Source organism: Lactuca sativa, chromosome 4 (assembly GCF_002870075.4).
Source record: "Lactuca sativa cultivar Salinas chromosome 4, Lsat_Salinas_v11, whole genome shotgun sequence".
Taxonomy (NCBI): Eukaryota; Viridiplantae; Streptophyta; class Magnoliopsida; order Asterales; family Asteraceae; genus Lactuca; species Lactuca sativa.
In genome coordinates, this window is record NC_056626.2 from 249,654,553 (window position 1) to 249,726,641 (window position 72,089).

Here is a 72,089-nt window from a genome sequence, read left to right on the forward strand (position 1 = left end):
CTCGTCTGGCTCTACATCAGAATCCTCCCCCTCGTAATCCACCTCTTGGTGTTCTTCGGGACCCACTTCTAGGTTTTCCTCATGAACCTCTTCTGGCTCTTCCTCAATCCATACGTCGGTTACCATGGCAAGGTAGTGGGGGTCTTCGTGATGAAATTTAGCCATGTGGTCTAATCGAGAATAGAGGTATGAGAAACACGTAGAAGATTTAGGCGTGAGGGTTATATGGTATCCTAAAATACTCCTATAGTATTTTAAACGTTGTGCTTGGTTTTGGGTATCTTAGTGTTGGTAAGTGTAGACTCGTTGTTTACTACGACTATTTCCCAGCATATGCTAGTTACACCTCGGATTGATATAGTTGATCAGGTTTTATTTATTCAAGGTCTAATTACATATCCCGAGGCCTACCCGTAGTTTTCAACTCATCATACTACTTTTATTATGCCCTCGTTATGACACTGCCCTAACTTGTATGTACTTTTACTTAAAATATTATTATATTTTTAAAAGTATATTTGTAGCCAGAGTGTTTTAGCCCCAAGATATTTATAGTTGTATATCTTGTATGGTTTGATATACAAGTTCACTATAAACAATGCTCTGATACCAATCTGTTACACCCCCAGACCAGAACGGAGAAAACGTCTGAGGGTGGATGGAGTGACTTCATGTATTGTATCATAACAATTGAATACTAATGAACATAATAACACAAACATTCATACATTGAGAGTTCAAGTATTACATTGTTTACAAACCCTGTTTGTTCAAAAGTTGAATACAAATAGCTAAAAAGTAGAAAAAAAATATGAGACGACGACGCCGGTCCTCAAGAATAGTTGAATAACGGTGTACTGGTTTCCTGAGAATACAAGTGATTTTGAAAAGTGTCAACTCTAAAGTTGGTGAGTTCATAAGCATTTTGTATGAAAAGGGTTTGTAACCGTTTTGCGAAAAATGGTTTCATATACTTTCAGAAAAATCCGATATTTCCTTTAATATGACGTGTAATTGTTTGTAATTCCTTTGTATCTTTTCCTTGTAAATTTGTAACCAGAAAATCCAATATTTTCTTTCTATGAATCGCAGTCTTAAAACCCTATGACCAATATGTAAGTGAATGTTATACTGAAAATAGTATATATAGTTTTAAATTTTAATAAAACCAATGAAGTGTAAGCTTCCCGTAAACAAAAATAGTTTCACTAATCCCTATGTGAGTTCTTATAACCATGCTTGATATGACTGTTATGCCTGAACGACGTTCTTCAGGCATCGGAGTTGGTAGAATTTTGTCACCCTAGACTTGCCGGTCTAACTGTAGCGAACAGCTAAGGTGTCGGGTTGTCAATCCCGTATAGATCTATACATAACGGTCTCGCTCTCCCTCCAGACGACTCTAGTTATAATGCAGGACTTAAGGTGTATGCTAGGTAGGTACGGTGAAGGAAAGTCTCACAAGAGCATTAACAAATTTCTGTGAACTATGACTCCTTTTACTCGCAACATAAGATAATCATTCCTTTAAATAGTTATATGTGTCTTTGAAAGGTGTGGTTTGTGACTTCCAAACTATACCAATTATAGTTTATCTTGTTGGTTGAAACTATTTATATAATCTTTTATATAAATATAGATGTGTATTCTAGCATGAAAATATGAAATCAAAACATAATATCTTGGGGTTAAAAACCTACTAGTTTAATAAATGACTAAGATGTAACCATTTTTGTTAGTAAAACTATCTTTTAGTAAAATTTCCCATGTAGTTCTACAGATCATAACTTTTCTTATGATTTTAGACACCTAATCCAACAATAACAAGTACATTCATTCTAACAAGCTCTATTAAGTTCTATTTTACATTGTTAAGTAACCAAAACAAACTCTTAATTAAATCCTAACTTCTTACTAATTTAATTAAACAAGTTCTTAATCAAATAAGAAAAACAACATTATGATATGTGTAAAATTCACAACAATATTCAATACTTCTCACAAGCTCGGAAGCGTAAAAATATGAAATTTCAGTTTCTATCATAATTAAATTCCAACATGGAACCAGTATGATACTTGTTACTTATTATCAGTTGATTATAACAATTACGGTTTCCATTAACTGATTAAATAGACTGATTTAATCCTAAATTAGGTGACTAGGCTAAAAAAACTAAAATCAAACATTCATTAAGCACAAAATTGAAAACCTAGATAGAATCAAAAATAAAAAACTAGGTCTAATGATTGATTACATGAAAAGTATTAATCTATGGAGAACTGAGATCTAAGCTTTAGCTAGACATGGCTGAAATTTGATCAAAACTAATGAAAGTGACATTAAAAATACTAATTCTTACTAAACTGAATGATTGAGATGATCCACGACCTTCAGATCTTCAGAAAGTGATGAAAAAGTGCAAAGAATCGTCTTCAAAAGTCATTTTCGTCGTCTAGGAATGTCTACGGCTTAAACTGACCAGAGAGGGAGCCTTTATATATGAGACAACAACTTTCGGTGCAAGAAAGTAAAAAATGTGATTGTATATTTTTTTTTGGAAAATGCGATCACATTTTTGAAAGCATTTTTTAAAAAAATCCCAGAAACTCCGTTTAATGAACTACGTTGCTATTTTGAACAATTTTTAAGACATCAAAGAAAAATGTGATCGCATTTTGGGAATTCACGATCACATTTTTTTGGCTCAACTCTTTAGACTGATTTTTGATCCAAAAGAAAATCAAAGCACAAATACAATCACATTTCATGAAAAGCACGATCACATTTTCATAAAATGTGCGTTTCGAACGTGAAATATTTAGTTTTTAGCAAATCCAACCCAAGTTCTAGCTTCCTTAAGTGTTTTAGCTCCCTTAAGCTCAAAATATGCATCCAAAGTTGCTACCAAAGTACCGCTTCACTCGAAACATCTGAAAATTACATAAAAACATAAGTAGTGCGAGAATTATTACGATAAACATGTGTTGAACATTATTTAAACTAATGCATATGAAATAACATAGAATATTATGCAAAATTCTAATAAAAACTATCATAAAAGATGCATAAAATGTCATCTATCAGGGCCAAATCATGGTCGTTACATGTATAAGTGCCAGGGGCCAGATCCTGGTCTTTCATACCATTTCCAGGTGCCAAATTTTGGTCTTCCATGCAATTACCAAGGGTCAAACCCTGGTCTTTCATACAAATGCCAGGGGCAAACCTTAGTCTTCCATTCAAGAGTCATAAAGATAACTAACATCCTACATAGTATAGCGAGAAGACTCACCTCGTAAACACAGTCAATAGCTAGCACGCTCACATGGTCGAAATAGAGTGCTACACACCTCCTATGAATCATACAAGGTAAACTCTGAATCTACCATCTAACACTAGCCTTTTGACTAAAAGTCAAACCAGGTCAAAAATTCAATAGTCAAAGTCAACTCCAGTCGCCCACCACGCCATGGCCAACCAATGGCCATGTCGTGGCCATCCAACTTGATCTTAGTCAAAATCCACTACCATGTTGTGGTGGATATACCACCATGTTGTGGCAGAGTCTGACTAACACAGTCGTGAAATTATCTATTGCCACGTCGTGGCACCCATCTTGCCACGTCATGACTACCACACTGGGACAACTTAATAGATTAAGCTCTCAATTCGTTAAGCCTTCAGTTCTAACTTTCCAAAATGCTTCTTGGGACCTTAGCGGTTCATAAAAATGCAAACTTTATGGACATGCATGACCCATGCATGTCCTTTATCCCACAAGGCCAAAATGGAGATAAAATGACATAAAACTCATGCAAGATTCTCCAAAACTCAAATAGCTTCTAGATCCAGAAGATATGGTGACCAAGGGACCAAGGTGATCTATAAAGTTGTAAAATTTATCTCATCTAACTAACCTAAACCCAAAAATGAGCCAAACATGAAGCAAACCTAGATCTAAGAAGAAAGAGCCAAAATGGTGGAAACTTGAGGACTTATAATGAGTCTAGAAGATGCACACAAGGATTAAAGACAAGTTGCTTAAAGATATATGCAAATAAAAATAAAAATAAGTCAAAAATATTAGAAAACAAGATAATCATATAAATATGTCTTAATGTTTTTTTATTCTTAATATGTTATTTTTCTATATTTTTTTGGTTTTTATTATCATCAAATAGAAGAGTTTGTTAACCCCAACATTATTATTAAGACTTGATACTGACTAACATATAATAATCTGATCTTATATAATCTCCTAGTATATACATCTAAACTATATGTTTCAATAGCAAATTGTAAAGATATGCACATTCTGGTCAATAAATGATCTTGGTCAATGAATGATCTTGGGCGATATAATACATGTAAAAGATTATGAAACACATACCATTTTTTGTTCAAGTTTTGATTATATTATCCTTGACATTTTACTTGTTATGTTTCAAAATTTTACTTGAAAAGTTAAACAACATTTGTTACCAACTATGTGTTCAAGTTTGCAACATCTTGTAGCACCTGGTTCTTGGTATGTATTCTGTTATTAAATCTTCATTTTTTTTTTGAATTTTAGCCTTGGACTCGGCGAGTCGAAGGACTGACTCGCCGAGTAGAAGCAGGATGAGGCGCGGGGTTTGAGCTGCGGACTCGGCGAGTAGCCGCTATTTGGACAAAAACCTTAATCCAGGGGTTTGCACCCTATTTAAACGACCTTATGCAGCCTCCTTTCCACCTTTATGCTCCTAAACATTCCTCATAGCAAACCCTAGCCATTTTTTAGTAGATATAAGGCTTTTTGAGTGATTCTTGTGAGTTTTGATCTCAAGGAAGAAGGAAGAGCATAGAAGGATCAAGAGGGGACTGAAGGACTCGAGTTTGGTTCATCAATTGCAGTCTTTGGAAGGTATAAAGTCGGAACCTTGCTCATTCATTTGTTAGATACCTCTTTGAGGTGATTTAGGGCTTTTATAAGCCATTTTTGGTGGCCAACCATGTTTGCAAACATGGTTGGGGTTTGGGCTTCTGTATCATGTCATTTTATGAGCCACAAGTCAGATCTAGGTTGCTTTTTACACCAAGGAAGGCCCCATGCAACAAAAGAACCATTTTAGAGCCTTTTAAGCTCTTATGTCCCATGCATGCACGTAAAATTTGTAACTTTACGTGCTAGATCGAGTTTAGGGGCCTGGATCTATCATTTGGTTAAGTGTTGTACATCAAAAATCGAAGTTCTTAGTAAGGAATGTGTTAGACTCGGCGAGTCCATTCCTGGACTCGGCAAGTCCAGGGGTTTTGGTCCCATATCAGTGAGGGTCATAAGGACCAGTTGAGTGTGGAAGGGTTTTTAGGAGTCCCGGGGAGTGACCCAACGTTCTAGACTAAGCAAAGTGTTCTGGGAATTCATGGTACTCGGCGAGTGCATGAAGGGACTCGGTGAGTCCAAGACAATCTTCATGGTACTCGGCGAGTTGTTCATACAACTCGGCGAGTCAAGGACAGAACGTGTGCATAGGATGAAGAATAACACGACGAGTTGTTCATACAACTCGGCGAGTCAGGGCAGGACATGAGTATCGATTGATGACGAACTCGGCGAGTCGGATGTGGATTCAGTCGGTGTTCTTTTAGGAGGAAAACCCGTCGAGTCTTCGCCTAACTCGACGAGTAGACACGAGTATGAGGTCTGATGGAAGGATAGGGACTCGGCGAGTTGGCGAGCCAACTCGGCGAGTCAGGTCAACTGGAAGTTGACTTTGACTTTGACTTGGTCAAGGGGTAAAATGGTCATTTTACCCTAAGGGTAGGTGTCAGTTTCTGACTAAGTTTTTTATGGGAATTATAGCCGGAGGATTTCCAGAGTAGCAGCGACATCGGTTAGAGGATTCCCGCACACTTCGGCAGCTACTACGAGGTGAGTTACCTTCCCGTAGCGGTGGGTCTACGGCCACAATGCCGGCCCACCAGTAGGGTTCGTATGTTAGATGATTGTCTATGTGATATCATCTAGGTTTGCTACTACCTGATATGTTATATGCTAGCATGATATGTTGTATGTGATAGTAGTAGAGATCGGTTGTTAGGACCGAAGGGTAGTCAGACACCCCAGATACGTCTGAAGGTATGTGATGATATGTTTGCATGTTGGCTTGTATGTTATATGCGACAGAGGTAGTAGGAGGGGACCAGTCCCCAAGGTTCGGTTGTTAGGATCGATGGGTAGTCAGCACCCCAGAATGGCTCGACACAGGTAGGTCAGCGCCCAAGAATGGCTCGACTTGTGTAACATCCCAAAATTCAAGGCCAAAAATTTCGTTTTTAATTAGGTTATTACATAAACCAAAGTGTCAATAATCAAAGCATTTTATCATAAAACCACATCAGAGTGTAATTCCAAAGATCTCATGTGCGGAAAACATAGTGTGATGCGTTGCGATCGAGCCGGCTCCTTTCCTTTGAAAACAAAGCACCTGAAACCAAAACTGTAATCCGTAAGCACGAAGCTTAGTGAGTTCCCCCATAATACCACATACCACATAACACCATCGGTATCTCTCAACCGGTAACTGCCATTGGTATCTTTCAACCGGTAACCGGGGACTATTTCACCCCTACCACTATCACATAATAATATGTTATAAACATATTGATCACGTACTAACATCATAAACATGCTGATCACATACTAACATATCATAAACTTACAGATAAGCATTGCATGGGTTCTGTATACCCCTTCGGTATCTTTCAACCAGTAACTGCCATCGGTATCTTTCAACCGGTATCTGCCATCGGTATCTTTCAACCGGTATCCGCCTTCGGTATCTTTCAACCGGTAACCGGGGACTATTTCACCCCTACCACTATCAATCATACAATGACAGGATATAATCCTACTTAGCCATATCTGGGGTACTGATCTACCCTTCGATCCTAACAACCGAGTCAGGGAAAAACTATTCCTTGCTACTACCACTAACGCACATATCATATCACATAAGCATATCACATAAGCATATCTCATATCATATCACATAAGCATATCTCATGAGCATATCACATAAGCATATCTCATAAGCATATCACATAAGCATATCTCATGAGCATATCACATAAACATACCAAGATAATTATCACAAAGACAATTATCTACCAACTACCCCTGTTGGTGGGCCGGCATTGTGGCCTTAGACCCACCCCTACTGGAAGGTAACTCACCTCACACCGCTGAAGTCCCGCAGACTCAACCCCAACTGCTGGATGACAGGTTCCCGAACTGTCAATACCAAAATAACACCCAATTAATAATTGGGCCCCAACACATAACCATAATACATACTTGGATAATTACTACATTACCCCAAGCTTGGCTTATTCAAGCCCAAGGCCCAAACCATAGGCCCAAAGTCCAACTAGGAATCAAGGCCCAACATATGGCCCAATTTTCCAAATTGGGACCAAACCTTTACATGGTCTCATTCTAAGGCCCAACATCATATAATCATTAAGGCCCAAACTATGGCCCATCTATGGCCCAATTTTCCAAATTGGGCCCAAACCCCTTACATGGGCCTTACGCTAGGCCCATTAAATATTCTAGTCCATTTGTTTGACTTTAGATGGCCCGTTAATAACGCAATCATCAAGGCCCAATAGAAGGCCCAACAATACACCCATGTGAAATTAGGGTTTCACATAAAATGACGGTTAGGGTTAAGTGTTTCTCACTTAACCCATTAAGGACTTAATCCATTAAGTCCATCATTCTTCTAAATAAGCCATATGGTGTGATTGGGCTTAACACACAATTCCATCATAGTGGTCCAAATGTGGGTCCCGATAGGTCCAATCCCATTAATCCAATATTAGGGTTTTCTAAGGTCAATTAGGGTCCATTAGACCCATTAGACACGTGTTTGGGCTTTAATGTCAATTAGGGCTTCATTAGGCCCAATAGGGTTTTAGTCCCTTGTCCAAACATCCAAACCAAATCACAACATCAACGAGGCACACCGCCACCCGACACGGCGGCCGGTGGCAGCGGGAGGCGGCAGCCACCACCTCACAGTGGTGGTTAGAGATTCATTTCATTATTTCAATTTCCAGTTACATTTTACAATGCTAATCTCAACTAAACACACACAACCAATAAGACACACAATCACACATGGTGGTTCATGGCGGCAGCCACAACCTTATGGTGGTGGAGGTGGCAATTCTTGATTTCCGACTAGACCCACGCACATCTCACGCAGCTATACCCACTAACACATCATAACACGCACACAGCCACCCTTGTGGTGGCTGGTGGAGGCAGAAAAGGTGTGAACGGCGAAAACCACCATGGTTGGCTGCCATGGTGGTGCCCTTGCTTTCCGGCGGCACAAACACTCCATATACACACAAAAAACATAAACGGATAGGAATTCTGCCGAGTACATACATGTGTGAAACCCACATCCAAACTAAGGCTTCCACACGTAACCGGAACCCTAATGGCGGCTGAAAGATGGTCGGAACGACAGACTAATCGGAGTCCAGAGAAACAACATCGGTCACGACCGTATGGACCTTGGCGAATGTCGGCTAGATTGAAACGACACAGAAACGAAGGAGGGGGAGGAGTGGTCGCATCGATACGAGATTGTCATCTTCTCCAATGGACGACAATGACATCCCGGACTCTCGGATCTGGCCACCGTGTTGGCGTCAACAGCAATGCTCTCGCTGCTGTTGGCAGTCGCTCCGACGGCTAGCTTCGGTGGCTTTCGGGCTTCACAAGTGAGGATGCGGCGACATTGGCGAAGGGAGACATAAGGAGGGTGGAGGTTGCACAACGATTAGGGTTAGGGTTATGGTGAAGGTGACGGGCTTAATACCTGCTCATATGCACACCTTTGCTCATATTACACTTCCAACCCCTCAAAGACCATTCTTTTCAAATTTAATCCATAATTTACCCTTTAGCCCTTGATCCCATAATTTCCTTTCATAATAAGTCCCAAAATTACCAACCAGCCCCCTAAGCCCTCAAATCTTTTCAACTTAAGTCCATAAATTAGCAAACGCACCCTAACTTCTGAAATCCTTTTCAAATTAAATCCGAAACTTACACTTTTAACCCCCAACTTCTAAAATTATGACAATTAGCCCTTCGAGACCATCCTTTGATATATAATTAATTATTTTAGGGCTACTATTCATTCATTAATTTATTTATTTATCTTAGTAAATAAATGGGTGTTACAACTCTACCCCACTTAAATTAGATTTCGTCCTCGAAATCATTATTACCATTCCTTACTCGCCCAACCCCTCTAGTATCATGGTCACCATTTTGGGCACACCTTAGCCTTCCCGGGGTAGCTGTGACCAAATCTTCATAAAGCCCTAATATCCTCATATGAACGAATTCCTCGAAACAGGATCACATCTATTTCATCTGAATCTACTATCTCGAGGTGGTCTGATTCTCTAACAGACCACTCATACTGAATCATTATCGACGAGTCCAATCTGTTTATCCCTCAACTGTCTACTCAACTTCTGATAGTTCAAGGTTCCCACTATAAAATAGGTTCGCAGACCTTATTATCCCTGCAGATCACTTATTCTTGGTCAAAGCTCAGCTAATCCCGCTGGGAGTGACTTGTCACTTCCCAGTCAACCAGATATCCCGTCCATACTTGCAACCTGAAACATAAATGCTAAGACTGCCCAAACACTGAAACTATCTGAACACTGAATTGCCTAAAGCGGTATGTTGCCACATGGCTGCTTTCCAAAATTTAACGAGACCTACCTGGTCTCAATTGTTCACCAACCATCTGAAATATTAGGTTCTGACCCGGCTGAGGAGCCAAAGGACTTCCACTTAGTCGTCTCACACGACTTTCGAATGAAATCTTTCTCTGGAACTAGTTGCCACTAGTTATCATGCCGTTGAGGTTCTAACAACTTTCTGATCTAACCGATCAGTTCCATGCATCGAATCTTGATGTCACCAATCCCAAGGCTAAAAGTGATGGCTCCATGACCAACGGTAGCCTTATATCATACACGAGCCTAAGCAATACATTGCTTTCCTGATCTCATAACTGCAGTGGCGTTCCAACTGTCGTATCGTTGGCTCAACCAGATCTAATCCATTGGGTAATCCCAAAATCCAATCCATGGATTTCCATATCCTCACTGCTGCACCCGAACTGGTGGGTACTACTGTTCCTTTCGTGTCCTAACAACGCACTCATGCTATCTACCAACCAGTGAATGCTACGGCCACACCCACAGACTTACAACACTCTATCGCTATCTGACTGCTAGTGAATGCTACGGCTACCCCCGTAGTCTTACAACACTTTCCAAACTATCTGACTACTAGTGAATGCTACGGCTACTCCCGTAGTCTTACAACACTTTCCATACTATCTGACTACTAGTGAATGCTACGGCTACCCCCGTAGTCTTACAACACTTTCCAAACTATCTGACTACTAGTGAATGCTACGGCTACCCCCGTAGTCTTACAATACTCTCCATACTGGGTCGAACATGCACTCGACCTAACACACAACTGAACTTGAGTCCTAACCGGAATTCTAACCTGGTTCTTGAATCCTGCTATCACGTGACCCCATTGTATCAGTACCGTACCCACGCCCGTGATTAAAGCGTCACAGTAAACCACGAAATCATCAACACCCTCTAGCCGGGTGAGAATCGATGCCTCGCACAACCGCTGTCTGAGAGTCTCGAATGTTGCTTGCTGCTCAGGCCCCCAACGAAAGGTCATTGACTTTTTGGTCAGTTGAGTCAAAGGAACCTCAATCTCGAAGAAATCCTGTATAAATCTCCGGTAATATCCCGCTAGACCCGGGAAGCTTTGAATCTCAGTTGGAGATCTCGGAATCTCCCACTGCGTCGCGGCCTCTAACTTGGTCGAATCGACCAGAATACCCTTCTGGTTGACAAGGTGCCCAAGAGATTGCACCTTGCACAACCAGAACTAACAGTTGGAGAACTTTATAAAAAGTCTCTCCCCCACTTAGATTCGACTAAGTCTTCACAGTACATGAGAATTGAAGGATTCCCAATCCTTCTTGCTTTCTAATACCCCACCGATGACTACTTGTGCCCATCAATGCTAGAGTTTAATCACCGATTAAACCTTGAGATCTCCCATCCTTGGGAATCTCGATGAGTACTCTTGAAATCTGATCTAGTCTGACACCTCGATCCATCTAACATGCTGTCAATTGAAGACCTTAATCTTCACTCTAGCTGACGAATCCTCGTTCCCACTCCCATTTTTGCAGTACCACTGAACTCTGACCGAACACAACCCATGCGAAAACACAATCCTCTTGAACATCCAATGACCAACCACTTATGCATCTAACACCCGCGACTGACACTACCCTCTTCATGTCACCAATTCTGTCCTAGAAACGGTAGTGCCTTGAACTCTAAAGTTCATCCATAGACAACTACCGACCATACCTGAACAAATGATAGAATCCCTGAACGTTGACCTCACTGGAGAACTATCACTCCAACCCTGACCGAGTATCCTCTAAATAATACTCTTGCATAGATCCCGAAAAAGATCTGAAATGATAACGGGACGCGCGGAACCCACTCCGCAAGATGCATCCTTGTATGGGTTTATCAAGGACCTTTCGTCATGCAGGATGGCATATATGATCCTTGGTAACCCAAAAACTAGCAGAAAAACCAACCCGAGGTCTGACTTATCCACACTCACTCACAATTCCAAAGCAATATGTATCCCCAACGTCCATCTAGCAGCAGTAGAAGACGACATACCCGCTTCATCTGGAGGAATATTGATCACCTTCAACTATCATGATCAACCCTACCACACCTGTAGCAGCCTAAACCCTTGGAGTGACAACTCGCTCGTGCATTTTCTCGTACGCACTGCATTGACTCCGGCCCTGCTGGCCCTTCCCCCGATGATCAGAAGTCATGGGTCTCTTCCCGGGACCCCTTTACTATACGCACCTGACGCGAACCCCTCTTTCCAGGGTGCTTCAAATCGATCCCGCATCTGCAACTTCTGGAAATCATATCCCCCAGGGTCTGACACCCTGTCACGCTCACTAACTCGCTTGCCATTGGCTAAGCTGCAACACTGGAACATCCTCTGTCCCTAACCGGGTCACAAACTTCTCCCCAAAGCTTCTCAGATTCTCCAAGACTCTCACCGATTCGAGTACGGATCCCGTGCTTTCAGTAGTATGGGCCCAATACTACCTTCCACACCTATCCATACTTTCCTCAACAATCCTCCTGGATCCTCCAAGTCACTTCCTCAACTGGTTCACCCAAGTCTCACTGAGCCTCCCTACTAACCCACTGAAACATATCCTAGGCTTACCTAGGTTCTTGATCTCGTCCTGCCATCAGCTGCTGAAGAACTCTCCACGATGCCAGTCATCTACCTCCTGGATGTCGTCACATCCACTTAGTAGCTGACTCCCATCACTTAAGAGTTCCAAAAAGCACAAAGCAAGCAGCATTCGGACAATGGAAAAATCCAACCAACATATTCCAATCAAATCAATCTATCCTCCTGCCAGGGATCTATACTAGCATGCAATTCTAAGGCTCACACAATCAGGCATAACCTAAACAGGCTTTCCTATCACTAACTGATCAGTACTATCATGCAGCTCAACAAGCACATACAGCAGGAATGTAAGGCATCCTCCCTAGATCCTTAGCCCTAATCTAGCATGCAGTTCTCATAATCATATCAAATCATAACATCACATGTACGGGTATCTTAGGGAAAACTTACTTGAGCTCGGCTGATTGCACGCATCACACACTTTGTTCTTCTCAAAGTTCTTTTCTCTTTTCAGATTCTTTTCAAACTCCTTTTTATAAAATGGTTTTACATTTGAAAATTTTCATACCAACCCTTAGTTTGAGTTTAGACACACCCGAGAGTATGCCCGAATCCCTCAAACCAAGGCTCTGATACCAACTTGTAACATCCCAAAATTCAAGGCCAAAAATTTCATTTTTAATTAGGTTATTACATAAAACCAAAGTGTCAATAATCAAAGCATTTTATCATAAAACCACATCAGAGTGTAATTCCAAAGATCTCATGTGCGGAAAACATAGTGTGATGCGTTGCGATCGAGCCGGCTCCTTTCCTTTGAAAACAAAGCACCTGAAACCAAAACTGTAAACCGTAAGCACAAAGCTTAGTGAGTTCCCCCATCATACCACATACCACATAACACCATCGGTATCTCTCAACCGGTAACTACCATTGGTATCTTTCAACCGGTAATCGGGGACTATTTCACCCCTACCACTATCACATAATAATATGTTATAAACATACTGATCACGTACTAAGATCATAAACATGTTGATCACATACTAACATCATAAACATGCTGATCACATACTAACATATCATAAACTTACAGATAAGCATTGCATGGGTTCTGTATACCCCTTCGGTATCTTTCAACCAGTAACTGCCATCGGTATCTTTCAACCGGTATCTGCCATCGGTATCTTTCAACCGGTATCCGCCTTCGTTATCTTTCAACCAGTAACCGGGGACTATTTCACCCCTACCACTATCAATCATACAATGACAGGATATAATCCTACTTAGCCATATCTGGGGTACTGACCTACCCTTCGGTCCTAACAACCGAGTCAGAGAAAAACTATTCCCTGCTACTACCACTAACGCACATATCATATCACATAAGCATATCACTTAAGCATATCTCATATCATATCACATAAGAATATCTCATGAGCATATCACATAAGCATATCTCATAAGCATATCACATAAGCATATCTCATGAGCATATCACATAAACATACCAAGATAATTATCACAAAGACAATTATCTACCAACTACCCCTGTTGGTGGGTCGGTATTGTGGCCTTAGACCCACCCCTACTGGAAGGTAACTCACCTCACACCGCTGAAGTCCCGCAGACTCAACCCCAGCTGCTGGATGACAGGTTCCCGAACTGTCAATACCAAAATAACACCCAATTAATAATTGGGCCCCAACACATAACCATAATACATACTTGGATAATTACCACATTACCCCAAGCTTGGCTTATTCAAGCCCAAGGCCCAAAACCATAGGCCCAAATTCCAACTAGGAATCAAGGCCCAACATATGGCCCAATTTTCCAAATTGGGACCAAACCTTTACATGGTCTCATTCTAAGGCCCAACATCATATAATCATTAAGGCCCAAACTATGGCCCATCTATGGCCCAATTTTCCAAATTGGGCCCAAACCCCTTACATGGGCCTTACGCTAGGCCCATTAAATATTCTAGTCCATTTGTTTGACTTTGGATGGCCCGTTAATAAAGCAATCATCAAGGCCCAATAGAAGGCCCAACAATACACCCATGTGAAATTAGGGTTTCACATAAAATGACAATTAGGGTTAAGTGTTTCTCACTTAACCCATTAAGGACTTAATCCATTAAGTCCATCATTCTTCTAAATTAGTCATATGCTGTGATTGGGCTTAACACACAATTCCATTCTAGTGGCCCAAATGTAGGTCCCGATAGGTCCAATCCCATAAATCCAATATTAGGGTTTTCTAAGGTCAATTAGGGTCCATTAGACCCATTAGACACGTGTTTGGGCTTTAATGTCAATTAGGGCTTCATTAGGCCAAATAGGGTTTGAGTCTCTTGTCCAAACATTCAAACCAAATCACAACATCAACGAGGCACACCGCTACCCGACACGGCGGCCGGTGGCAGCGGGAGGCGGCAGCCACCACCTCACAGTGGTGGTTAGAGATTTATTTCATTATTTCGATTTCCATTTATATTTTACAATGCTAATCTCAACTAAACTAACACAACCAATAAGACACACAATCACACACGATGGTTCATGGCGGCAGCCACCACCTATGGTGGTGGAGGTGGCAATTCTTGATTTCAGGCTAGACCCACGCACATCTCACGCAACTATACCCACTAACACATCATAACATGCACACAACCACCCTTGTGGTGGCTGGTGGCGGCAGAAAAGGTGTGAACGGCGAAAACCACCATGGTTGGCTGCCATGGTGGTGCCCTTGCTTTCCGGCGGCACAAACACTCCATATACACACAAAAAACATAAACGGATAGGAATTCTGCCGAGTACATACATGTGTGAAACCCACATCCAAACTAAGGCTTCCACACGTAACCGGAGCCCTAACGGCGGCTGAAAGATGGTCGGAACGGCAGACTAATCGGAGTCCATAGAAACAACGTCGGTCACGACCGTATGGACCTTGGCGAACGTCGGATAGATTGAAACGACACAGAAAAGAAGGAGGGGGAGGAGTGGTCGCATCGATACGAGATTGACATCTTCTCCAATGGACGACAGTGACATCCCGGACTCTCAGATCTGGCCACCGTGTTGGCATCAACAGCAATGCTCTCGCTGCTGTTGGCAGTCGCTCCGGCGGCTGGCTTCGGTGGCTTTCCGGCTTCACAAGTGAGGATGCGGCGGCATAGGCGAAGGGAGACATACGGAGGGTGGCGGCTGCACAACGATTAGGGTAAGGGTTATGGTGAAGGTGACGGGCTTAATACCCGCTCATATGCACACCTTTGCTCATATTACACTTCCAACCCCTCAAAGACCATTCTTTTCAAATTTAATCCATAATTTACCCTTTAGCCCTTGATCCCATAATTTCCTTTCATAATAAGTCCCAAAATTACCAACCAGCCCCCTAAGCCCTCAAATATTTTCAACTTAAGTCCATAAATTACCAAACGCACCCTAACTTCTGAAATCCTTTTCAAATTAAATCCGGAACTTACACTTTTATCCCCCAACTTCTAAAATTATGACAATTAGTCCTTCGAGACCATCCTTTGATATATAATTACTTATTTTAGGGCTACTATTCATTGATTAATTAATTTATTTATCTTAATAAATAAACGGGTGTTACAACATGGGAAGCACGGCACCCCAGAATGGTTGCATGGGTAGTTCGGCACCCCAGAATGGCCGTACGGGTAGGTCGGCACCCCAGAATGGTCGTACCGGGTAGGTCGGGCAGCCCAGAAATGCCTGGCAGTATGTATGTGATATGATTGTATGGTATGTGGTACGATGGGGGAACTCACTAAGCTTCGTGCTTACAGTTTTCAATTGTTGTTTCAGGTACCTCTTCAGCAAAGGGGAAGGAGCCGGCGCGGTAGCTGTTGGAATAGTGTCTAAGGCTGCAACTATATTAGGCAAGTATTTGATCCGATTGTGCATGGTCCTTTTGGGTTGCCTTCACCATAGCAACTTGATAGGACGATTTATTATGAGAGAATAAATATTATTAATATATTATGAGAATAATATAAGGAATAATAATATTGTTATTTGATTAATATAAGTCATAAATTAATTAGTATTAATTTGGTGACTTAAAGAGATTAATTAAATAAGAGGGTATAAACTGTCAATTGTTTGATAGTTACACTTTAGACTGTAAATCCTTAAGGGATAAGGGATGGACGGATTCTAGGGCTTAGGATAGCTCAAATTCATCCAAGGCTTATCTAAGGTAAGGATTTGGATTGCTTTAAGGAAAGATTATCCAACTAGGGTTTAAAGGTGAAACCCTAAGGAGTCTACAAGTATAAATAGATCCCTTGAGCAAGGGAAATCGGCATCACTTCAAAAGAAGAGAACCCCTGGCTGATTTCTTCCTAACCTCTCTCTTAAATCATCCTCCTTGCTAGTTGGTGTTTGTAAGCCATTAGAGGAGTGACAATTGTGACTCTAGAGCTCCAAGACAACAAGATCAAACAAGAGATTCAAAGGTAAACTTCTAGATCTGATTTTGTATTGTTATTACACCTAATTAGTTATTAGAAGTCTTGGATTCAAAGCATATTTAATTAGAAATTCTAGATCAGAGCATTAGGGTTTTGTATGCGCACATAGGAAAGTTCTTATGGCTAAAACCCATCAGTGGTATCAGAGCCTAGATTGGTTTCTATTAAGTTGTTGCTTGTTTGTTTGAATCTTGTTTGTAATATTCGAATTTTGTGTCTCTGTGTCATGAACTCGACGAGTCCCATGGTGGACTCGACAAGTTGGCCTGACTCGACGAGTCCAGTTGGGAACTCGACGAGTTCGAGCGTCAGGAAGGGCCAGATTCGGGATTTTTTCATATTTATCTTATGGAAACTTGCCTTTATCATATTAGATCAACCTTAATCCGATTTTCTGATATATATGACTATAATCTTGATCTAATTAAAGATATTTATAAACTACTAAAATATTTAATTTCCTTATATGATAATTAATTAATTATTTTGATTAAATTGGTAATTATCTTGCAAGAAATCTTTAAATAAATCAAATATGGATAATTATGGAATTAATTGTTAATAAAGATTATTTGTTATTTGATCCTCCATAATTTAAATGTTTAAAACTTGTCCTCAAGTTTTGAAATTTATGTTTTGTGATTAAAAGTTATAATTTAGACAATTTAAATTTCAAACCCTAGATTTTTAAAAGTTTAAAATACAACCCTATACTAATATAATGATACAAGATTAATATATATATATATATATATATATATATATATATATATATATATATATATATATATAACTAAAATGCTAGTCTTACCGTTAGTAGGCCTCATTCACGAAGCCGGTCTATAAGGTGGGTATAAGGTTGCAGCCTATAAAATGACGCTTAATGGGTATACACTCACATCCACCGCTTGCTTGATCGGTGGAGGGTCGTTAGCCGAACGGGTAGGATAGGGCAACCTCATCCTCTCATTAAAAGTATAATATGAAATACAAAGTAACTACACATTTTTTAAAATTTCCCAATCTTAGTTACTTTAGGAAAAGTGAACTGGTGCAATCCCATGAAATTACACATTGCACCCTTGCTAAGAAGTTAGTGGAGTGTGTGTGGTTTACCGACACACTAATTGGTTCTAAGTAAAGGTGGCAAAGGGTGATTCATTGTTTATCATAGTTCGATGGAGCGTGTGTGGTTTACCGGCACATCGAATAGGTGATCGTTACAATGAAGGCATCATGTGAATTTGCATGGTAATTCACACCCGCTTTGTGATCCACGGTATCCCAGTCACAAACTAGAGGGGCATATCGAGATTTAAACATGCCATTGAATAGTTTCAATGAATCTCATCCGAACCTAGGAATTCTCAATACATTTAGGACTTAAATTTAGGTTTTTATTGTGGAGAATTAGTGAATTGTCATTCACTTACCTTCATATTATTTGCATGTTAGATTACGGCATCCCTTTTCTAATATGTAAATATTGTTGTTGGATCCTAGCCCTAATTTTTCTTATTGGGTGATAATTAGGGATTCATATTCTAATCTATCTTTGTCCTTTCTATTTGTAGATGTCGAACGCAAACAACGTTGCTGCTAGTTCTTTCACATTGATGAGCCTTTGTCAAAAGGTCACTTTCGATGGGACGAACTTTAGCGAATGGATAAGATACATTCGCACCATTGCTCGCTATGAGGATAAGGAGTATGTCCTCGATGAGAAGCTCGAGAAAATCAACCTTGAAATCGCTACTCCGACTGAAATGACCGCTTTTGAAACTCATGAGCGCAATGCAACGAAGGTACATTGCATCATGATAGCCACCATGAACTCCGAATTCCAAAAGTCCTATGAGGACATGTACCCGTACGAGATGCATCAAGACTTATTGGAGAGATATCACCAAAACGCAAGACAAGAGTGTTATGAGATTTTCACTAACATGATTTCCGCTAAGATGGTTCATGGAGAGTCTCTTACCGTGCACCTGCAAAAGATGCAAAGGTATGTCGACTGTCTTCGCAAGTTGAATGTTGACTTTGGGGAAGACTTGGCGATCGACATGGTTCTTCACTCTTTGACTCCAAGCTATAATCAATTTAGGATGACCTACCACATGAACAAAGAAGAGGTCACCCTGAGCAAACTCCAAGGTCTCTTGAGGGTCGCTGAGAGCAACTTCAAGGACAAGTCTGTTGCACCAACTCCCAATCCGCCCGCTGCTCTTGTCTTGGCTATTGGACAAGGAAAGGGAAAGAAGAGGAAGGCTTCGTCTAAGAACTATCGTAAGGTTAAAGCCCGAGATGGTGCCTCTTCTAGTGGGACCAAAGTTGATCCTGCTAAACCCTGCCCTTACCCGAAGGAGGCAGAGTGCCACCACTGCCACAAGATAGGACATTGGAAGAGAAGGTGCCCAAAGTACCTGCAAGCCATCAAGGAAGGAAAGATTAAGCCGTCTTTCGCAGGTATATACACAATCAAATCTAACGATTCATCTCATGCTATTTCTTGGGTTCTTGATACCGGTTGTGGTTACCACATTTGTTCTAATGTGCAGGGACTAAGAAGAAATAGGGATGTGGAGGCTGGAAGAATAAATCTAATCATGGGGAACAGAAGATCGTCGCCTGTGACCAAGATTGGAGTGTATTCTTTAGTGCTTAGGAATGGTTTAAGTTTAGATTTGAACAATTGTTGCTATTCGCCAGAAATGGCTAGAAACATCATTTCATTTCATGGTTTGTTTAGACAAGGTTTTAGATTTTCTTTTAATAACGAGAATGGTTCTATTTTAGCTTATCTAAATGGTGTCTTTTATTTTGAAGCTATACCATGTAATGGAATATATGAAACTGTTATGATTGTTGATAACTTAGGAAATGATGTTTTGAACATAGATTCTTCCAATAGTATGGATAAAGCATCCTTGTGGCATTGTCGTCTTGGACATGTCAACAAGAAGAGCATAGCCCAACTCCAAAAGGATGGAGTGTTGGAGTCATTCGACCTTAGGGAAGATGACACATGCGAGTCTTGTTTACTTGGAAAGATGACTAAGTCACCCTTCACGAGTACGTGTGAAAGGGGTGGGGGTCTATTGGACCTAATACATACCGATGTATGTGGACCGTTTAGATCAACCACGAAGGATGGGAACCGCTTCTACGTAACTTTTACCGATGACTATAGTAGATATGGGTATATCTATTTGATCCAGCAAAAGTCAGAAACTTTTGAAAAGTTCAAAGAGTTCAAGAATGAAGTGGAGAATCAATTGGGCAGGAAAATCAAGATGCTTCGATCCGATCGAGGAGGAGAGTACCTAAGTCTTGAATTCCACGATTATCTCAAGGAGTGTGGAATAGTTTCACAATTGACGCCACCTAGGACACCACAATTGAATAGTGTGGCAGAAAGGCATAATCGAACCTTATTGGATATGGTTCGCTCTATGATGAGTCGTGCTTCACTACCTATCTCTTTTTGGGGGTATGCCTTAGAGACTTCCGCCCATATCCTTAACCGAGTCCCTACTAAGAAGGTTGCCAAAACACCTCACGAGATGTGGACAAGGAAAGCTCCCTCGTTGGCACATATCAAGGTTTGGGGTTGCGAGGCTTTCGTAAGACGAGATACTCATGACAAGCTCGAACCTCGTAGTGAGCGATGTATTTTCATCGGCTACCCGCAGAAATCCTTTGGATATCTCTTCTATAGACCGAAGGACAATGTTGTCTTTGTTGCAAGGAGAGGGGTTTTCCGAGAGCGAGAACTCATAGGCCAAGGAGACAGTGGGAGGCAAATCGAACTTGAAGAGATTCAAGAGTCGATAGATGAAGGAACCTCTACCACTGGCACTCAACCCGAGGAGGAAACTCCGGTTGAACCGATTGACGAGTCCTTACCTCTTAGACGTTCCGATAGAGTTAGAGTTCAACCCCAGTTTTATGGTTTTCATATTACTACCGAAGGGGACACATATATTAGTGATGGGACACTAATAAACCTTGATGAACCTAATAGCTATAAGGAAGCCATGGCAGGCTCGGAGTCTGCGAAATGGAAAGAGGCAATGGATAGCGAGATCCAATCCATGTATGATAACCAAGTTTGGAATTTGGTTGATTATGTGCCCAGACGTAAGACCGTTGGGTGCAAATGGATCTTCAAGAAGAAGACCGACGTGGATGGAAACATACACACATATAAAGCGCGATTGGTCGCGAAGGGCTTTACTCAAACTCCCGGAGTTGACTATGATGAGACCTTCTCACTAGTTGCGAAGATAAAATCTATTAGAGGTGATGCTAGCGATTGCCGCATTTCATGATTAACAGATTTGGCAAATGGATGTCAAGACCGCTTTCCTTAATGGGAAGTTGGCTGAGGATGTTTACATGGCTAAGCCAGAGGGGTTTGTGGATCCGAAGCATCTGAATAGAGTGTGTAAGCTTGAGAAGTCCATTTATGGACTTAAGCAAGCATCTCGCAGATGGAATCTTTGCTTCGATGAGAAAGTCAAAGATTTTGGATTTGTATGAAGCGAAGATGAATCATGTGTATATGTCAAAGCCAGTGGGAGTATAGTAAGTTTCCTCGTTCTATATGTCGATGACATATTACTCATAGGAAACGACATCCCGACTCTGCAGGAAGTTAAGTCCTGGCTCAGGAAGTGCTTTGCTATGAAGGACCTCGGAGAGGCTTCCTATATTTTGGGAATAAGGATAGTAAGGGAGAGAAGTAAGAGACTAATAGGACTTAGTTAGAACACTTACTTAGAGAAGGTACTAAAATGTTTTAGTATGGAAAACTCGAAGAAGGGAGAATTACCGATACAAAGTAATGCCAAGTTGAGTAAGACTCAAAGTCCGAGTACCGAAGTTGAAATAGCAGAAATGAGCCGAGTACCATACGCTTCCGCAGTTGGGTCAATCATGTACGCTATGACTTGTACTCACCCTGATGTAGCCTTTGCTTTGAGCATGGTTAGTAGATATCAAGGGAACCCTGGCAGAGCCCATTGGATTGCGGTGAAGAATATCCTTAAGTACCTTCGGAGGACGAAGGAATGGTTCTTAGTCCTCGGAGGGAGTGATGACTTGAAGGTGCGAGGGTATAGTGACGCCAGCTTTCAGACCGACAGGGACAACTACCGTTCACAGTCGGGCTGGGTCTTTACCCTGAATGGAGGAGCAGTGACTTGGAAAAGTTCCAAGCAAGAAACTGTAGCTGATTCAATGTGCGAATCAGAATACATTGCAGCGAGCAAAGCGTCGAAGGAGGAAATATGGCTGAAGAACTTCATCGGTGATCTTGGAGTTGTACCTGCCATAAAGGAGCTCATGGAGATTTTCTGTGATAATGAAGGAGCGGTTGCCTTGACCAAGGAACCGAGGGATCATGGTAGATCTAGACATATCGACAGAAAATATCACTTTATTAGACATCGTGTAGAAGAAGGACAACTCGTAGTGAAGAGGATATCATCAGAAGATAACCCAGCAGTAGGGTTAAGCACTTGCAGCATGCTAGGAGTATTGGGCTGAAGGATGATATTAGCATAGATTAGGTAGTATTAGAAACGTGTAATAGATAAATGTAATTAACATTTGATGATTAAATAAAGGAGTTTTATTTATGAGTAATGTTACTGTCTTATGTTAATTGTTTAACTACTGTTTCATTTTTTGCAAGTTTTGACTTCCAGAATAATTGAGTTTATTAAGAATAATCGAATTATTCAAATTTTCCACAATCGTTCATATGTTGGAAGTAGATATGAATGAAGATTGTCATGAATTGGTGCGTAGATTGTCTAAATGGTATTAGACATAGCAAAGGGTTGTTGCGACGTTCATGAGTGCTTATGAACTGGTTTTGAGCATTGGAACAAACCCCTGCTTGCTGGAATCACCTTATGGAATATGATATAAAAGGTGATCGCAAGACGATAATATCATATAGTCTTAAAACCTAGATATATGGTTTGTTATTTGTTAATTGATTGTACATTGATAATGCGAAAACGCATCAGTAACTCGGTGTTATAAAACGCATTGTTGTGTATAGTTGATTAATGAATAAGTAAATGCATATAAGTCAAAGTTTATCTGTAACTTATATCCTAAGTAGGTAAAAGCGATATCTCGGCCGCTCGATGATTTGATTTGACTTATGTGCCGGGCCCGGTCAGAACTGAATTGATGTGTTCGATTAAGTTCTATGTCAAATAAATCGGAGATCGAGAAACCTAAATGCTAGACTAATCATTCCATAGAATTGTCAGCATGATATCTAACAGAGGACTGTACAATCCCTTATCTAAAGGACAAGATTGATTAGATCAGAGTTTGACAGCGTCTTTGAGAGCTACGATTGCGAATCGGATTGTACTTGTGCATATAGCTACTAGACTTATCCAAGTGGGAGACTGTTGGAATAGTGTCTAAGTCTGCAACTATATTAGGCAAGTATTTGATACGATTGTGCATGGTCCTTTTGGGTTGCCTTCACCATAGCAACTTGATAGGACGATTTATTATGAGAGAATAAATATTATTAATATATTATGAGAATAATATAAGGAATAATAATATTGTTATTTGATTAATATAAGTCATAAATTAATTAGTATTAATTTGGTGACTTAAAGAGATTAATTAAATAAGAGGGTATAAACTGTCAATTGTTTGATAGTTACACTTTAGACTGTAAATCCTTAAGGGATAAGGGATGGACGGATTTTAGGGCTTAGGATAGCTCAAATTCATCCAAGGCTTATCTAAGGTAAGGATTTGGATTGCTTTAAAGAAAGATTATCCAACTAGGGTTTAAAGGTGAAACCCTAAGGAGTCTACAAGTATAAATAGATCCCTTGAGCAAGGGAAATCGGTATCACTTCAAAAGAAGAGAACCCCTGGCCGATTTCTTCCTAACCTCTCTCTCAAATCATCCTCCTTGCTAGTTGGTGTTTGTAAGCCATTAGAGGAGTGACAATTGTGACTCTAGAGCTCCAAGACAACAAGATCAAACAAGAGATTCAAAAGTAAACTTCTAGATCTGATTTTGTATTGTTATTACACCTAATTAGTTATTAGAAGTCTTGGATTCAAAGCATGTTTAATTAGAAAGCCTAGATCCAAGAATTAGGGTTTTGCATGCACACATAGGAAAGTTCTTATGGCTAAAACCCATCAGTAGCGGCACATCATACACACACACTTTGGTTTTCTGCATTATGAGATATTCTGGGATTGTACTCTGACATTATTATTATTTTCATGTATTGGGTATTTAGACACGAGATATGTTTATTGAAATGATATGATCGTATGACGTTTTACTACAAATGTTTTACAAACTACTTCATTTAAATGAAATTTTTGGACGTGAAATTTGGGTCGTTACAAGTTGGTATCAGAACACTGGTTTGAGGGATTCGGACACACCTTTGGGGGCGTTTGGACTCAAACCGAGGGATTAAAAGATTTTATAAGAAAATAGTTTTCTAAAGAATAAAATAGAAGAGATTTTGTTTCATAAAGAACAAGTGTGTGATGTGTGCAACCGGCCAAGCTCAAGTAAGTACTCCCCAAAGTACCCATACAAGTTTATGTTACGTTATCAGTAAATGCGGCAGGCCACATGAGGGGGCGTGTAGACTGGGATCGTCGGGCTGCTACAAGTGTGGCAAGACGGGGCATTTCAGCAGGGATTGTACTACCCCTGCATCGGTTATTCAGACGTCTGAGTTGCTGTGTTTCCACTGCAACCAGAGGGGCCACAAGAAGGCCAATTGCCCCCAGTTGACAACAGCATCAGCGCCGGTGAAGGCTCCAGCTCCAACGACCCTGCAGATTACTGATGGCCGGCAGGGCAAGGCAGAGGCTCCAGTGGTGAGGAGCCGGGCATTCCAGTTGACTACCGAGGAGGCACGCGCTGCACCCGATGTGGTGACGGGTATGACTTCTTATTTATGCTATTATGATATGCTGCTGTGATTTTGATATATATGTATGTGCTTTGTTTAGGATCATTCCATGTGAACGGTATTCCAGTTCAAGTATTGTTTGATTCGGGCGCTACCTGATCGTTTGTTTCTCTTGCGCTCAACAAGAGATTTTCCGAGTCTTCAGGCATGTTGGATTGCCCTCTAGACGTAGAGATTGCGGATGACCGTTCGGTGCAAGCATCGACGGTGTTCCGGGATTGTGTGTTGAGGTTATTTGAGGAGCGCTATCTAGTGGATCTGGTTCCCATACCTTTGAGGGGGAACAAGGTTATTATCGGTATGGATTGGTTGAGCCCCAATGGGGCAGTGATCGACTGCACGCAGCAGTTGGTGCGGATCAGGACCCCAAGTGGGGGAGAGCTGGTGGTTCAGGGCGAGAAGCCACAGCAAGGACCAGCCCTATGTTCAGCAGCGAGAGCAAGGCGTTACCTTCAGCAGGGTTGCGCAGTTTATGTCGCGTATGTTATGGATACCCGGGAGGCGGGTAGAGCGACGGTGGGCGAGGTGCCCGTAGTACGAGAGTTTGTAGACGTATTCCCCGAGGAGCTTCCTGGGATACCTCCGGAGCGCCAGGTGGAGTTCAGGATCGACCTAGTCCATGGTGCGGCTCCGATAGCCAAGGCACCCTATCGGTTGGCTCCTCCCGAGATGCAGGAGTTGTCTACGCAGCTGCAAAAGTTGCTAGATAAGGGATTTATCAGGCCAAGTAGTTCGCCTTGGGGAGCCTCGATTATGTTTGTGAAGAAGAAGGACGGGTCGCATCGTATGTGTATAGACTATAGGGAGTTGAATAAGGTAACAGTGAAGAACCGCTTCCCACTCCCGCGGATTGATGACCTCTTTGACCAGCTACAGGGAGCATCGTGGTTCTCCAAGATTGACCTGCGTTCAGGATATCATCAGATGAGGGTCGGGGAGGAGGATGTGCAAAAGACCGCGTTTCGGACACGCTATGGCCACTACGAGTTTGTGGTGATGCCCTTCGGGCTCACCAATGCTCCTGCCGCGTTCATGGACCTCATGAACCGCGTGTGTAGACCGATGTTAGACCGGTCAGTGATAGTGTTTATCGATGATATCTTGGTCTATTCCAAGACGCAGGAGGAGCACGAGGAGCACCTACGGGAGGTGCTGGAGACTTTGAGGATATGTGAGTTTTGGTTGCGCGAGGTGCAGTTTCTTGGGCACCTTGTCAACCAGAACGGGATTTCGGTAGACTCGGCCAAGGTGGAGGCCATGATGAGATGGGAGGTTCCGAAGTCTCCATCTGAGATTTGGAGTTTCCTGGGATTAGCGGGCTATTATCGAAGATTCATTCAGGATTTCTCCAAGATAGCCGTACCGTTGACCAGGCTAACGAGAAAGGCCATGGTTTTTCGTTGGGGGCCTGAGTAGCAGGTAGCGTTCGAGACACTGAGACAGAGATTGTGTGAGGCGCCAATCTTAGCCCTGCCAGAGGGCATGGAGGATTTTGTTGTGTACTGTGATGCGTCCATCTCAGGTTTGGGCGCGGTGTTGATACAGAGAGGGCATGTCATCGCCTACGCGTCGAGGCAGCTGAAGCCTCACGAGGCGAATTACCCGACGCATGACTTGGAGCTGGGGGCTGTTGTGTTCGCCCTCAAGATTTGGCGTCATTACCTCTATGGGGTTCGTTGTACCATTTACACGGATCATAAGAGTTTGAGGTACCTCATGGATCAACCGAATATAAACATGAGGCAGCGTCGGTGGATGGATGTGGTAAAGGATTACGATTGCGAGATCCTTTATCACCTAGGTAAGGCCAATGTGGTGGCCGATGCGCTTAGCCGCAAGGCGGCGCCGATCAGGGGTATCTGCATAAGGATGACAGTAGTGACTCCGCTGTTGGAGCGGATTCGGGAGGCTCAACAGGAGGCTATGAAGGAGGAACATCAGAAGAGTGAGCGGATTGTGGGGCAGGTTTCCTCCTTCGACTATGACAGCCGAGGGTTATTAAATCTTCACCGTAGGGTGTGGGTCCCTTATCATGGAGGTGTGCGCCAGATCCTGATGGAGGAGGCGCACAAATCCCGATTCTCCATTCATCCCGGGGCGACGAAGATGTATAGGGATCTTCGTCTGGACTATTGGTGGCCCTGCATGAAGCGGGATGTGGCATGGTATGTGGAGCGGTGCTTGACCTACAGGAAGGTCAAGTCCGAGCATCAGAGAGCACACGACAAGATGCAGCCGTTGGATATCCCACTGTAGAAATGGGAGGATATTACGATGAATTTTATCACGAAGCTTCCCAGGACCACGCGGGGGATGGATTCGATATGGGTCATCGTGGATCGATTGACCAAGAGCGCCCACTTTATTCCGATTCAGGAGAGCATCTCGGTCGAGAAATTGGCCGATATCTATATCAGGGAGGTGGTGGCGCGGCACGGAGTGCCAGTTTTGGTGATTTACGACAGAGACGTGCGGTTCACTTCCAGGTTTTGGAAGAGGTTTCATGACGAGCTGGGTACTCGTCTGCATTTTAGCACCGCTTTTCACCCACAGACGGATGACCAGAGCGAGCGGACCATCCAGACTCTGGAGGATATGCTGCGGGCATGCGTTTTAGATTTCGGAGGTAGTTGGGATACCTACCTCCCGTTGGCGGAGTTCTCGTATAATAACAGCTATCATACGAGTATCGACCGTCCTCCCTTCGAGATGTTGTATGGGAGGAGGTGCAGGACCCCGATATGCTGGGGCGAGGTTGGCCAAAGAGTCATGGGGAGCACCGAAGTAGTGCTCAGGACGACATAGAAGATTTAGCAGGTCCGGAGCAGGCTTCAGACCGCTCAGAGTCGGCAGAAAAGTTACACCGATAAGCATCGATCAGACCTGGAATTCCAGGTCGGGGATATGGTTCTCCTGAAGGTGTCGCCATGGAAGGGCGTCATCCGATTCAGGAAGCGGGGCAAGTTGGGCCCAAGGTATATCGGACCGTTCAGGGTTGTAGCCCGGGTGGGCAAGGTGGCGTATCGGCTGGATCTGCCAGCCGAACTCAGTCAGATCAACAACACTTTCCACGTCTCTCAGTTGCAGAAGTGCCTAGTGGACGATACGACGATGGTACCCTTGGAGGACATTCAGGTTGATGGCAGCCTAAATTACATCGAGCGGCCTGTAGCGATCCTTGACCGGAAGTCGAAGGATTTGAGGAACAAAAGTGTAGAACTCGTGAAGGTGCAATGGCAGCACCGGAATGGGTCGGAGTGGACTTAGGAGCCGGTGAGTGAGATGATGGAGCACTACCCCGAGCTGTTTCAGGATCGAGCGGCAGACTTTGAGGACGAAGTCTAAAATAAGTAGGGGAGATTTGTAGCACCTGGTTCTTGGTATGTATTCTGTTATTAAATCTTCATTTTTTTTGCATTTTAGCCTTGGACTCGGCGAGTCGAAGGACTAACTCGCTGTGTAGAAGCGGGATGAGGCGCGGGGTTTGAGCTGCGGACTCTGCGAGTAGCCGTTGTTGGGACAAAAACCCTAATCCAGGGGTTTGCACCCTATTTAAATGACCTTATGCAACCTCCTTTCCCCCTTTATGCTCCCAAACACTCCTCATAGCAAACCCTAGCCGTTTTTTAGTAGATCTAAGGCTTTTTGAGTGATTCTTGTGAGTTTTGATCTCAAGGAAGAAGGAAGAGCATAAAAGGATCAAGAGGGGACTGAAGGATTCGAGTTTGGTTCATCATTTGCAGTCTTTGGAAGGTATAAAGTCTGAACCTTGCTCATTCATTTGTTAGATCCCTCTTTGAGTTGATTTAGGGCTTTTATAAGCCATTTTTGGTGGCCAACCATGTTTGCAAACAAGGTTGGGGGTTTGGGCTTCTGTATCATGTCATTTTATGATCCACAAGTCAGATCTAGGTTGCTTTTTGCACCAAGGAAGGCCCCATGCAACAAAAGAACCATTTTAGAGCCTTTTAAGCTCTTATGTCCCATGCATGCACGTAAAGTTTGTAACTTTACGTGCTAGATCGAGTTTAGGGGCTTGGATCTATCATTTGGTTAAGTGTTGTACATCAAAAATCGAAGTTCTTAGTAAGGAATGTGTTAGACTCGGCGAGTCCATTCCTGGACTCGGTGAGTCCAGGGGTTTTGGTCCCATATCAGTGAGGGTCATAAGGACCAGTTGAGTGTGGAAAGGTTTTTAGGAGTCCCGGGGAGTGACCCAACATTCTGGACTAAGCAAAATGTTCTGGGAATTTATGGTACTCGGCGAGTGCATGAACGAACTCGACAAGTTAAAGACAGAACATGTTCATAGGATGAAGAATAACTCGACGAGTTGTTCATACAACTCGGCGAGTCAGGGCAGGACATGAGTATCGGTTGATGATGAACTCGATGAGTTGTTCATACAACTCGGCGAGTCAGATGTGAATTCAGTCGTTGTTCTTTTAGGAGGAAAACTCGTCGAGTCTTCGCCTAACTCGACGAGTAGAGACGGGTATGAGGTCTGATGGAAGGATAGGGACTCGGCGAGTTGGCGAGCCAACTCGGCGAGTCAGGTCAACTGGAAGTTGACTTTGACTTTGACTTGGTCAAGGGGTAAAATGGTCATTTTACCCTAAGGGTAGATGTCAGTTTCTGACTAAGTGTTTTGTGGGAATTATAGCCGGAGGATTTCCGGAGCAACAGCGGCATCAGTTAGAGGATTCCCGCACAGCTCGGCAGCTACTACGAGGTGAGTTACCTTCCAGTAGCGGTAGGTCTACGGCCACAATGCCGACCCACCAGTAGGGTTCGTATGTTAGATGATTATCTATGTGATATCATCTAGGTTTGCTACTACCTGATATGTTATATGCTAGCATGATATGTTGTATGTGATAGTAGTAGAGATCGGTTGTTAGGACCGAAGGGTAGTCAGACACCCCAGATACGTCTGACGGTATGTGATGATATGTTTGCATGCTGGCTTGTATGTTATATGCGATAGAGGTAGTAGGAGGGGACCAATCCCCGAGGTTCGGTTGTTAGGACCGATGGGTAGTCAGCACCCCAGAATGGCTCGACACGGGTAGGTCAGCGCCCCAGAATGGCTTGACACGGGAAGGACAGCACCCCAGAATGGCTGCATGGGTAGGTCGGCACCCCAGAATGGCCGTACCGGGTAGGTCGGGCACCCCAGAAATGCATGACAGTATGTATGTGATATGATTGTGTGGTATGTGGTACGATGGGGGAACTCACTAAGCTTCGTGCTTACAGTTTTCAGTTGTTGTTTCAGGTACCTCTTCAGCGAAGGGGAAGGAGCCGGCGCGGTAGCGGCACATCATACACACACACACTTTGGTTTTCCGCATTATGAGATATTTTGGGATTGTACTATGACATTATTACTATTTTCATGTATTGGGTATTTAGACACGAGATATGTTTATTGAAATGATATGATCGTAGGACGTTTTACTACAAATGTTTTACAAACTACTTAATTTAAATGAAATTTGGACGTGAAATTTGGGTCGTTACACATCTAGTTTGCAGCATCTGCTCTACATATATTTTCACCAAGGATGATGTGCTAAGGGATATACTTTCAATAAAATTTCATATAAAAAATCATTTCCTTATATGTGTGCATGTCGAACTGTATCCTATATATAACTCGACATCCTTAGACCAAGTAGACCTTCTTTAATATGTCGAATTAGTTCTTTAATTTGTCCAATAATGATTTTATCATATACACCTTTAGTGTATGCAAACGATTTCTAAGTATGGAAATCGGAATTTTAATGTAGATCGTAGACATGTTTAATTGTATGTTCATTAGTCATAATTCATATTAGGCATTACAATTTCTTTTGTTCATTCAAATAAATTATGGAAACATTTCTATACACTCTCGATTGTTAATTGTTTTACAATTTGAAGTTTTTCGATTGTATCTACATCCATCTACAGCAAATTCGATCTGATCTAGAACTAACATACATCTCTTGTGTACTATTTCATGTAGTCAATCTAGTAAGTGTGACTACAATCGATGAAAACAAGTTTTTTTTGTAAGAAAATGCATCGAACAAGGAGCGATGTGCATGTTTAGGTTATATCCGGTTATAGTGTAAGTGTACGTTATCGTTCAAAGAACGTAGCAACAAAATAGCTTGGTTGCCAGGAATGAGTTACGTACATATAAATACATAAAAAAATATCAAAAATTTAGCTGGTTTTAAAATAAAATAAATCGATAAATGACTTCAAAGAGCTATATTCAATACACCTACCTACTATTTAGTGTGATTCTTTTAGAGATTATACAATAAACGGAACAAATTATTCTTACAATCTCTCAAATTCAATATACACATAATTTTGTCTATTAGTATTAATTACAAATGCAATTAATACCAACTTTGACCCAAAAGATATATCCCTACTCTATTGGTAGTATACTAGTATAGAATGGGTTAAACATTTAAGTAATAATTAAATATCCATATCAATATTATCTGTCATTGTGCACTAGTAGGTTGAATTTTGAAAACCACAACAATTGTAATTTAATTCTTGATTAGGCCTAAAAGGGTTAGAAAGAGAAGAGGTTAGAAGGTGGAGGTGTGAAAAGGATTAGAAAGATAGAGGGCATGTGAAAGGGGTGAAAGAAGAAACAAGAAACAGAAGTGGTGGTCTCATCGGCGCGCATTGGAAGACGCAATTTAATTTTCTAGAGAGGGACAGACACAACACAACACAACGCAACACACCCCCATTTGTATTCGGTACACATACACACACCCTCTTCTCTTTTCTATTCTTTCTCTCTCTCTCTCTCTCTTTCTTTAGGAAACTACTATGAGCCTTGCGACTTTGTGTGTGTGTGTCTTTCTCTCTCTGGGTTATTTCGTAAATTAAAGATTACCCTATTTTTCACCCCACAAAAGCACACAATTTCGTGTTTGATTTTCTCTCAACGAAAGAAAGCCTCTCTTGTTCGCTGTTCTTTCTTTGAAAAGAGTCTTTGCTTAAAGAATCAGAAAGCTGATTGATTGGTTGATTCTTTGGTTGTTTGTTTGTTCGTATAGAAAGGAAACAAGAGATATGTTGATGAAGATGAAGTCGTTTTGATCATAATCATCATCATCTACTCTCTCAACCACCGTTTCAAGATCTTCTTATACTTAGCGTTAGATCCATCGCCTGTATTCTACCGTCTTTTTCAGGTATGTTGTTTTTCATCGATCATTCTTAACAATACCCAATTTCAGTTTTGTGTTTTTTCCAATTTCTCATCTGAAAATTTCACATATTTTGAAGGAAAATCAGTTTTTTGTTCTTTATTTCGGTGTTGATGCTGGGTTTTACCAGAAAGTCTTTATTTTCTTTTTCAAATTTGTCTTTTTGTAGATAACCGTATGCGTTTTTAGATTTATCTCTTCTTGTTTGAATCCTTTCTTCTTTTTATAATCACCTACACACCATTTTTCGCTTGTTTGACTGGTTTAATCGATTACACTTTACCCGATTCATATAAAACTGTTCTTGAAATAATGCTTGATGTATTCATTGTAGATTACCCATAGATCCATTCGTTTTGATGCATGCTCAATTTGACCCGATTCGATGGGTGGTGTTTGTTTGATTTTAAAGATTATGTTCTTTGTTTCTTTCACAGTTTGATTATTTTTATGGTGTACACCTATTCTTTTTTATTTTGCTTGAAGTTATGACATGTTTCCACCTAATTTAGGTCAGAAAGATTGACTTTGGTACGCCATTACACATGGTTTGGTGCTTTACTTCTTGAGCATTTAATAGACTCGTACATTTACAAGTGCAAATTGTGAATACCCATAAGTTGAACAGTTGTTTTCTCGATTATAATAATATAATAACTTGTAAACTACATAGTTTAAGTTCATGACTATATCTTCAAAATTGTTATTCTTCGATAATACATGGTTTTTGTTGTTGATAACATTAGATACTTATTTTTGTTACATTGGTTTTTCTTCTAGGATAAATTCATGAAATAGCAATGTACTTACAAATCTTGATTCTACTCAGGTTTTTCAAGAACTTGAAATAAAGAATTCTTGGCACCTGTCATCTGTATAAAAAATTATTAATCCCAATGCAAGGACAAAAGGGCACAATTGGTAATTTACCAGAAGGCTTAGCCATGGAACATGGCTCAAGTTCAAGTGATTCATGGAACATGCGAAACCCTCCAAATCAAGAAACACAAAACATAAGTATGTGGAGCATGGGCGAGTCGAGTTCAAACTCAGTCCTCAACTCAGTGAGTCAAGACCCGAAAACATCTGAACACAGTTGGCCTCCTGCAAATATAAACATAACCCATAATCATGTTCATGGTCCTTTATTTGTGCAAAACTCGCATCTTGAAACTATTCCTCATAATGTAACTCCATCAACTTTTATTCCCATTAAGCCCTCGAGTTTTCCAGGTAGTTCTTCCTCCAACCCTTTTGAAATCGAAGGACAAGGACAGGGGCTTTTACGTCATTTACCATGTAAAAGAAAAGCAACAGAGTTAAGTATTGGTCAGTCATCTTCTTCAAACATGTTTCAAAACCCTAATCCAGTTAATGATTTGCAAAACGATTCGATTATTCCAAGACTCGGATTGAATATTGGATCTGAGATCGAAAATACTCGAAGAAATGTTCGAATTCGAATCAATAATTCACGCCAACAAGAACAACCATCAAATCCTCCTTTGAGACTCAACTCTGTAGATTTAAGATCACCACCTGTTGTAGCAATAACACCCGAGAATTCAAATTCACATTCACATTCAAATTCTAATTCAAATTCAAATTCATTGAGTCAAGAAACTCAACCCATGTTGCGGGTCCCGGCATTGAGAAGAAACACACACGGATCCGGATCCGGATCCTCTCGGTGGAATCGAAATCGCTCTTCGGATAACTCAAGAACACTTCCGACAAATATCTCCGAGCATCCAATATTTGTGCCGCCACAAACCGCAATGAATTGGAATTTGAATTCCGGCGGAAACGGTGTTTCCAATTCCACCGCCGGAAATTCAAATCCGGTTCCTCCACCTTCGTCTATAATACCGAATTTGCCAATGAACCGCGGGTCTCCTCCGCATTACCCTTCGAGAAGACTTTCTGAGATTCTTCGCCGGTCGTTGTTGTCGTCGATGGATCCTGGTGGCGGTGGAGGGCTGAGCGGGAGCGGTAATCTTTTTTCTAGGATTCCGCCGGCCGTTGGAACATCGGAAACGGGAATTCCGGCGGTAGTTGGTGTTCCGGGGGGACATAATCATCGGCATCATGTATTACCTCATTCGAGATCGACAGATAGACTTGTGGATGGTTCTTTTGGATTTCCGTATTTAGCAAGAAACGTGGTTGGTGGAAGTGATGGAAGAGGCAGACTAGTGTCAGAGGTGCGTTCTTTAGGCCTTTATTTGTAAAGCAGGACATGACATAACATGACAGATGACACACTTTTGTAATTTTTGTCCTGTCCAATCCCATAATGTCAAGTCAAATCTCTCATATGCTCAAAAGACGTGAATACCCTTCTTACACTCATAATTACTATAATAGCCCTAAAAGCTTGTTTAGTCACATCAGTCCTGTCCTATCCTGTCTTGTCCAGTCATTGTAACAAATTACAAATGCATTATAATTTGCTCTTTTTAACTAAAAATTTAAAGTTAAATTTTGATTGTAATATTTTTTTTTGTGTCTTTGGTTTCAGATCCGCAATGTCTTGGATCTTATTCGTAGGGGAGAGGGCTTGCGATTTGAGGTTAGTTTTAAGCAAATATAATGCTTTCATATGATCATGTAACTTAATAAGAAGGAAATTGTGGTAAAAATAATATAAATTTTTTCTTGTTGTATTGCAGGATGTTATGATTTTAGATCAATCGGTTTTCTATGGGATGGCTGATATTCATGATAGGCATAGGGATATGCGGCTTGATATTGATAACATGTCCTATGAGGTAAATAGAAACATCAATTTTCAAACCATTTTAAATTAAAAAACTAAATTACATTATTTTGCCCTAGAGTGTAGCTAAATGTTTACTATTTTGGTCCTAAAAAGTTCTCTTCCAGTTTTATTTCTTATTTGAGGTCTTTGTAACATTTCAGAAAATTTTATCTAAACACACAACTAATTGAAAACATCTTTAACATTTAATCAATTAAGAAACTTCAATATGTTATAGAAACGTTGTTTCGAATCTAGAATTTTTTTTTTAAATAGTTATTTAAGCAAAAAAACTTATATGTAACATCTTATGATTATTCAGGAGCTATTGGCATTAGAAGAGCGTATTGGCAATGTGAACACTGGATTAACAGAAGAAAACATTTCTAGTTGTCTCAAGCATAAAACATATGCAACCGTATCAGATATTGATCCTTGCTGCATATGTCAGGTACAAATTGTTATTATCAGTAAATAATTAATTGTTGTTATGAGTAAACAAATCTGTATAATTGTTTTTATACTTTTTTTTTTAATAGGAGGAATATAAAAATGGAGATGATCTTGGGGGATTGGGATGTGGGCATGATTTTCATACAAATTGTATCAAACAATGGTTGCTTCAGAAGAACTTGTGTCCAGTTTGCAAGTCAGCGGCTTTTGCAAGTAGTAAATGAGGTTTTTGTTGAAGATGACAATTGCTTCAAAGAAGGGAAAAAAAGTGGTGGGTTGGGTAATGTCTTGAGAGTCTCATCAATGGAGTATTTTGTACTTGACCATTTTCAAGATTCTTTTTTCTTTGGTTTTGGTGGAGAGGATAATATTATCTAATGACATTTTCTATTCTATTTATGATTAAATTGTTATCAAGATTTTGTTTGCTTTCATCCCCAATTAAAGATAAGCGCGTTGGTTAATTATATACATATGATTAGATGATAAGGTTTGTATGCCATGTCTTAAGCCGAACAAAACTATAACAAGCCACACATAGGGGTGTAGTCGAGGTGAACAAAAAGCTCAAATATAGTTAGAGTTGAGCTCATGGAGTTCGGCTTGAAAATATAGCTAGAGTTGAGCCTAATTTGACTTTAATCGAGTTGAATTTGAATAACTTTCGAGTTGGTATTGAATTTGAATATCTTGGTATTGAGTACTTACAAGTTGCCTTGATTCGATTAAATCTCTAGCCAAACATATGTACATGCGGCACCCTCGTTTTTTTTTAAATTTTCTTGTAGTATAAAAAAGTTGGAGTTGGGTGTTTGAATTTACTTAATAACTTTTCAAAAAGCTAATTAAACAAAAATAGTGTTTAGCAATGACAAAAGTTATCTTAAAATAATTTTTTTGAAAAGTTAAAAGTAAAACCATACAAAATTCCAGAGCGAACTCAAGTAATGGGAGCGAACTAACGAACTTATTAAAAACGAACTGGTTTATTAGATCATTTTATTGACAATTACAAACTTTGGTGGCAATTACAAACTTTGGAACACTGATCAATTCAATTGAAACAAGTAGTACATGTTTGGAACAACAATCAATTCAATTGAAAATCATTCGTTTAATAAATTTTCATGTTTTTGCAAATATCGATTCAACTTAATTGACAAATATAGAGATTAGTGCGACAATTGATTCAACTGAAATTAACAATGTACGTAATTTGTTAGAAAATATTTGAAGAATTCTTTTTGAGATTGATTGTTTTTTCATGTTTTACGGAGAGAGAAGCAACTGATTGATTTTCATGTTTTACATAGAGAGGACCGATGCATCCTTGTTCGAATCTAATGCATTTACGGCTACAGATAATCAATTGGGATAGTTTCATTCAATTCTACTAAATTATGAATGCGTGCAATCAATTGAATTGCAATTACATTTCTTTGAACTTTAATGCAATTACATTTCTCTAATCCTTTCTAAGGTCTTAATGGATAAAATTTCCAACTTTATCCATTAGGCAAGTCCAAACAACCAAGATCTAGACTTTAAGTCTCAAAGGGATCCAAAATGCATCTTTATCAACTTAATCCATTAAGTACAAGTCTCCAACTTTCATATCTAAATCAACAAGATGTCTAGATGGATAAAGTTTCCAACTTTATCCATAATAAGCCACAATCTTTCAAGATCTAAACTTTAATACACCAAAATGGTCTAAAGGACCAAGATAACTTGCATAGCTAAAAAGCAAGGCAAAAGATGATAAGTTTCCTAGTCTATGGGGTCCAAGAAACATTCTAAATTGATCGAAAGATGTTAGGTCCACTCAACTCCAAGATCACTCATAAAATGGACTAAAGTGCCAAAAACCCAAATGACAAGATCTAATAAACTAGATACCAAGATTGGAACTATATACTCACAATGGTCCAAAAATATATAGTGCCTTTGATGCATACAAACTTAAAGCATCATTCCTTGCAACAAAAAGAACCTTATTGATCTTTAAGCTCCATCAAAATAACATAAAAATCATCCAAAAGAGGAGGGAGGAGAGAGGAGAAGCTCAAATCTTGAAGGTGGAGGCTAGGGTTTCTCCCAATGGGTTCTAGAGGTGATCGAGGCTAAGAAAATGGCCAAAAAGTCACAACCTTATGCTTAAATACGTTAAAAACCCTAAAAATCCAAGGCTTGGGGTTAACTGATTGCCACATTGTGGGCTCCGATCCCCACTCCCTGGTGACAGTTATCCCCCAATATCACCTAACTTCAAAGCCATAACTTCTTCGTTTCAACTCTGTTTTTGGGGATCTTTATATCCACAGAAAGGTATTGATGAGCCCCACACTTCTATCTAGTTACTTTTGGCTTAATACATGTAACATCGGATTCTTGGAGGTATTTAATATTAATGTATTTTAGGATTTTAGGAGTGACCACGTCATGGTGAAGGCATCCCACTACGTGGCGATGCTGGAAGTTTCACTGATCATTTAATGATACCTACGAAATGGCATCTATTGCCCATGATGTGGCGACCCTATGACATGAAACCCTAATTTTTAGGTGTTTAAAGGAAAGTGGGGAGGCTAGGGTTGCCCATCTTTAGCCTCCATCAGTCTCAAGCCCCATAAACCTAACCCTAACCCGCCTTGAAGATTTTAAGCCCAATTTCTTTTGGTGATTTTGAAAGAAGTAGAAGAAGATTGAGTGCAAGAAGCAAGCACACAACACTCTCCAATCTCTAGAATCATCTTGTTGGATCATTTGTAAGGATCTTTAATCTGGCTTTTCATCTTTTTCTCTATGGATCTAGAGTTATCTTGCATGATTGAACTCTTTGATGGACTTTGAGTGAAGCAAAGTGATAAAGTTTGCAATTTTATGACTCTTAGGAGTCCCAAGGACACTATACTTTGTAGATCTGAGAAATGGTTATGGTTTGGGATCCTTGCATGAGTTTAGATCCCTTTTAAACTCTTTTTACCTAGATTTGATGGAGGACATGCATGGGGCATGCATGTACACAAAGTTTAAATTTTTAAGGATCAATAGGACCCCTAGATGCTTTTGGGAAAGTTTGGGCAAAAGTCTTTACAGATTAAGGACCTTAGAAAGAATTCTACCTTTAGATGTTTCCCATGCCATGACAGTAGGGTGCCACACCATGGCAATGGGATTTTCCATGACTGTTTTGAGAATGTCTCTGCCATGACGTAGTGCTTTGGGGCCACGATGTGGCTATGTATTTTGGTACGTATCTAGGTTTATCCGAGACCGGGTTTTGATCGGGTTGAACCCATCATCCACGACGTGGACGAAGGATGGCCATGAAATGGAGGTCAATTGAGGTTGAATTTGACTTTGACTGTGGACTTATTGACTTACATGAACTTTTGATCAAAACTCTAGTTTTGGAAGGTAAGCTAAGAGTGTACCTTATATGTCCGTACAACTGATTTATAGCATATGTACTCTTGGCAGTAGGAGCGGTAGCATTTGATCGTTTTCTGATAGGTGAGTCTCTTCACTGTACACGTGGGTTGAAGGCACCAATGCCGACCCACTGGATTATGATGTTTGATGCTAGTTGTCTGTATGATACTTGCATGTTTTGTATTGTTGGGTCACTCAATTGTATAGATTTGATGATGAAAAATATGTAGACTATAGTTATTGTTATTTAGTTAATCTGAAGATATGTTGATGGAAGTTTATATGTCGAAGACTGAAGAACATCCCTTAATGACTGAAAGACCCTGAAGACTCTATCAACACCAAATGCATGAAGACACCATCTACTAAAGACTGATCAGTGTGTCCAGACGCTGATGGTTATGCACTGATGACACACTGATCAAATGATACGTTGATGATACTCACTGAGGGTTATTCATTATCTGTTGAAGCTAAAGCTGATCAGCTTGACCTTGACACTAATGGCTGAAGCTAAAGCTAATCTCTCTAACGCTGAAGCTGATGTTCTGATCAGCTTCTGTAGTGTTGATGCTGATTTTTGAATCTGGAGAAGATCTGATTTGATATTTTCCATATTTACCAGATCATTTTATGTTTAGGTTAGATACAATCCCTTGATTAAAGGGATTCTCTAGAATATATTACTATTTAATCAGCATTAGGGTAAAACCCTAATGTTGAGAGTGTCATGTGAATGGCTTTGTGTCAATCGTCTTTGTGACAACTCCATTTTCTTGATGAAAACAAAACGTTTATGTTCTAGTTTGTCAAGTGCTTTATGACAAGCGTAAGCCTCATAATCATAGACTTCCATATGTGATAATGAGGAAAAAACCTTACTCAAGTATGACACATCATTTACCAAATAAAAAAATGATTGGTTTCTCTTTCCGACTAAATTGTTTGTGAGAGTGTTCTAGATGGATATAGTTCATAAAACTATTTCGCAATTCTTTATATGATCACTATACTTTTGACTAAGATTCTTACTACCCTTATTGGATTTGAGTATCTCATCCTTTTAACCAGTCGATTCTTAACTTCGTTCTATAAGAGATCAAAACACCTTGAAGGTTCTAGACCTACGTTCATTCAGATAAGTATATTTATATGATTTGAATGTAATGAAGTTGGTGTTACCATGTATTGTGGTTAATCTAAACAGTTAATTTAATGTGAACTAATTCCAACAGATCTTTGCACCACAAGTGATGTATTCAACTTTTATCTTGATAGATAACATTCTCTTCTGTCATAACACTTAAATGATTTACAAAATTTTATCCAACTAGATATTTAGTAAAGAATTTCTCATTTATATGTTCAAGAAGATGATTCCACAAATACATTTCACACAAACTTTTGGATGTATTTGAATCAACGTTGAACTATTGTTACTATACTAGTTTCATAGATTTCATGACTTGCTTTTAAATATATAATATATTGAAAAAACTTACATTTAAATAAGTCGAAACCATCTCATGAAACTTTGTATACAAAATTTCAATCATAAGACCATAGAGTGGACATTAACCGACACATCAATGTGAGATGATATATAACATCGAGGTTGTCAAGAGGGTTTGCATGGTTATTCACATCTCGTTTTGTGATCCTCGGCATCCTAATCACAAAAGTGAGAGCATAATCAGAGATTAAATGTGTCATTGATTATATTCAATGAATCTCAAAGGATCTACGAGTTTCATAAGATTGGAATTGATAAAAGCCTTACCTACCTAAAATAGATTCGAATTTGATTATGGCATCCCTCTTCAAAGTTCAAATTGAAAATATGGATCCTGCCTAAATTTAAATTTATGGGTTACTAATTAAGGATTAAAATCAACTAACTTGAATTCTCTTTCTCCAATTTTTAAATATCTTATGAAGATAGAAATGGTCTTCCTCATTCCTATGGAAATGGTTTTCCTCAATCTTTTGGATATGGTCTTTTAATTTCAAGTGAAGGTGAAATTGTTTTCCCTTCCTTAGGAAATGATGGAACTAGACATCATCTCTCTTCAACTCTTCCACCTCATCCGCTTGTAACTCTCCCAAAGTCACATTTTTCTTTAAGTTGAAAGATATGAGACTACTCAATCCCTATTGGCATGTAAACATCAAGATGGAAACTTTGTGTGTGTGTGGATATTCTAAAAATGAAATCATACATTAACAAGTTGGATAGATTGGGTGTCGTTTTTCCTAAGGGAGCAAACCATTGACTTGGTTCTTCTATTGCTTTGAAATTCATATGAATAGTTTATTGAGAACTTTTATATGAGGAATATCGATAAGACCCTAATACATCTAACCCAAATGTTGATAGTTGTTGAAGCAAAAAATGCTTAAGAGCACATCTAAAGAAAAGATGCTTATTGGGTATGATTCCAAGGTTTCCATGGATATTGGCAATGGTAACAATGGTGGTCCAGAAAATATTTCTCTTCCCAATGGAAAGGGGTTGTCCAAGATCAAACCGTTTGATCGTATGGTAAAGAGAAAGGCCAGTTCTAGGATCATTACATGTGTTGACCTTAAAGAGTACATTTGTTTCTACTACCAATTGAAGGGATATTGGAAATGAAGCTGACTTCATAATCTGAATTCATTGTTTTATAAGTTCCTATTCACACACTCTTAATACATGAAGTTATGATCACATTTTTATAGTATTAAAGGAGCTAAGAGAAATAACGAAACTTGAGCAAGGTGAGCTAAATCTAATCATGAGAAATGGACTATAATAATATTTTTCGAAGATAAAGAATTTAGAGCTACTAATGAGGAATTAGGATAATTTAATAGATTGCTATTACTCTTCGGATATGTCTAGAAACATGGTTTTCATTTTATGCGTTGTAAGGATAAATTCCAAATTTTCGTTTATTTTGGATAAAAGTGAAATTTTGGTTTATCTGGTTGCCTTATTTTATATTTCCTTGCAATGACCGTTATGAAAGTGTTGGTTACGTTTCAAATTTAAGTAATATTACATGTGGATTTGATTCTTATGATATCGCATGTGGTATTGTCATAATTGACCAAGTGAAAAGAAATCTCATCACCAACTAGACATATACTTGGTGTTATACAAGTTGCATTACATAGTATATGAGAATCCTGTTCATTGGAAAATTATAACTAATTCATTGATCACAGGTTTATGTGAGGTAAGTGAAGGACTGGTGGATCTAGTATATGTTAATATGAACTATTCAGATCCACCACAAAGGAAGATAACTCTATTCATCATGTTTTATAGATGCTTTAGTAAATATAGTTGTGTTTATGAGCTTATGCATAACTCTAAAACTTTTGAAAATTTCGTAAGTAGTAGAATGAATGGAAGAATATGTTAGGAAAAAGATAGAAGTTTCTCCAATTTGAAAGAAAAGGAGAGTACTTTAGTATCATGTTTTATGATCAATATAGTGATTGTGGATATTTATCACAACTGATCCTCAAAGAACATCTTAGTGCCATTGTACAACTAAAAAGAGGAATCGGATATTGTTGGAAATAGTTCGATCATAGATGAGTTATAGTTCGTTCCAAATCAAGTTTTAGACCAATTTTGTAGTAACTATGAATCATATCTTGAAATTCATTTCAAACTAAGAAAGTTGAAAACTCCTTGAAGTATGTGAAGTAAAATGTTTTCTTACTTAGAACATACATAATTGGAGTTGTGATGTTTTCGTTAATAGAGAAACAAAAGATAAACATAAACCTATTCTATGAAGTGTTTCTTGTCGAGAATCCATACGAACTCTTGAATATTTGTTTTAGCCCGTCAAGGAATGTTCCTTGAGAGAAAACTCATATGTTAAGAAGTCAGTGAGAGTCATATTGATTTTAAGAGTTTCAAGAGTCAATCGACAATAAAAGTTTTAGTTATCACTAGCATGTGACCTGAGGTTAATAACATATCATGTTTGATTGACACATTCATATTTTTGTGCACTTCTAGTTGAGTTGGCAAAGATTATGAGTTCTATGATATCATTTAACTGCAAAAGCAAAAGCGCGTTGGTTAGTGAAAATACATTGATCAATATGGGTGAGGTGCTTACAACATGGAAGCAATGGTAGACCCTTGTGCTACCAGAGGACAAGAGATTTAGAATAGTGAAGTTTAGTCCATGAAGGAAAGCTAAATTTGAATTTGGTTTTGCCCAAAACCTCATCTTATGATTGTAGGTTGAAAATGATGAATTCACATGGATTGGAACGTATGCACCTTGAAATTTATGTGGCAAATATTCGCTATAATTCGTAATAATGATTACAAGGAAATACTTTTGGTGATGGATTTTAAAGATCTGATAAAGATCAATATGGATGTTGGTTTTGTTAATTGCATTCTCAAATTCACAATATGATTACGTCATCCCTCTTCATATTTCAAATTGTGAGGAATGAAAAGAAATTGTTTGAACTTTCAAGACATATATCTACAAGTTCTGAAAGGGTTTAAACACACACATATGTTATCTAATTAAGGTGTATAAGCTTATGGAGTCTAGTCGGAGACTTATCAAAGCATCATGTAATAGAAGTATATACTTCAGTAAGAAAGGCAAGAGTATTGATTTCTAGAAGTCCAGTTGATTTCTGGGTACATGTCAAAGTTAATGGGAGCATAATTGTTATGCTAGTATTGAATGTTGAGAATACTGTTCATAGGAAACAAAGTTTTTAATTCTTAAATTGCACAGTTTGGGAATTGTTTCGCTATAGTAGACTTAATTGAGTGGGCACTTATAATCTTTTCGAATCTAAAGGTTTAGATTATGTATTTTAATAGAACTTAGTCAAAGACATATATGACTATCATGTTGAAATGGTTCAACATAGGAGATTCAATATATGAAAATATTATAGCAAGAGACTGCACATATATCAAATCCTTATGTGAGACATAATGAATCGATTCCCATATGCTTTGAATATAGGATCGATTCCATATGATATAATATTCACTTATTTTGATTTTCAAATGCTCAAAGCATTATGAGGAAAAGGACTAGACTTTTGTGTGACTAAAGTTGTTAAACAATTGTCAAGAACATTCTAAGGTTATACCAAAATGCTGGTTGCTTGTGGACATTTGGAAGTATGATATTAATTTGGATAAACCATAGAGACATGATTCTAGATTAAGATGGTCCTTGATCAGAATTCATGGTCATATGGAAATATAGAAATGTTTCCATAATGGGAGATACTTGAAAAATCTACATGTGAGTTGGAAATTTTAATGCAAAGAGCAGTGTTCGATGAGTATACCTTGAATTAGAAATTACCATGGAATTGTTTCTAATAAATAAGTTCCAATAGGATATTATGTGATATCAAAGACTCGGTCTTTGAGACTTTGGAATCCTGATATCATAGGAGATTAATGCATGTTAAGTTTGAATTCTGTAACAGCCCGGAATTTCAGAGATTGATATAATTATGTTTTGGGGGTGATTTAAGAGGGGACTCGGCGAGTTGGAGCCTAGACTCGCCGAGTAGGATCGCAGACTTGGTCGCGAGTTCGCGACTGGACTCGACGAGTCCAGATATGGACTCGGCGAGTCGACGCTGTTCAGCAGAAACCCTAACCGTTCGGTTTTGGATCGTATTTAACGCCTCTTAGGCCGTCATTTTCAGTCTTTTGGTCAATTGAGAGGAACCCTAATCGCTGTGGACGCCTAGAGCAAGGGAGAAAGCTTTGGAACTTGGAAGAATTGGTTAGGCAAGAAGAAGAGGGATTTGGCTAAAGGAATATCAAGGAGGATTGAGTCCTGAGATTTGGGGGACACAGAGAGTGCGTTTTCAGGTAATACTCGGACCAAATCTGTTATTTTGATGTATTTATGAAATTAGGGTTTATAGAACCCATTTAGTGATTTGATGAAGTAATGCCTTGTTACCCCACGATTATAGTTTTGCATTAGGACCTTTAGAGGTCCAGAAGGTCCCATGCATGCGTACTTTGGGACGAGACCCATCTCAGGAAGCAGTTACTCGTCTGCATGGCATGGACTCGCCGAGTTGTTCTTCAGACTCGGCGAGTAGCTTGAAGATTAACTGGGACTCGTCGAGTCGTTCTTCAGACTCGGCGAGTTGAGTCGGGGTGGCCCCACGATTCTTCCAGGAGGAACTCGTCGAGTAAAAAGGGGATACTCGACGTGTAGAAAGGGAATCTTAAGGAATCGGTGAGTCAAGGGCGAGTGGACTCAGAGTCGTTGAACTCGGCGAGTCTTGGGGTGACTCGGCGAGTTAGGTCGCGGGTTAAGCGAAGTTCTGAGTATGGGGACTCGGCGAGTCATAGGGTTGACTCGGCGAGTAGGGTCAGTCAGGGGTTGACTTTGACCTTGTCCTTGACCAAGGATTTGACCAGTTGTCTTCCAGGGGGTATTTTGGTAATCATGGGAGTTTATTGGGTTGTTGTTGATGTTCAGTGGAGGAGTTGTGTCAGAGTTCGGAGCAGCGGGATCTTATCTTTTCAGCCGTCAGTTCGAGGTGAGTTATCCTCACTATATCAACAGGGTCTAAGGCACTAAGGCCGGCCCTTTATTGTATTGAGATTCAGTTACGTTTATCATGTTAGTGCTGGTTGTGTCTGCATTCTGGTAGTTAGGATGGTACATGCTAGGTGACCTTGTAAAGGTCAGTTCTCGATATGCTGAGTAATGCTATGCTAGTGATCGAATAGGGCGGTAGCTCGGTTATGGTAATGATATGCTATGTGATCTGTTTACTCGGTTTGTTGATTATGACTGTTATATGACTGTATGTTTTGTGCACATGGTTGTTTGGACTAGAGATGGGTTGAGGCGGGTCCTGCTTCGTGCTGTAGGCCAAGATACCCAGGGCGGACCGGTTGTTCCGAAGGCCCAGCGAGCGGTCCGGATAGGCTGTAGGCCCCACGAGGGCGGACCAGACGTGCCGAGGCTCGGAGAGTGGACCAGGATGACTGAAGGCCCGATGCGGGCGGACCAGTCACACTGTAGACTCGAGAGTGGACCAGGTGGGTTGAAGGCCCAATGCGGGCGGACCAACCCCACTGTAGACTCGGAGGACATGACTAGACCCGGAGGATAGATCCGACGGACTGAAGGCCTGATAAGGCGGACCAGTCACGATAGACCCGATATGCATGACTGTTCTATGATCTGTTTTGTTATGTATGATTTATATGTTTTGGACCGGAAGGTCATGGCCTGGAAAGGCGTATACGTGGTTGGTATTTTGGGGGTATCTCACTAAGCTTTCGGGCTTACAGTTGTGGTTTAATGTTTTTCAGGTTCTTCAGGAGGCTGTGGCAAGGCGAAGGCGCGATCGTACCGTTCCTCATGATTTTGTAACAACGTGATTCTGGGAATACTTAAATGAATTATATTGAAAACCTTTCTGTGAACATTTTAATGAAAATCGGGTTGCTTTGAAAATTTTAAATTGGTTGTTTTTTTTTGGATGTTACAAGTTGGTATCAGAGCCTTGGTTTGAGTGAATTGGAGGAACACTCGTGTGACTCCAGTCTCAAATCGAGGAGAGTTTTCAAAAAGAGAAATTAAAATGGTTTTTCAAAACAAGTAAAGGAGGACGCGGAGGTACGATCAGCCGGAGCCAGTAAGTAACCCCAAAATATCATACATGGCAATTGTTTTATTGAGCTTTGATAGAACAGCATGCTAGAGTTAGGCTAGGGATCTTCAGGATTTATTGATGAGTTGCCTGATTTATGATGCCTGCTAGCCTAGGGTTCCTTGCGAGAGATTTCTAGTGTTCCTCTAGTGGTGAGGATAGAGCGTTGTTATATGTGTCGCTAGGGTGTTGTGAGAGTACTTCATACAAATATGGGTTGGTGCGGAAGGTAGTATGGGCCCGTACTACTGGAAGCACGGACTCATACGCGTATCAGGGAAATCATGACCTCTAGGGTTGGAATGAGAGCTGGTTCCCGATTAGTGGAATATGTCTGAGATTGGTGTTTTATTTTCAGTATGGAGATTCCAGGGCACGCTGGGGGTGGATCCGGGTCAGGATCAGGAGCAGGAGAGGGAGCTCCAAGTGGGTCTGCACAGCCAGAGGTTGTCAGTCAGATGAGTACGCACGAGTTGGATGCGAGAATTCGCGAGATTCTGCATGATGAGGTTGCCGCATTGATTCGGGCTGAGCTGCCAGAGTTGTTTGGGTCGATCAAGACCGCCATGGTGGAGTATTTTGATGAGCGTTATGCGGCTCTCACGGAGACGGCTGCCGCGGCGGCTACCGCAGCAGTAGCGGCGGCAGGAGGAGGAGCCAGTAGAGGTTTTCAGTATCGGGACTTCGATAATACGAAGCCTCCCACTTTTGATGGAGTTCAGGATCCGATCGTTGCTATGAGGTGGTTATCAGATGTGGAAGGATGTTTCTTCACGTGTTCATGCCCTGCTGATCAGAGGGTGAGGTGTGCTTTGAACCTGTTGAGGCTCGGAGCAAAGGATTGGTGGAGATTGACCACGGGATCGTATTCGGATGCGCAGAGGGCTGCGATTTCATGGGATCGGTTCAGGGAGATGTTCAGTACTCGCTATGTTCCACAGGTCGAGAGGGAGAGGTTGGCTCAGGAGTTCTTGGAGCTAAAGCAGGATTCGGAATCGGTGACGGAAATCACCAGGATGTTTACGGAGAGGGCGATGTTTTGTCCTGAGTTCGCTTCGGAGCAGGCTCAGATGTCCCGATATCTGAGTATGCTAAAGAGGGATATCAGACAGTTTGTGTCTGCGCAGAGGTGCGAGACTTTGCTGGAGTTGCAGGAGGCCGCCAGGCGGCGTGAGTTAGAGATTGAGTTACAGATGCGTGAGCTGAGGCAAGCTCCGGTTCAGTCGCAGCCGGCGACGAAACGGTCTAAGACCGTTGATTTCAGGATGGGAGATCAGGGTGGCCACGTCTGTGGTAAGTGTGGTCGGGGTCATGCCGGGGTTTGTCGGTCCGGTGGAGCATGCCGCAAGTGCGGGAAGGAGGGACACTATGCGAGGGATTGTCGGCAGTCGGTGCCGGTTCGGGATTTGAGGATATGCTATCATTGTCATCAGGTTGGACATTTGAAGGTCAACTGTCCACAGATTGCTGCAGGATCGGTGCAGGCTCCAGCACCGGCTTCGTTGAGGATCACAGGTGGAGGTCAGGGTGGAGCGGAGCCCCCAAGGGCTTAGGGTCGTGTTTTTCAGCTTGCTGTTGCGGGTATGTTTCTTTCTGATGTTTTGATTATTTATGCTTGTTGTGGAGTATTGTTATCTGCTAGTTTCGTTGGTTGGCTATGGAAATTGCGTTTCGGATTTCTTGTAGTAATTGTTGTTCCTTGAGGGATTGGCGAGTTGTGATCGGAATTTTGGTTTTAGTATCTTGTGCCCCTTGAGGGATCGTTATGGTTTTGGGATTGTACTTCGAGCCATCATTGATTATCTTTGAGAAGATTGGTGGCGGACGCGGTGTTAGTTTGGAGGCTAGTTGGATTCTGCAATCTGAGGAATGGAAAGATGAAGATTGAGTCGCTTTCGAGCGGGTTGTACGGCGTAGGAGCATGATTTGTGTGAAAGTTGTCGGTACTGGTGAAACGCACTTGGAGTGCATGTGCTGATTCCTACGAGGTGCTTTGGGAGATCGGTGATGGCGACCGGTGATTATCTGTCAGCGTCTTAAGTGGGGGAGAATTGGAAATTCTCTGGATGGTCGTTGGGCATGGAAGGTTGTTTAGCCGCTTAGGAATTCAGCGGTATTTCTATCAGATGAGAGCAGGCTCGGATGGGTGAGCAGTAGGCGTGCGGGGCGAAATACAGACCTAGAACAGTTGATTGAGGAAGGCATGGGAGCAGGCCGGGATCGAGTATGTATGATGGAGGTAGAGTTCGGAACCCCTAGAGGGCTAGAACGGTATGCACGGGAGGATTTCCCGAAGAGATAGTTGGAATGATGAGTGATTGTGGGGCGGTCCGGATAGACTGAAGGCCGGTAGGCGTACCAGTCAGGCCGAAGGCTCGGAGGATGGTCCAGTCAGATTGGCTGAAGGTTCTGAGAGTGGTCCAGATTGGCTGAAGGCCCGGGGAGGCGGTCCAGTCATGCTGAAGACTCTGCGGGTAATATTGAATCGGTTAGAGGCTATGGGTTGCGTATGTCGCGATGGGATTACATTGGGAGGTCTGGCCCCGGCTAGCGATCTTGAGCACTGAAGGTAGTGCATGGGCTTGAGAGTCCTTGTGCTAAGAGCCAGAGTAGCGGTAATGCATGGATATTGGGTACGCCCTAAATTGGTAATGTGGCGTAGGATGAGCACCATGGTGCCTGTCATGGTGGCTGGGCAGACAAGTGGGGTTTCACGGAGGTGAAAGCGGCAGTGCAGAGTTGCGATCGCAGTGGTCCGTCGATGATCTTTGAGTAGTGTGTTGCGGCGGCGGAATATGAGTTTATTCGACTCGATATGTTGCTTTGGGCGCAGAGGGAATATCGCGACGTGGAGTCAGGGAGAGGAGTTAGGAAGGGATGCAGAGCAAGAGTTTTGGACTCTCAGTGAGATCATGATCAGGGTTCTGGGTATGTATCAGTGGTTTATCCTGGAAGGATGTTGAGGATATCGTCTATATACCAGGTTATCCGCACCTGAGGGTGCTAGCGCTAGATCGGCATGTAGGTGTGATTGCGATAGGAGAACTCGGGGGGAGTTGCTCCGAAATGGAAGAATGCGTCTTTCGGTCGTTATGGTAAGGGTAGGGTGGAATTTGGATCGGAATCCGAGGGTGCGTGGCTTTATAGCCATGTGAGTCAAGTGGAAGATGAGAATAGGAGCAGTAAGGCATCATGGGTAATTCTCGGTTGTTGAGTGTGGTTATCGGAGGGTACAGTGGGTGCCGGTTTGAGTAGGTGGTGGGAACACCGTATGGGATGAGAAAGTGAGCTTCTGGTTCTATGGTTGTACTTTGAGGGGCTTGGTTCGGTCAAGGTCAAGTGGCGCAGAGTGGGAAGTAGATTGAAGATGAGATGCCGAAGGCTTCGAGGGCGAAGCCTAATTTAAGTGGGGGAGAGTTGTAACAGCCCGGAATTTCAGAGATTGATATAATTATGTTTTGGGGGTGATTTAAGAGGGGACTCGGCGAGTTGGAGCCTAGACTCGCCGAGTAGGATCGCAGACTTGGTCGCGAGTTCGCGACTGGACTCGACGAGTCCAGATATGGACTCGGCGAGTCGACGCTGTTCAGCAGAAACCCTAACCGTTCGGTTTTGGATCGTATTTAACGCCTCTTAGGCCGTCATTTTCAGTCTTTTGGTCAATTGAGAGGAACCCTAATCGCTGTGGACGCCTAGAGCAAGGGAGAAAGCTTTGGAACTTGGAAGAATTGGTTAGGCAAGAAGAAGAGGGATTTGGCTAAAGGAATATCAAGGAGGATTGAGTCCTGAGATTTGGGGGACACAGAGAGTGCGTTTTCAGGTAATACTCGGACCAAATCTGTTATTTTGATGTATTTATGAAATTAGGGTTTATAGAACCCATTTAGTGATTTGATGAAGTAATGCCTTGTTACCCCACGATTATAGTTTTGCATTAGGACCTTTAGAGGTCCAGAAGGTCCCATGCATGCGTACTTTGGGACGAGACCCATCTCAGGAAGCAGTTACTCGTCTGCATGGCATGGACTCGCCGAGTTGTTCTTCAGACTCGGCGAGTAGCTTGAAGATTAACTGGGACTCGTCGAGTCGTTCTTCAGACTCGGCGAGTTGAGTCGGGGTGGCCCCACGATTCTTCCAGGAGGAACTCGTCGAGTAAAAAGGGGATACTCGACGTGTAGAAAGGGAATCTTAAGGAATCGGTGAGTCAAGGGCGAGTGGACTCAGAGTCGTTGAACTCGGCGAGTCTTGGGGTGACTCGGCGAGTTAGGTCGCGGGTTAAGCGAAGTTCTGAGTATGGGGACTCGGCGAGTCATAGGGTTGACTCGGCGAGTAGGGTCAGTCAGGGGTTGACTTTGACCTTGTCCTTGACCAAGGATTTGACCAGTTGTCTTCCAGGGGGTATTTTGGTAATCATGGGAGTTTATTGGGTTGTTGTTGATGTTCAGTGGAGGAGTTGTGTCAGAGTTCGGAGCAGCAGGATCTTATCTTTTCAGCCGTCAGTTCGAGGTGAGTTATCCTCACTATATCAACAGGGTCTAAGGCACCAAGGCCGGCCCTTTATTGTATTGAGATTCAGTTACGTTTATCATGTTAGTGCTGGTTGTGTCTGCATTCTGGTAGTTAGGATGGTACATGCTAGGTGACCTTGTAAAGGTCAGTTCTCGATATGCTGAGTAATGCTATGCTAGTGATCGAATAGGGCGGTAGCTCGGTTATGGTAATGATATGCTATGTGATCTGTTTACTCGGTTTGTTGATTATGACTGTTATATGACTGTATGTTTTGTGCACATGGTTGTTTGGACTAGAGATGGGTTGAGGCGGGTCCTGCTTCGTGCTGTAGGCCAAGATACCCAGGGCGGACCGGTTGTTCCGAAGGCCCAGCGAGCGGTCCGGATAGGCTGTAGGCCCCACGAGGGCGGACCAGACGTGCCGAGGCTCGGAGAGTGGACCAGGATGACTGAAGGCCCGATGCGGGCGGACCAGTCACACTGTAGACTCGAGAGTGGACCAGGTGGGTTGAAGGCCCAATGCGGGCGGACCAACCCCACTGTAGACTCGGAGGACATGACTAGACCCGGAGGATAGATCCGACGGACTGAAGGCCTGATAAGGCGGACCAGTCACGATAGACCCGATATGCATGACTGTTCTATGATCTGTTTTGTTATGTATGATTTATATGTTTTGGACCGGAAGGTCATGGCCTGGAAAGGCGTATACGTGGTTGGTATTTTGGGGGTATCTCACTAAGCTTTCGGGCTTACAGTTGTGGTTTAATGTTTTTCAGGTTCTTCAGGAGGCTGTGGCAAGGCGAAGGCGCGATCGTACCGTTCCTCATGATTTTGTAACAACGTGATTCTGGGAATACTTAAATGAATTATATTGAAAACCTTTCTGTGAACATTTTAATGAAAATCGGGTTGCTTTGAAAATTTTAAATTGGTTGTTTTTTTTTGGATGTTACAAATTCCATCACATCTTGGATAATGATAAGAATTTGGAATTATGAAATGAGCATCAGTGGAATAATGTCCGATTGATATGTTCGCAAAGGAAGGACCATAAAGATGCATAGTATGCAAGTTTATAACATGGCATGAATGATGTGTGATTCAAGTGGTTAGTTGATTACTCAAAATGTTATAAAATGAATAAAGATATAATTATTTTGGTGATTAAATAGTAGAGATTATTTATATTCAATAGTTTTGAGACCATAGTCAATTAGTTTATTATTGTATTTCATTTTACATGTTTTACTTCCTGAAAAATTTGATTATTCGAAACTCCATAGCAGCTCATACTTTAGGAAGTAAGTAGTGAATGAAGCTGTCATGAATTGGATTGTAGATTGACTAAGGGGCTGTTTGATAGTTATTGACTGAGTAAGATCTGACTGAGTTAGAGTCTGACCGGGTCAAAGCTCTGATTGCATTTGCCTCTGACTGAAACTATGTTGTTTGATTACGCATCTAACTGAATGAGCTAAATGCTGAAAATGCCCATTTTACCTTTTTATTTATTTAGTTTTTTTTTGTTAAATCCGATCACCAAACATTACAACAGTTGATGCTTCCAACATCATTCCGGCAACTAGAATTAGGCATTACGGCAAGGTTAATAACAAAAGAAATGTACAAATTGACATGTATATTTGATAACACCAAAGAGAAGCATAGTATCCACGTAATCAAGAAGCAAACTATTAGCTATATATTAGCTGTAAATTATGATCTCTATTATCTATGTTTATGTATCAGATTACATTGAGACTTTATAAAATTGAGAATTTACAAAAGGGAAACATACAAGAGACATTTACCAAAAAAGCTAAAGAAAAACATGAAAAGCTAAAGAGAAACATAGGAAGTATCAAAACTTGCACCATTACACCAAGTCTATGTATAGTTCAGTAGCATATTCTTTAACTCCAACAAAACCTGCGGGGCAAAAGTGTAATTACCACTTAGAAAAAAATCCATCAAATTGCAGTAAATACTAAAATTGTAAAAACATCATTACCTAGTGATTAAAATTTTAATGAAAAAAATATTGGGACATCACATCCTACATGGATATGCAACAACAGTGACAGATCATAATTTACTCTAATGAGAAGAAGGTAAAAGACCCCAAGCTTGCACTACAAACAGGTCCTAGTTTGGTGAAAGAGACCCTAAGCTTGCACCCTGCATCAAAAATACAAAAGCAAATGAAAAAAGCAATCTAAACGACTGATTAAATCCAATAATTATATCCAATAACATAACTAAAAACACACAAATATAGACTATAACAATATGTCATACCAGTTACAATGAAGGATCATGACAAGGTTCTTTAAGTTCTTTCTTCCATTCCTTGAGCATCTGATGAACTTCTTCCATTCCTTGGAGATCATGAACACGATTCATAGCCTTGTGTTTGAATATCATGTATGATTTTGCATCTTTCCTTACCCAATTTTACAAAAACCAGTTAAATATACACATTGGCATTAAATCCATGAAAAATTAAAACAAGAATAAACACTCATTCTCTTCCTAAACACTGGCATATTTCAAGAAAAATACGAAAAGGGAACACTACAATTATTGAACCATGGATGATCCTTACCTTTGGTGAGAACCATAGTAGCAGTGGTAGCGATTCAACAACCGTAGAAGACACAATTGGGTATCTTATAGACAAGGACATGAAGGCGGTGGAGAAGGTGAACTCGTGAAAGCGTTGTCGATTGAAATTCTTAGTATGACGTTGTAGAGGAAGGCAGTGGTGGAGGTGGAGGGCGTTGTATATGAAGATGGTTGAAGAGGCGGTCGGAGGCTAAAGCGGGTCGAGAGGGAGAGTACAGAGTGAAATCATGTCGAAGTTGAAAAGAAGGAGAAGGGTAAAGAAGGCCAAATGCGTTTCTTTCTCAATCAACATCTTTTTTAGAACGAATCGGTAAGAGCAAAGGTGGACAGAGTAAGAGCTTCAATTCATGCTATCAAACACTCTAACTCGGGTTGAGTCATAGATAACCTCTTACCCGACCCGGTAAGAGGCTTATCAAACAAGGCCTAAGGAGTTTAGACATATCAATTGTGTTACCACAACATTCATGAGCACTTAGAAAATGGAGATTGGAGTATTGGATACACCCACACTCAACGAATTACTTCTTGGTATCTATCACGAGTAGTTATGAGACGATAGTATCTTATATTCTTAAAACTTAGATATATGAGTTGTAATTTACAAGTTGGTTATGCATTGGTGTTATGTAAATGCATCAGTAAGTTGATGTGTTAAAACATAGTTTCATGCATGATTTGGTGAGGAAAGGATACAAGCATATGAGTCAAAGTTTATTCGTTCCTTTTTCCATAATGGGAAAGTCGATATCTTTGGGCCCCTTGGTGATTTGGTGTCGACTTATAATGTTGGGCCTAGCTAGGACTAAATTGATGTGTTCAGTTAGAAGTCTTATGACGTCATCACAAATCAGGAAATCATGAAACATAATTTTGGACAGTGAGATTGATTCTAATCCATCTCTCATATCCATATTATATCTTGAAGAACGGGGGAATATTTGATCACTTATCTAAGAACCCATATCTTATCAGATTGGATTTCATCAGTTGTTTTGGAAAGCACCCTTTACTGTTTGATTTCGAAGTTATACCTATAATTTAGTTTTAGACTTATCCAAGTGGGAGACTGTTGGATTAGGTGTCTAAGCCAATAAATAAATTTGTATAATCTTGTTTTATTAGCAAAGTCCTTTTAGGTTGCCCTCAAACCTAATAATTGACTGGAATGCTTGCCGTTTTTAAAAATGATGAACATGAATTCTGAGGAGGTTGCATGTACTATGGATCCTTTGAATCCCAATTGGGTTGCCTTCCTATGTCTCGCGGTGTTGCATATAGGTTGTGATATGCCTTGAGATGGTCTTCTCTTCCACCATCTCTCCCGCGGTGGCGAATCCACTCCCGGGTCGTCAAACTGCTGCGTTTGGCCTGTCCATTTTAGGCACCTTTAGAAATGATAGCAACATTTTAAAATATGTACGTAGAATTAAAGAAATATTCCTAATATGCAGAGTATTTGAAAGAATGCTACGTGTAAACTGTTATACATATGCAAATTTCAAAATAGTTTTAGATAGTGCTTAATCATGATCGAGTGTGTTCTCATTATGAATGATGGGAAAACTTCATCAATGAGAGTTCCATGCAAGTTTTAATTACAGTCACATTATAGAGTTAGAATACATTGTTTTTCAGGAAACCACATATAAGGATGCTTAAATGTTTAATTTATTTATGACTTAGAGTAATCTCATTAAGCAAGTATTGGTATCTAATATTAATCTAATACATTATCAAGAGTTTTCTATATATACGAGTTATATATAAAAAACATAAAATGTTAGTATTCGTAAAATTCATACGAATCAAATTTTTCGTATCTACTTAACTATGTTCCTCCATTAACTAAAGCATGACAATAAAGCTCGTACTATAGGACCTTGTTATTCTAAGTGACCAAATTTGATTGAAATTTAGTATTTGGATATTGAAACAATATAACCTAGTTATTTTAAATTTCCATAGTCATTCATACTTGTAGGAGCATCTATGAGCTAAGACTAATACAGATGGATTGGTTGATTTTCATGGAGATGAAAGTAGCAAGAGTTGCTACCAATTTCATAGGTACTTGATTGGAGAACAAGTATTAGACATGACCCGCATCAAAATCACTGATTGTAGTCATGAGTGATGTTTGACAGCTATAGTATCTTTGTATTCTTCGACCTGAGATACATATTTGGGACTTGAGTGTAGGAATTGTTGTGCTTTGACATGGTTTAACATTGTTCCGTAAAACGCAATTATAAGGATCAACGTTGGGTGTAGCATGACTACATGATAGTGTCACATGCCCAAACCAGGATGGCAGAAACGGCCGGGGGTGGATGACTTCATGTACAGTATCATAACAATTGAATAATAGTAATAAAATCAAACACAACCATCATAAATATAATTGAAAAGTTTACAATGTTTCACGAGTTACATGTTTCAATTTCAATTACAATATGATGATAAAAATAATTTGTCTGACACCTTAGCATCCCATCCTCAAAAGCTAGTAGTTACCTGTTTTAGTGATTTCCTGAAAATACATGTAGTTTTGAAAGAATGTCAACAATTAAGTTGGTGAGTTCATATGCGTTTGTATGAAGAGTTGAAATCCTTTCTTTATAAAAGTAGTGTTTGTCTTAGAAAATCCAATATTTTCCTTATAAAATGAGTTGTAGTCTTAAGACCCAAAGACCCAAATGTTTAAATATTTTCCATACTTATAATAGTGTATGCAACTTTAATTTATATAAAACCGTTTGAGTGAAAGTATTCCCGTAAACTATATGTATCGTTGTTTCCCCATGTGAGTTATTATAACCGTGCTAAACGACATAGATGGCCTGTTACGACGTTCTTCAGGCGTCGGAATGTTATGACATTTGTCACCCCAGACCTGCTGGTCTAGCTGTTGCAAGAAGCTTAGGAGTGGGATTGTCGGTCCCAATATATATCTATACACAACTATCACGCTCTTTTACTTGAGACTCTGGTTATAATACATGACTTTTGTAGGTACACTGATTTGTACGTGAATATTTTCGCCCACAAATTTCATTCAACGAGTTTACGTATAGTGTAAATGAAATATCTTTTTGTAAGTGGAATAATAACTTTCCATAGTAAATTTCATAATGTGAAAGACCCATAAACTATACCGATTATAGTTTAACATAAATGTTTTGTAGTGACGAGAAACCTTTTTATGCGTGATTAACACCTTTTCATGGAAATAATTAAAAATATCACAAACCATACTTGAGTAGTTTATTTTTACAACAAACATAAGTATGTGAGTCTTAGTACAAGAATGTCCATTTAGTTTTTAGCTTTTATGTACACGTTTTTTGAAAAATTATTGAAAAATCATCGTAAGTCAAAATCTGGATCCATAAACTATAAGTGTTTATAAAATGAGTCTACTTTGTCCATAATTTTTATTATGACCTTTAGTGGTCTCTAACCAGTGTAAAAGTGTTCATTTTCACTGACTTGTCTGAAAATGTACTGAAATGATAGGTAGTTTTGTAAGAATCACCATAAATTGTAGGAAAATCGTATGAATGCATGCAAGTAGTCCTTAGAAAGGTATAAACATGAACTACTAACATATTGTACAGTTTTGAAAATTATTAAGTTTAAGATGGTTAAAATATTCTATGAACAAATCACAACTTTTCTGTGAAAAGTTTATCTTTGAGTTTAGATTAGGTTTTAGTGATATAACTTGTATTCCCGCCCCCCCCCCCCCCCCTAAAACTTGAAGAAAACTCGAAAATGTAGGGGTATGAACTCACCTTATGTGATTTCTTGTTGAGTGGAAGGTTGAGGATGAAGAGATTCAAGTCAAGAACACTTGAAAGATAGTTGGAGATTTGATGATCCTATGGACAAATATATGTAAATATTTGTGTATGCGGTTTGCAATTTGTATAGAATGTGTAAATGTCTAGAAGTTGGAGGAAAATACTTACCAAAAAGGAGGAAAGACCCAATAACACTTCTTGGAAGATCATGGCTAAAGAATGAAAGGAAGGGTTTCTTTTGGAGAGAAAATGAAGTTTTAGAAGATGTGGTGGAATGAAGCAAGATAACCTCTTAGGAGTGTTTATATGAAATTTGTTTGGAGAAGTTATGAGGGGGACAATAATTTGAAATGTGGGAGGCTAGCTAGAGTTTGAGATGCGACATAAAGTAGACATAAAGGAGGCTTGTGTCATGATGAGGGAACCACTTGGTCCCCTTGTGTCATTACTTTATGTAAAAAGTACTAAAGTAATAAAGTAACTTTATGTCTTTTAGATATTATTTTAAGAAAATGTATGATTTATATTTAATAAATCTTCAAGACATGGATAAAATATGAGTTTAGGGAGTCTAAGATGTGAAAAATTTGAATTGGTGGAAATCCCACGTCAAAAACCCGTAAAAATGACGAAAAGTGCGAAACTGCCAAAAATCCAGAATGGGAAACGAAAGCGTTCGCTGCTGAGAGGGTTTGTTGTGAGAGGCCTCACATCCTTAGAGGGTTCGCATCCTAATAGGGTTCCACATCCTGAGAGAGTTTCACATCCTGAGAGGGTTTCGCAACGAGAGGGTTCGCATCCTGATAGGGTTCGCTGCAAGAGGGTTTGTATCCTGAGAGGGTTTCACATCTTGAGAGGGTTTTGCAGCGAGAGGGTTCACATCCTAAGAGGGTTCGAATATTGATAGGGTTCGCTGCAAGAGGGTTCGTATCGTGAGAGGGTTCGCATCCTGAGAGGGTTTTTCAGCGAGAAGGTTCGCATCCTGAGAGGGTTCGCTGCGAGAGGGTTCACATCCTGAGAGGGTTCGCATATTGAGCGGGTTTCACATCTTGAGAGGGTTTTGCAGTGAGAGGGTTCACATCCCGAGAGGGTTCACATCTTGAGAGGGTTCTCATCCTAAGAGGGTTCACATCTTGAGAGGGTTTCTCATCATGAGAGGGTTTCGCAGCGAACTTGTCGGTTCCCATTTTCTCCTCCCGTATCGAGTGGCTTTCAACAATTTGAAGGGTTGGGATGGTATGGGTGTTTATGAAAAAGTTGAAAGAGATTTGAGAGAGAGAGAGAGAGATAGAGAGAAAGAGATTGTGTCTTTGAAGCACTTGGAAATTGGTTAGGTTCTCGATGGAACCCCTTCATGTATTTGTTGTGGCCATTTTTTTGTTTATAGACGTCAAGTCGTCAACCAATGTCTATTTAAATCTATAATGAATCTTGTGTAAATGGGGTATTGTTAGATCTATATGCTTAAGAATCATTTTAGAATGATATTGCCAATTACATATGATCCTATAGGGTCACATCATTAGCAAGTTGTCACTTATTGGATAATAAACTCGTGTATTTAATTAGTAAAAATTAGTCTAGGGGTTATAACTATTTATTATATCATATTGTATGATATAATATGTCATGTACAAGTTTTAGACATATTGGATATCACGAGCCATTAACATGAACATATATATTATATTAAGAAAGTGTGTAAGACTCTCCTTGGCCCCACCATGACTAACTTCGACCACCACCACCATCTCAAAGTGCAAGTATAAAAAGGAGAGTAACGCTTTGATTTGAAGCTAGTTGATTAATCTTTTTTTTTTCTATTGTTCTTGCTAAAGTCGAGAGCTCCCTATCTCATTCTCTTCTACCTTTCTTTTGAAGCTTAGTGGAGATTTGATGCTTAGAAGTGCTTTTCATTTTGTGCTTAATTGTGTTAAGCGCTTAAATTCTTAAGAATTACTTCATATAAGAGGAAACTAACATTCTTGGTGGCTTACTCTTGTTGTTGTATTCATTATAAAGAAACTCTATCCTTGATTTTTTGCCATTGTCATCAACTACCCAAGACTAAGTGGAACCAAAGTCTTCAAAAGTTGTAGTTCTAAACATCCTACAGTTGTCATAGCCTTTCTAGTTAATGTATTTGGATTCTGTTTGTGTTTTTCTTAAAATGATCATAAAAATAAGATAGTTATTTTAAGTCTTCCATTTCCGTTAGTTTTATAAAAAGGATCGTTTTTAAATTCTCAAAAACCATCATATATATATATATATATATATATATATATATATATATATATATATATATACTACGTAAAATCTACCAAATGGAATGTTATGATTATGGAAGTGAAGCACTTATAAGGACTTTGAGGACCAACACTAACAATGGATTACAATTTTATGCTTGTGCCAAAATGGTATCCTTCTTTTACTTTCCTTTAAATTTCTATTGTCAATGATATGAATTTTAATTTTTCAACTGTTAATCTTAATCCACTAATTTTTAATTTTACAGGGACTACGATGTGGGCTTATTTGTTGGGTTGATGATGAAAAGGTTCATTACAATTCATTGATAAACTATTGGTTCGTTAGGTGGGAAATACATCTTAAAACATAGAATAGGAAGTTGAAGATATGCTTAGTTAGTAGCTGGGTTCTATTCGTGGCCATAATTCTTTACAGGTTGTAATCTTTAGTAGTACCGGGTTATGATGTTTAAGAATATTGCTAATGTTATTTGTAATATCCTAAAGAGCAAGGTAAAACTTTCAATTTAAAAACCAATGCAAAAACCATAAATGTTTACAAAAACATAGATCCCATATGTCAAAGTTATAAATCATAGTTTCCTGAAATCAAATCTCATAAAATCCGAAGGATGTGCATGATCAAGGCTTCACCTTGCTCTATCCTATGAAGTACATGTAACCATAACAATCAAACTGTAAGCCAAAGCTTAGTGAGTTCCCCCAAAGTACCACAAACAACCATATAGATAACAACATGCATATATGAGCCTTTAGCCTAACTGGACCGCCTCGTAGGGCCTATAACCTATCTAGACCCCTTTTCGAGTCTTCGGCCTGACTGGACTACCTCTTGGGCCTTCAATCTATCTGGTCCACCTCATGTATGTTGGCCTTCAGCTCAAAGCAGGACCACCTCAACCCAACAAACCATAACATGTCGATATATACAATAAAAATCAATTACCAACAAGTACCAGGAATAATACAAATCTACAAGTCTAATGTTGGATTAGTGTCTAAGTCCATAACTATATTTGGTATGTACTTGACCCGACTCGACATGGTCCATTTGGGTTGCATGGCATCAGAACATTTGGATAGACCGTTTGTGAGAAGAGGACATTTGTGACATATTAATATATTATCAGTTCTAATATATTAATATGAAATCATGTTATTTAATTAGTATTAATCAAGAATTAATTTGGACTTAATTTAATGATAAAAAGAGACTAATTAAATATATGGGGATTGATTGTGTAAATCATTCATTCTTATGTATGTGGGCTTATGATCCATGATTCCGTATGTTGGGTTTAACCCATATGGTGACCCATGGATATTCCATGGAGGTTAAAACCCATGGAGCATAAGGAATGGGTAAATTCATGGGTGAAATGGTGTAACCCTAATGTGCACACTATATAAAGACCCCTTTGGCTCAAGAAATTGGCACTAGTGATACATATATGAGGGCTAGCCGATTTGAGCATGATTGTCTTCTTCTCATGGTTATTCCAAGTGTTGATGATGTTGTGTGAACCATTTGAGGTGTCACACTTGGGGAACTAGGCTCTCGAGCTTCATGGAGTCAAGCTACATCAACAAGGTATGTATTCTATCTGTTTTATTACCCAAGTAAACAAAGATTGTATGCTAGTTAGGGTAATACCTTGGAATATTCATATTTGCATGTATAATAGTGAAAACATAGATCCAAGGTATTTAGGGTTGCATGTAAACTTAGGAGTGTTAGAATGCTCATAACCCAACATCTAATACATACTCAGTGAACACATGTAATCACACAGATCTACCAGTCAAGTACATACCCAACATAACATCAATCAAGTATACTAAGATAAATAATCCAATAGGTCGGCATTGGTACCTTCGACCCATAAGTATAGTGAGGAAAAATCACCTTAATGTCAGAAATATAGCAGAAGAGGATTGTGCTCCAACTATTGGTTCTACGGGTCACTTATAAAACAAATAAGGACCAAGCCTCAATCTAGTACTCAAAATATCCCAAATTACCTAAAGTAAAACTTACTCAAAGTCAATGGTCAATGGTCAAATTTAAAAGCCACACCAGCTAATCGTCACATCGTGGCCACCCCTAGCCACGTCGTGGCCACTAAATGACTAAACAAATGAGCCCTAGCCCTGTCGCCACGTCGTGCCAGTAGGCCACACTGTGGACACTAGGCTCCTAACAGTTTAGTATATTAAGTCAATTTATTTGATCATAAGGGCTCCAAAGTTCAAATCTGGTCCATTCTAAGGTCCAAGTGGATAAAGTTTCCAACTTTATCCTTTTAGACCATCCAAGAGATAGCGATCTCACTTCTAAGTTTAAATAGGTGAAAAACATAACTTGGCTTAACTTATTAGACACTTTCTCTTGAAGACTACTAGATCCCCATTTATAGAAATGTTTCAAGCATCATATAACAACATAAAACACTTACTTTACAGACATGCATGTCCAATGCATGTCTTAGACTTGTATTAGGTCAAAATGAGGGTTTTTGACCAAAACATCAATATAAATCCAGATCCAAAGTATCAAATGCCCTAAATGGCCTAGAGATTCATAAAGTTGCAAACTTATGAGATCTCATTACCCAATAATAAAAAAACATAAAGATTTAGGGACAAAACTCAAGATCTATCCACTTATCATGATAAAAATCGAATCTTGGACAATTACAAAGTTCTAGAAGATTGCTACAATAAAAGATGATGGCTTGCATGTAGATTCTAAGCTCACTTCATCTTGTTTCTTCCTTCAATGGATTCAAAAAGCTCCAAACAATGTTTAAACAAAGGATGAGGGGATTAGGGTTTTCAGAATCTCAAAGAGGATGATGGAGGCTGAGGGTGAGCAAACCCAAGCCTCATCATTCCTTTAAATAGGGAGCAAAACCCAGAATAAGGTTTTGTCATTTGTCACCTGCCATGTTGTGACCACATACTGCCACACCATGGCGGCCCAAATGAACTCACAATTTTCTTAAAGGGCCACGTCGTGGTGCCTCCCCCATGCCATGAAAACCTTAAAATGCTTTAAAAAAATTATGAATTCGAATTACCTTGGGATCCAGTTAGTGATTTTAAATCACTAATGTTATTTAAGTGTAATGGGGTTAATTTGTTGATCAATGTCACCTTGACAATTATTGAACAAATTGGTATGGTGCGGAGTGCACATTTGTTTAATTTTGTCTTTGTTGAAAGTATACTACTATTTAGGGGCGAAGCCCCTGAACCGACGGGGGTTCGAGGGCAGCGCTCCTGAGAGCGGGGTCCAAGGGGCGGCAACTCCTAGCGGGTTTTGTGATCCATATTCTAGACCCGAATTTAAGTTAGTTTATGACGTTTTGACAGTTTCAGGACATAAAACTGTCATGTGGCAGTTTTAAGACTGGAAGTTTTTCTGGTTATATGATCATATTCGAAATCTGTGGTTGGTACACTTCTTCTTCATAACATCTTGAACATTCTCTCTTCTGTTTTCTTAATTCTGATTCTTATCCGATTAAAGAGTGGGAGTAGCACCCAAATACTTTAATCTGAAAGTGAAAACCACAATTCTCATAATTTCCAAGCCTTTTCTGTACCCCATTTCTTACAAAGATTAAATTATTTCTGTGATCATGGCAAGTGGTGATTCTGTAAAGGAAATGACAAGTAAGTTTGAAAAACTAAACAAGTTTGAAGGGCAAGATTTTTGTAGATGGCAGAATAAGATGAAGTTTCTCCTTACCACTCTGATAGTGGTATATGTTCTGAGTATACTTATGCCAGTCTTACTAGAATCTGTTGAAGATGAACCTTTGAAGGCAACTAGAAGAAGATACAAGTGGGAAAATGATGATTACATATGTCGTGGTGATATTCTCCATGGTATGTCTGACTCACTTTTTGATATCTATCAAAATTTCGAATCTGCAAAAGAACTATGAGATTCTCTTGAATCCAAGTACATGGTTGAAGATGCTAATAGTAAGAAGTTTCTTGTTAGTAACTTTATGGGTTACAAGATGATTGACTCCAGGCCTGTTACGGAACAATTCCATGAAATGTTAAGAATTCTGGGACAGTTTGCTCAACACAATTTGAAAATAAATGAAGCCATTTCTGTGGCTGTGATCATTGACAAACTACCCCCCCTTCCTAGAAGGATTTTAAACACAATCTGAAACATAGAAAAGAGGAATTGACTTTGACTCAACTTGGAAGCCATTTAAGGATTGAAGAGTCTATAAGGACTCAAGAACTTGACAACAATCCTAAAGGCAAGAACCAAGTTGGTTCCTCTTCTATGAACATGGTGGAAGGAGAAAGTTCAAAGAATCCCAAGAAGTCTAATGGAAAAAGGAAGTTTAAAGGAAAGGATGAAAAGTCTTCCAACAAGAAGGCTAAGTTGGTTTGTTGTAATTGTAACAAACCGGGTCACTTCAAGAAATATTGTCATCTTCGCAAAGTGAACAAGGATGGTGCTGGACCAAGTGGATCCAAGGATCCAGAAAAGCAACAAGGTCAGATTTCTGTTTCCATGCAGAATTCTAAATATATTCATAATTATATTTCTATGATTTCTGAAGCATTTTATGTGCAGGATGATGCTGTTGCATGGTGGGTTGATTCGGGAGCAACAAGCCATATATGTAAGGATCTTCGTTGGTTCAAGGAATGTCAACCAATTGAAGATGGATCTGTGGTGAAATGGGAAATGTTGCAACTGAACCAATCAAGGGTTTAGGATGTGTTTTACTTTATTTTACTTCTGGAAAGTGTTTGTGTCTAAACAATGTTTTATATGTATCGGAGATTCGAAAGAATCTTGTGTCTGAAATTGTTTTAAATAATTGTGGTTACAAACAAGTATTAGAAGGTGACAAGTATATCTTGTCAAGACAGGGTTCTTTTATGGGATTTGGATATGTATGCAATGGAATGATTAGACTTAATATTAATTATCCTTTTATTGATAATTCTATTTGCATGACTTCTACTAGTACTAGCAATAATTTTAATAAATATGAATTATGGCATGCTAGACTAGGACACATTCATTACAAGAAATTAAAAGACATGTCTAAAATGAGTTTAATTCCTGCTTTTGATATGTAAAATTATGAAAAATGTAAAACATGCATGCTAACCAAAATCACTAAACAAGCTTTCAAAGATGTTGGATCTTATACATAGTGATTTATGTGATTTCCATGTAACACCTTCCCTTGGAAACAAAAAGTATGCTGTTACTTTTATTGATGATGCATCTATATATTGTTATGTCTATTTTCTACATTCTAAGGATGAAGCACCTGATAAATTAAAAATTTATAAACAACAAGTTGAGCTTCATAAAAATGAATTAATAAAATTTTTGCGTACTGATAGAGGTGGTGAGTATTATGATCCAGTTTATTTTGAATCAACTGGAATAATACATCAAACCACAGCTCCTTATACACCACAAAAAAATGGTGTAGGTGAAAGGAAGAATAGGACTTTGAAAGAAATGGTTAATTCCATGTTGTCCTATTCTGGATAAAGTGAAGGTTTTTGGGGTGAGGCAACGTTAACTGCATGTTACATCTTGAACAAAACTCCAAATAAAAGGAATAAGAATACTCCTTATGAACTTTGGTGTAAAAAGGTACCAAATTTGAGTTATCTCAAATTTTAGGGTTGTAGAGTAGCTGTAAGGCTCACTGAACCTAAAAGGAAAACTTTGGGTGGAGAGGTGTAGATTGTATCTTTATTGGATATCCTGAGCATTTCAAAGCATATAGATTCTATGTTTTAGAATCTAATGACTATGTGTCTGTAAACATAGTGATAGACTCAAGAGATGCTATCTTTGATGAAGAAGATTCACATCTATACCTAGACCAAGGGGCATGATTCATCAATCTTCCAAGAATAGTATTATTCAAGCTGAAGATGTTTCTGGTGGTGGAAGTTTTGTACCTGAACCTAGGAAAAGCACAAGAGCTTGAAAAGATAAGTCTTTTGGATCTGATTTTCAACTTTATCTGGTTGAAGGAACAAGGAATGAGACTATATGTCAACATCAATTCTGTTTTAATATTGAGGAGGATACAAAGACTTTTAGTGAGGCTATGGCTTCTAGGGATCTTCATTTCTGGAAAGAAGCAATTCAGGATGAAATTGATTCTATCATGCATAACAATATTTGGTATTGTCTGATTTACCTCATGGTTGCAAGACATTAGGAAGTATGTAAATCCTCAAAAGGAAAATGAAGGTCGATGGCACAACTGATAAGTATAAAGCTAGATTGGTTATCCAAGGCTTTAGGAAAAAGGAAGGCATTGATTTCTTTGATACTTATTATCCTGTTGCTAGAATTTCCACAATTAGATTATTCTTAACTCTTGCAGCTATACATAATCTTGTGATTCACCAAATGGATGTGAAAACTGCATTCTTGAATGGTGACTTAGATGAAGAAATTTACATGAATCAGCCTGAAGGGTTTGTGATGCTTGGTTATGAACATAAGGTGTGTAAGTTGAAGAAATCATTATATGGTTTGAAACAAGCACCAAAACAATGACATCAAAAGTTTGATGATGTGATATTGTCTAATGGTTTTGCATTAAACCAGGCTGAAAAATGTGTATATAGCAAATTTGATTCTTCTGGTAAAGGAGATATAATTTGTCTATATGTTGATGATATGTTAATCTTTGGTACTGATCAAGATGAAGTTGATAAAACCAAGAAATTCTTATTGTCTAGTTTTGACATGAAAGACATGGGGGAGGCTGAGGTAATTCTTGGTATAAGAATTAAAAAAGGAAACAATGGGATTTCAATTTCTCAATCTTATTACGTTGAGAAGATATTGAAGAAGTTTAACTTTGAGAATTGTTCTCCTATTAGCACTCCTATAGATCCTAGTCTTAAGCTTTTACCTAATAAAAGATCTCTAGTGTCTCAACTTGAATACTCAAGGGCTATTGGTTGTCTAATGTATGCCATGATTAGTACTAGGCCTGGTATAGTATATGCTGTGGGAAGGCTTAGTAGATATACTAGTAATCCTACTTCACATCATTGACAAGCTGTGAGTAGAGTATTCAAGTATTTGAAAGGGACCATGAATTATGGTTTAACTTATAGTGGATATCCTTATGTTTTAGAAGGTTATTCAGATGCCAGTTGGATTAACAACTTAGAGGATCACTCCTCTACAAGTGGTTGGGTGTTTCTTCTTGGAGGATGTGCCATTTCTTGGGCATCTAAGAAACAGACTTGTATTACTAACTCAACCATGGAGTATGAGTTTGTTGCATTGTCTGCTGCTGGTAAAGAAGCTGAATGGCTAAGTAATTTGATTTATGAAATTCCCTTATGGCCCAAACCAATATCTACCATTTCTATACGATGTGATAGTGCTGTAACCTTGGCTAAGGCTTATAGTCAAGTGTACAATGGAAAGTCTAGACATTTAGGTGTTAGACATAGCATGATTCGTGAGCTTATCATGACTGGTGTGATATCTGTGGAGTTTGTAAGAACTCAGTTGAATTTACCCGATCATCTAACCAAATGGTTAGCAAGAGATCTTGTGCACAAGGCGGCTGTAGGGATGGATTTAAAGTTCACTTAAAATCTTTTATATTGAGACACCCAATTCCCACCTAATGTAATATTAGATGTTGAATTCAATGTGGAAAGCTTGATAATTGAATATTAAAACACATTATTATCATCATCCCAAGGTATGTGTTCAGTATTGCAAGTTAAGGAGGTTGAATTTATATTCTTAATAGTTCTTTTGAAAAATTGCATTTACAGGTGCAAGAATAAAAGGACTACCTATATAAGCATGAAGTTTAGCTGCTTCAAGAAGTTAGGACTTGGCTTTGATATGTTTATTGAAGGATGGAACACAAGCTAGTAAAATATAGTGTCAAGTTAGAACTTTGAGAATGTAAACGATTGTGTATATTATCTTCATGTATTCACTTAGAATAGAAAGGGTTCAATCCTAAATGACACCTTGATATTCGAATATTTGGAATGAGTAATATACTAATGTGAAATTCAATCGTCACGATATTTCATTTATGCATCAATTTGTTGTTGTTATGATTTTAATGTAAAGTTAATCAAGATTACACTTAAATGGGGGAGGTTTGTTGGTGATTTTATATCACTAATGTTATTTAAGTGTAATGGGGTTAATTTGTTGATCAATGTCAACAATCAGAAATCCGGATTTTTGGTAAATGTACCCGGTTTTGTGATCCATATTCTAGACCCGAATTTAAGTTAGTTTATGACTTTTTGACAGTTTTAGGACAAAAAAATGTCATGTGGCAGTTTTAAGACTGAAAGTTTTTCTGGTTATATGATCTTATGTCACAACTGTAAATTTTAAGCTATGTAATCTACACATTCAAGTTAATGTGAATCAAAAACTTTAACCAAATACAAGATACAAGTACTATAAATAGTCATCAAACAATTGGAGACCCTAGAAGTTCTTATTAAGCCTATTTTGGACTAGAACTTCCTTATTGGATCCAAATGGGCCAATAAGCTTCCAATTAGACTATTATGGGCTTAGAACCCTAATTGGGCTCTAATTGGACCCACACTTAATTATTTTAACATTTTAGGTCATGTTGGGCCTAGAATTAAATAAATAAAAAGCCTTGATACATGAATAACCTAAACTAGTCCAATAAAAACATAAAAATCCTACTACACTCCTTTAGACTTAAAACACACCCTAATTAACACTAATATTGGGCTTAGGAGCAAAGAGCCCAAAAATCTTTTTTCCCCCACCATTCTCGGCCCAATACCCAAGCCCAAGAGGATTTGAAGATAGTTGACTTAAGTGTGCCACCTCATTATTGTCCATAGGATCTCCATGCAAGATACTTCCTTTTTCCCATGCAAGCATCACTTCACAATCACCTCACTTCTCTCCTCTCTCTCACTCTCGGCCATACACACCCACACACCAAACATCTCTCACAAATTCTCTCTAGTTCACTCAAGGAAACTCTCTTCTTCCCTCTCCAAAAATCTCGAAATTTAGGGACTTTCCAAGAGGATTTTGCAAGTAAATCATCATCTAAGGTAAGATTATGCATAGATCTATGGTTTAAATTCTTTTGTTATCAAAATCCTCTCCTAATCTATATAAAAATCGTGATCTTACACCCTAGAATCATCTCAAAACTCAAGATCTTCATCAAAGGGAGCCAAGGCCAAAAACACTTCATTTTTCTTCCATCTTTTCTTCCAAAAACCGAAACAACACCCCAAGGTGAGATTCATACCCCTATTTTCTGTTTTTAAGAGTTTTTGTGGGGGGGAATACAAGTGAAAGTGTAGATCTATATGTGTTTGTATGCCTTGTATGATTTCCATGCTTATATGTATGCTTATATGTGTTTTAATGTTGGATCTAGCCATTAAACCCCTCAAAACCGAGATATAACTCATGTTTTATGATATTAGCTTCAAATATGTTCCTACATAATAAGTGGTACTAGATAAATAGCCAAGTGGTTAGCAACAATTTTCTTTAAGCTAAAAACACATATTTTGGGCCAAAAATGTGAAAAATACAAAATTAAGGGCCCAAAATGACATTTTACAGATTCTGATGGTTGAAATGTGTCAAAACAGTTTCAATAAAGCTATTTCTGGAATTCTATTTAATTGGTGGATTAAAAACATAAATTTCAAGCCTATTGGGCTAAAAATGCAAATTTCGGCCCAATAAGGCCCATTATGCGAATTTTTCTGTTTTGGAGGGCCAAAACTGTAACTTTCTGTAAAACAGTGGACTATAAGTGTCCCAAACCCTTTTCAAAGGTTTAAAATGCTTTTTAAATTTAAAAGGGACTAAAGTTGCAAAAATTTTCCATTTTGGGCCAAAATTGTCAAAATTGCGAAAAGATGGGCTAAACCGAGAAAAACTGCATTTTCAGGGACTTAAACTGCTTTCTTTGAAAAATATGCTGGAAAATATTAATTTCATTAATTTTTGGTGTTAAAATGTCAAGAAAAATAGTTTAAGGACCAAACCGGGAAATACTTAAATAAAAGGGTTGAAAATGTAAATTTTACAAATAATGAGGGGCTGAAAACAAAAATATTTCACGGCTGATACACTATGTACAATTTGATCAAATAATGATACCTCGACTACCAACGAAATACAACTCATTACAATACCACAAGTCGTTGCTAAACGAATTGGCTCGGTCTCGAGCCAATGGAAATCTACAACTACTAACTCTTTGATACATACAAATAACGATTGGTAATACACATACATACGAGTGTGCACAGACGTCTACGCACCATCTTCGGGCCCCAAAAGTGTAAAATCTTGTTTGTTGGGCCTAGCTAGCCCAATGACCTGATCTTAAGGCCCGAAGACATTTTTTACTACGAAGTGTTGAGTTTTACCGACTTGGCACAACGTAGGGTGACTTTCAATGGCCTGTATCATTGGACCCCAAGGGCCATGGTATTGCTAGAAAAGTCTACACATTTTACGAGGCGGGTCGGGGACCCCTCGCACACATATTTCCCCAGCCGGTTAATAGAGTTACCGGGGTCTTCGTGACCTCTTTCTCTTCGGATGTGGGACTACTCATAGTCCGGGCGATTGGATAACGTGATTAGTACTGACGACGCCTTCGGGAATCGTTGGTATATCTATAAACCGGGCATTTGTGTAATGCGGGTTTGTAGTAAATAATCAATGCTCGAGAACCTTCCAACGTCGCTTGGGACCGATACTACTATTTTTGTAATGGTTTCAACGCAACTCAATGGATTTCAAAAGAACTAGGGGAACATCGGGTTTCCCTAGGGTTTTTATCGCATACAGATTTTAAACGCATACATCTTAAATGAACAATTTTTGCAAGTATAGAAACAAACAAGCATACCTATGGATCTTCACAAACGTTTTGAAAGCTTTTCTTTTCAGAAAATATCGGATTTTCTGGTGGTTTTTCAAACAATATAAACATTCGATTTCAAACACTACTTATGAACTCACCAACATTTCATATGTTGACGTTTTTCAAAATACTTGTATTCTCAGGAAACCAGTGAGTCAAGGGATATCATGCTCAGTGACGGTTGCAGTTTATTTTTGAATGAACCAAACAACATTAATTTTTGGAAATGTAATATCTCAAACAATGTATGACATGTAAACACTACTGGTTGTATTATGTTGATGAATGGTGACGAATGTTGTTTTGTTTCATATATATTCAATGTTATGGTATTCAATTGAGTCACGACAGCCCCCGGACGTTTCCGCCGTCTGGTTCGGGGGTGTGACATCTTATCTGAAATCTGTGGTTGGTACACTTCTTCTTCATAACATCTTGAACATTCTCTCTTCTGTTTTCTCAATTCTGAGTCTTATCCGATTAAAGATTGGGAGTACCACCCAAATAATTTAATCTGAAAGTGAAAACCACAATTCTCAGAATTTTCAAGCCTTTTCTCTACCCCATTTTCTTACAGATCCAAGTGTTACATTATTAGTTGGTTAAGACCATTAATGTTAGAGATTTTGATTACTAGTATCGCACAACGTATGTTATTTTTGATATTATAGGGAGTTAATTTCTTTATATTATAAACATAAATTAAAAACAAATACTTTCCTAATATCATCACTCTACTAAACAACTATAAAAACCCATTGTATGTTTACACGCTAAAAGAGTGATGTTTTATATATATCAGTAAACAAAATCGTCAGTTAAAATGTACTATTACATGTGAGAATATCCTACCAACTTCTATAGGTTCAAATTTACGGGCTTAAAACATTAAAACATAAATAATGATAAACAACTAACTGAATGGGGAAGATCTTAATCAATCGATTAGTTATTTGAAAATTAAAAAAAAAAAAACACACCACAACCATCCTACTTATGAGCTTACAAAATATGACTTTATGACCTTCAAATCTGGAGTGTGATAGGTCCATCACTACTACAAAAGACTTATATGACTCGTTTAAATCAAATAAAAAGACCCGGTTTTCAACCGGGTCTTATGGGCGGACAATCTTATGTGAAAAACATAATAGGACCCGGTTTTACAACCAGGCCATATTTGAGTAATACAACCCGGGTTCCATGAACAAAACCGGTTTTTTTTACAACATTTGAGTATCACTTTTGTACCAATATATACCTCGGTTATCATGCATAGAACCGGGTTTTATTATGCAAGTTAGAGTTTAATTTTGTTTGATCATATGATCCAGCTTTGGCTATGCAACCGAGTCTTTTTATTTCATTTTAATATTTTTTACAAACCCGTAGCATCAATTTTGTTTAATAGTTATAGATGTCATATTTCTATATTTGCGTTTGA

The 72,089-nt window shown here is 39.5% G+C and overlaps 1 protein-coding gene across 1 annotated transcript; it reads left to right on the forward strand.

Moving 5' to 3' along the window:
• The first annotated feature begins 31,521 nt into the window (after window positions 1–31,521).
• Window positions 31,522–35,750, forward strand: LOC111911075 (probable E3 ubiquitin-protein ligase RHG1A). The gene is made up of 7 exons (XM_042901346.2): window positions 31,522–31,663; window positions 31,967–32,104; window positions 32,949–34,323; window positions 34,641–34,691; window positions 34,792–34,890; window positions 35,203–35,331; window positions 35,420–35,750. The coding sequence occupies exons 3-7, from the start codon at window positions 33,016–33,018 to the stop codon at window positions 35,555–35,557; spliced, it is 1,725 nt and encodes a 574-aa protein (XP_042757280.1). The 5' UTR covers window positions 31,522–31,663; window positions 31,967–32,104; window positions 32,949–33,015; the 3' UTR covers window positions 35,558–35,750.
• Window positions 35,751–72,089: the final 36,339 nt, after the last annotated feature.

What these genes read in the sequence shown, in the direction of transcription:
- LOC111911075 (XM_042901346.2), top strand. Translation starts at nt 33,016, where the DNA reads ATGCAAGGACAAAAGGGCACAATTGGTAATTTACCAGAAGGCTTAGCC. An exon ending in GAGAGGGCTTGCGATTTGAG is followed by an intron (nt 34,692 to 34,791) that starts GTTAGTTTTAAG and finishes GTTGTATTGCAG; the next exon opens with GATGTTATGATTTTAGATCA. An exon ending in TTGATAACATGTCCTATGAG is followed by an intron (nt 34,891 to 35,202) that starts GTAAATAGAAAC and finishes ATGATTATTCAG; the next exon opens with GAGCTATTGGCATTAGAAGA.